The sequence below is a fragment of the Trifolium pratense genome, linkage group LG3 (assembly GCF_020283565.1).
Source record: "Trifolium pratense cultivar HEN17-A07 linkage group LG3, ARS_RC_1.1, whole genome shotgun sequence".
NCBI classification, from domain to species: domain Eukaryota; kingdom Viridiplantae; phylum Streptophyta; class Magnoliopsida; order Fabales; family Fabaceae; genus Trifolium; species Trifolium pratense.
This window is the reverse complement of record NC_060061.1, coordinates 13,524,300-13,587,710: the sequence shown is the minus strand read 5'-3', so window position 1 is coordinate 13,587,710 and position 63,411 is coordinate 13,524,300. Positions and strand designations below refer to the sequence as shown.

Genomic DNA, 63,411 nt, shown 5'->3' with positions numbered 1-63,411 from the left:
ACCTGACTTAATAAAAATGTTTCTTAGGTCAGTTAGCCAACACACGCGACTTAAGGGATTTTATTCAAATTTAATATATATTTTTTAATCTATGTTAAGTCGGTTCAAAACGGAACCGACCTAATAACGTTAAAATTAATTACGGAATTGCCACCGCATCGTTTTTTAGGTCAGGTGGCAGGCAAGCTGACTTAAGAACCTCTGCTACAAAGGTATTTTTGTACTAGTGCTTTTTTCAATAGCAACAACAAGAGAGGTGAACCAGTAGATATTGATCAACTGCTTCTATCTTGATAAGCTCATACGAGTCTCCCACAACTGTTTGTGTTTTTATTATAATTATGCTAATTTATGTGCATGCATATCCATCTAAATCCACAACAACATTCATGTATCGACATCTATATTTATTTTTTTAAGTTAAGAATCTGCACTTACTTTTTTCTCCTAATAAAGCTATCATATTTCTAGGCATGTTTTAATCAATTTATTGAGTTCTTCAATGTTCGGAGTACTCCTTTTCTTATTTTTTTCCCACTTATTGCATAAGTTTAACAATAGAATGCGAGACAGTTGAGGGAACACGGAAGGCTAAGAGTCTATTTCACAAGACAAAAAAGTAAGCTTATTGCTTATGTCGTTAAAAACATGTTTGGTAACAGTCTTTTTAAAAAGAGTCATCAACCATAAGCTATAAGCTATTAGCTATCTTATCAGTCATCCGTTAATTTTGCCAAACAGAGCCTAAGAGAGAATGGTGATGAAATTTTCCGGCTATGTTTTGAGTTTGCTTTTAGAACATCTTCAATAGTGATACCACTTTGAGTTTCATACATTACTAACAAATGGTCTCTACAATGCTTATGCAACTCACAATGGTACAAAAATAAGCAACTCATACTTCTATTTTTTTATAAAAAATTATTTAAATTGATCCATCATATTAAATAAGGCAACATGTACTTAAAAAAAAGTCAAATATTAAATTGATGATACAATATCTTAAATAAGGCACTTTATTCGGTTTTTGATACTCACTCTGTTATGTCGTGGTTGCTCCAATGGAAAAAAAAATACGAATCATTAGTCTATAAAACTTCCTTAAATACCTCAATTGTGCATTAAAGTTTTAGGAAAAAACTAACAAAAAATAAAATGACCAAAGATTAGAAACATATTAAACATGTTTAGGAGAAAATTTAGATAAAATATCATACATTCTTTTTGTCTGTTTTCCACTTAAAATTGACACATCAACAATTTTTTCCATGTCAGTTTTTAATAAATTAACACTAAAAATGAAAACATAGGATGCGTGGTAAAAAAATTGTTGATGTGTCAAATTTTAAGTGGAGAACAGGACCAAAATGATGTATGATATTTTACCTAAGTTTTCTCCTTTAGTTTACTATATGTTTGGATTGATGGTACATAATGGAACGAAATAGAATGGAATAAAATGGAATGGAGCGGGACAGAATGGAACATAAACTTCATTCCATTGTTTGGACAATTTTATAAAGTGATTGTATTCCATTCCATACACCCCAAATTCGAGGGGAAGAAAAACGAGAGAAAATGATGGAATGAATACCATCATATACCACTCCATTCCACTCAATTTTAAGTCTTATACAATATATATTTAAATATTAACATAATTATTTACTTAAAAAATATTTTATTCTTCTTCATAGTCATTTTTTAAGAAAATTATTGTAATATATAACTCCTCCAAAATTCGCCCGTGCATCGCACGGGTAGAAGAACTAGTTAGGTAAAATTACAACAACCAAACATTACGTTAAACCAATACCAAACATTACACTGATAAAATTGACAACATATTTTGTTGTTAAATAGTTTAGTGACTAGAAATTTCACATTTAAAGTGGATAAATTGGATGATCAGAATTCGAACTCCGACCCACTACATATATAATGCAATGTTATGCCAATTGAGCTAAGCTCATGGAACAAATTGACAACATATTAGTGACATGGAAAATAATATTTTCCGATCACTAATGTGAGCTCAGTGTCATATCGACAATTATTAAAAAAATATAACATGAAATTCAAAAACATCAAAATAGGAGAGGGAAGTTATACCACTTTCCAATTTACTAAGGGAATAATACGTTCATTTTTTACAAAACTAGTACTGTATTACTATTAAATGTTTTAAAACAAGTATAATTTTATTTTATTTTTAATATAACATTAATTAATTTTTTCCCAAATATACCATAAAATTAATAATAATTACATAATTTTTAAGTCATCATTACTCGAGTCTAGTACCACGGAATCTCTCCGGCACACAACTTTTAAGTCATACATCGACAACAATAGTTGATAAAATTATTATACATCTCTCATTTGTTTTCTTAATATGTAAAAGATTCTTATTTCAAATATACTAGTATAACTTACCCGTGCTATCGTCCGGGTTAATGTTCTATGAAAAATATAGATCATTTTTTTTCACACATGAAAAATATGGATTATTAAAATTTTAATATTGTGATTTTTTTAATTATTTGTAAAATTAATTTTATATTTAATGTAATAGTTTATTTAAATATGATAAAAGATCCAAATTTTGGATATTTTAAGGAGAAATGACATAATGGAGAGTGATATTCCACTCCCCGTTCCAAACTCACATGTTCATATATTTATTCTTTTATTTTCATAAAAAAAAGTCATTATGCAAAAACTAATCTAATGGTTAATATATTTGTTCTTAATTGTCATCTCTCTCCTTTAGACATTTGTTTTCTTCAGGAATATTTTATCTCATGTCCCCGTGTGAAAAAATTTCACATTTGAGAAGCAAAATGGGCCGATTTTAATTTTAATTTTAATATTATTTATTTAAAAGTAATGAACAGTAGAATTGTTTGTCATTTGCTTGACACAAAAAAAATTTATATAATTTTTTTAAGCATATCTCATTTGTTAATGTGCAAATTTTAAAAAATGTCCAAATTTATATAATTTTTATTTGTTTATTTCAAAAATTATATTGAACAAATAAATAAGAAATAACCAACAAAAGCAATAGATTTTTTATTTAAAAAAAAAAACCAACAATAGCAATAGATAGAAAAAAAAAGTAGTGATTATGTCAAAAAAAAAAAAAATAGTGAAGGTGAGAAGAGAAAATAGAGAAGGGGCGTTGAGACACTAAATGACCCTCACACTTACATATTGACCCGTATATATAGAAACTATAGTAGATTTTTGGTCCTTAATTTTTGAAATTTCCATACATTTCAGCATTGATTTAATTTAATCAATATATATTCCAAAAATGAGTTGGTCAATAATCAAAAGTTTCCATATGTAAAATTTCAATTGTATCAAAATATTAATATATAGACATTTGTTCATAAAACCTGATTGAACAATTTCTATATTTATAATTGAGCACTAATGACTAAAGGAAAAAACATAGAAGAATGACATATCAGCAAAATGAATTGAGAGATTGTCACGTGAGATTTTGACCGGTAAAAGAAATGAGAGGACGCCACCTAAGAGAATGATGAATGAGAGGATGCCACATTGGATTAATAAAAATTAAAGTTCATAAGAAAGTGACACGTAGATTTGTTTCCTTGAGAAAAAACTCTTAAACATATAAATAATAGATTCACAAAAATAAAGATCTCCTTTTTTTTAAAAAAAGAAGTATAAAATAAAAATTGCAATAGAAAAATATACAATAATGATGAACTTAATACTATTGGAAAAATACATCATTTGATTAATTTGTTGATAGATTCATCAAGTAAATCAATGTTTTAAGAACCGGACCGGAGGTCGAACCGTTGTGACAACTGGTTCAAGGGTCAACCGGTCGGATCGGTTCAACCGTTATTAAACCGTTTATATTGAACCGTTCATATAATTTTTCTATGATAATAAAATATAATAGAATTTTTTTTAAGGTATAGAATTAAAAATTTTATGATAGCTTTTTTTTTATTACGTTACTAAATTTGGTTTAGCCCAAGCCCACTTATAATGTTATGTGTTTTATAACCCTAATATTAAAAAAGTTTCTCTCTCATACTACACTATACACACACAGCCGCCACCCTCCCTCATCTTCTTGCTTTCTTTCCCATTTTTTTTATTTATAATTTTTCTCTATTATGTTCTTCATATTTCTCTCTTCTTCTCAATTTAATGCTAGTTTGATTTTTCATTCAACACAAAACATGACTTCAAAAAAACCAAGAAAATATTCTAGATTGTAAAACAATGTTCTTCCTCTTTTATTCAAAAAGTTTCTTTCATCAATTTTCTTCCTTTCTTGGCCCCAAGGATGAATACTAACAACAAATCATCAATACACATCATGGAAGGTGGAAGGATACTGCTTCAAAAAGAATGGATTCACAAAGAAGAGAAAAATGAGTTTCATTTTGTTTCACAAAAGTGGGAAAAAAAAAAAAAAAGTGAAAAACTGAAGAAAAGAAATTGAATTTTCCGTTCTTTTTATTTTTTCCCCAACTGGATTCCGAACCGGCCGGTTTTCCAAAACCGTCCCCGGTTCAACGGTTTCAACGGTTCAGGGCGGTTCAATCCGGTTCAGAGCGGTTTTTATCCGGTTTTACTGACTGCCGGTTCTTGGCCTCCATCCGGACCGCTGATGTTCCCGGTTCACGGTTGAACCGGTCGAATCGGCCGGTCCGGTCCGGTTCTTAAAACATTGAAGTAAATACATCATTGATATTCCAACTTGTATCCAAGACATCATTGATATTGATAAAGTGCTATAAGCAAGATTTTCTAAAAAAACAAAACTACAGTTGTTAAAACAGACTCCGAGCTCTCAATTCAATCCATTTTGTGAGAATGTGATGCATTTCGTCTTGCCTCTCAATTATTTCCCTGTCACGAAAAATAAATAGGATTAATAAATAAAAAGATGACCAAAAGAAAATAATCTAAAAGGTAAAACAAACAATATATTAAAAATATAAGAAATATCGAACAAAGAAGAAAAAATAAAGAAATTTAAAAAGGTGACAATATACAGAAAAAATAGTGATTATCGAGAGAGAAGAATAAGAGATAATGAAGATTGAAAAATTGTGAGTTTTAGAGTTCAGACAAATGTTATATATATAGTAAAAAAAATGGACAAATGAGTAATTTTGTCTTTAATATGAAATTAAATTCATTAAAAGTCAAATATATTGATTCCATTTTTAATTTTAAAAATATATTAGTAAATTAGTAATTAGTAAATTAGTAAATAAGACATATTCCATTATATTATAAATAAATTAAATAAATTAATGCACATGAATATAACACACATATTCCAATTTTTTTTAAATAATAATAAAATATTAATTATATTATGTGACTCTATATAATTATAAAATTATGAAAATATATAATTTTTTTTTTACCGTAATACAATATATATATATATGTGTGTGTGTGTGTGACCTTAGTATTTTGATACACGGCCATTTAGAAAAAATTTTGTGAGAGAATAATTTGGAGACCATAAAGATTTAATATTTTTTTAATTGAATTTGAAGACCATAAAATTATTATATCCAGCTGACAATTATACCTAATTATTATATGCAGTTGACAATCTTCCTTTCATAAAAAAAAATTTAAAAACAATTGCTTTGGTACAAAAATAATTGTTTTTTGACGAAATTGGTACAAAAATAGTCAATTATTTCCTTTTAAAATTATTTTTAATAGGTGCATTAAATTCGATTTATAAACAATAATTGAAAAATGATTGAATTTCCAAATTAGCCAAAGATTCTAAGTAAAATGATATCATCATGTATTAGAGAAATTGCAAAGGCCTTCATAGTTAGCCACATAGAAATTGGAGAAATATTAGAATGCCACATAAGACATGGATCAAGGAAATGGTGCCACATAAGAATAAGACCATGAGAGAGAAACTCCTAAATATATAAATAATAGATAATAGAATACTACTTTATTCTTTCTTTTTTCTTTTCTTACTGAAAATGTTTGGAATACATGAAATATTAGTAGAAATGTGGAAACTAGCTAAAAATATGATCATTCTTGTGAATAATTTTATTTGCTCGTCTCTTAATAAACTCAACACGAGAATTTTTAAAGTAATATTTCATTCGTAATAAAATACAATTAAAATTCATTTTTTTAAGTTTATTATATAATTAATAAATTTTACTTAACACTTACTACTATTTCTTATCTTTTTCTCCATACACAAAGGAGAAAATCGAAAATATATGGCCAACCTAGTACTCATGAAAAATTAAATTAAATAGGGTAGCTCACCTATATTATGAACCACCTAATATGTAGACCTCTACATGTCAAAATTACCGTTTCCATTTATGTATTCCGGAATTTCCAATGCAAAAAAAACATTGTTATTATCGTTTTTTATTTTTATATTTTATTTAAATTTAATGAAAACCACTTGATAAAAAATTTCGTGCAAAAAGATTGGTAGAAACAAGAAACTATAGTCTCCATTAAATAGCATGATGAATTGATGACAAATTATCAAAACAAACACAACACTTATTAGTTGTTGTTGTTGCACAACACATTCATTCATTCAACTTCGTTCTCTCCGTCATTTCATCAAACACTAACAATGCAATCACTTCAGATTCAACAACTAACCTTCAACCCTTCGTCCTTCACCACTCGAACCACTCCGCAAAAAATCTACCAATGCCGCCACCGCCGCCAAACCCAAATCCTCTAAAAGATTCACCCGTTGTCTCCGCCTCAGTCACCACCACTGCTCCTCAAAGACAGAAGGATCCTAAGAAACGTGTTGTGATTACTGGAATGGGTCTTGCTTCTGTATTTGGTAACGATGTTGATGGTTACTATGAGAAGCTTCTTGCTGGTGAGAGTGGGATCACATCAATTGATAGATTTGATGCTTCTAAGTTTCCGACTCGGTTTGCTGGTCAGATCCGTGGGTTTAGCTCTGAAGGTTACATCGATGGGAAGAATGACCGGAGACTCGATGATTGTCTCCGGTACTGCATTGTCGCCGGGAAGAAAGCACTTGAACATGCTAACCTCGGCGGCGAAAATCTCTCCAAGGTTTATCTCTTAGATCTGCATTTGATTTATCTGAATTGAACCTTAATTATTAGAATTAACATGCGTTTTGATGCTAATTGGATTTTAGTAATTGGATTTTGAATAAATTTTGAATTATGTTTCAGATTGATAAGGAGCGTGCTGGTGTTTTGGTTGGGTCTGGAATGGGGTGGTTTAACAGTGTTTTCTGAGGGAGTTAAGAATTTGATTGAGAAAGGACATAGAAAGATTAACACCTTTTTTTATTCCTTATGCAATTACGAATATGGGTTCGGCTTTGCTTGGGATTGATTTGGGTTTCATGGGTCCAAATTATTCAATTTCAACTGCTTGTGCTACTTCGAAATTATTGTTTTTTTTATGCTGCTGCCCAATCACATTTCGTATGGGGTAGAGGCGGATTTAATGATAGCAGGTGGGACTGAAGCTGCTATTATTCCTATTGGTTTGGGGGGTTTTGTTGCTTGCAGGGCACTTTCTCAGAGAAATGATGACCCTAGAACTGCTTCTAGGCCTTGGGACAAAGATCGTGATGGTTTTGTTATGGGTGAAGGTTCTGGAGTTTTTGGTAAGGATTCATTTCTCTCGAATTTAATGTTTTCAAGGTGTTGTTTTTTATATGTTGGTTAACTTAATTGACCAATATAAAACTTTCCATGATTGAGTAAAATTCAATAACAATTGCAATGATTGCTTTCTAAGACGATGTAGTATTTGTAAGACTATCAAGAACCCTGTAATAAATAACACAGTCTTTTCCTTTGTACTTGTTGTTCCAAAAAAGAATGATTCTAAACCTTGTTTCATTAAGTGGTTATGTTGTGCGTGTCCTTTTTTTGGGTTCTCTACAAGATATATTTCTATATCATAAAGAGAATACTATAATTTAACAGGTGTTGGAAAGCTTGGAACATGCTATGAAACGAGGTGCACCTATCATTGCTGAATACTTGGGAGGGTGCTGTTAACTGCGATGCCTATCACATGACTGATCCAAGATCTGATGGACTTGGTGTGTCCACATGCATCCAGAGCAGTCTTGTAGATGCCGGTGTGTCACCTGAGGAGGTACTGTTTTATTGTTTATACCAGGCTTCCACTTTTTTGTTACTAACTTTATCCGTATAAAGGGTTTTTGGTCTCTCTTTTTCCATTCATTTCTGTTTGTTCGCATTCATACTGGATATGTGTTTTCAATATTTTTGGTACATGATACAATAGGGGATGACATGGCATGTATTAAAAATAGTAAACATCTCTGTAAAGCTCTTGCCATGTAGTTATTATTTCATGTAAGTCTACAAGATTTTCTATTGCTGAGTTATGGATAAATAGATGTGAAGATGTTGGATTTTTTATAGATATCCAAATTCCCCTGATGCTTGAAAATTATCCATGTGAAGCTGTATGCACACGTGGTTTAGGTGTGATGAGTTCTGGTGAAGCACAAAATGTAATAGCTCCAGTGAACTTATTCCTGTTATAGCTCAGAAAAGAATGAAGCTATATGCAGAAAAGAAAAGGAGGGAAATCGTTATCAAGTTGGTGAAGCACAAAGTCGTTTATTGAAGAAATGAGAAATCGGTCCTTGCTTCTGCTGTCAGTCTGCCACTACCCAGCAGCATAACCAGATGAGATCTTAAGTATCATGACTATTGACTAACATAGATGGTACTTTGAGAAACTCCTGTTATTTAACCAATATGAAAAATTTTCTTGATTTGCAGCACCTCGAGGGACAAGGTGAAACTGCATGGTGTTAGTATTCTTAGGTAACCACCCATAAAGTGGGTATGCTGCAAGAATTGACAGCTCACTCAAATAATACCAGCATCGAGGATAAAGCACAATTGCTTGCACGTGTGGCAGGGTGTATGGGAAATGGGTAGAATTCTTTGGACAGAGTTGGATCATAAATGGGAGGAGGGGAAAGAGAAAAGGCAAGAAAGATATGACCTGTGAAAGAATTGGAGAGACCCAGGCTTACCAAATTCCTTCGGCTAGTTGTATTCCATTTACTGTTTTCTTTGTGTAGTCTCTGGTCCAGTATCCATTAGTATGTTTGCAAGAAGTCAGAATGAATTAGAAATGCTGTGCGATTAGAACATTATAAAAACATCTATTGCTTGTAAGGGTCCAATTTGCTGCCTCCTCTTCAAATTATGAGTTTATACCCAGTTACTCGCTCATTCATCAGATCAAACAGAGGGGGGTTAAGCTGCTAACGGAAATAAGAGAAAAGACAATTTATGAGGCCATTGCTGCATATTGATTTTGTCAGTTCTAGAAATTGGTCTTAACATTGAATTAGTTTTCTGTTTATGCCATTGCTGCATGTTTAATTGTCAGTTCTAGAAGTTAGTCTTAATGTCTGATTAATTGTTTAATTTATATTGTGTTACTGATTAATGCATACCATGACTTAGCAAAGTGAAACATGTGTCATTTGCTTCTTTTCAGGTCAACTACATAAATGCACATGCAACTTCCACCCTTGCTGGTGACTTGGCAGAGATTAATGCCATCAAAAAGGTTTTCAAGAACACTTCTGGCATCAAAATTAATGCCACCAAGGTATTATCGTGTCACTTGCTTTTATTTGCTGTTGAAAGCTTTCTGTCTTCTAAATCATAGAAGGTTATATTTGATTAATTCACTGGCCATTAACCAATGGATATGTTCTTCTGTAATATCAGTCTATGATAGGACACTGCCTTGGTGCAGCTGGGGGTTTGGAAGCTATTGCCACAGTGAAAGCCATAACAACAGGATGGGTGCATCCATCAATCAATCAATTTGTACGTTTACTTAATTCTTTGTTTTTCAGGATTAGAATTGTTGTGTCTTTGTTAGAATCAACTGAAAGCACGGGCTTTCATTATTGGTAGATAAACTGTTAGTCCCCCATCTTATACATAATCATTCTGTTTGCCTTGGTCTTGAGTGCAGAATCCAGAACCTGCAGTTGATTTTGATACAGTGCCAAATGTCAAGCAGCAGCATGAAATTAACGTTGGTAAGATTCTAAATAATTCAACGACCAGTGCATTTTTCATTTTCACATGATAAAGACCGTAATTTGGACTGCTAACTAACTGACAATTTTTTCCAGGCATTTCCAATTCTTTTGGATTTGGTGGACACAACTCTGTCGTAGCCTTTTCCGCATTCAGGCCCTGATTTCCAAGCTTGTCTTAAGGCACCGATTTCCAAACTTGTCTCCACTTCATGTAGAACATCGAATCTAAATTAATTGAAATTTTGTTCTCTCTACATCATTGAGGCTATTTATTTTATGAGTTCTTACTATATAAAAGCTGTAGTCCTGTAATTGTTAATTTTATGCTAATTGTGAACAGGCAGTTAGCTCTAAGATTATTTGCTGTAGAACTTTTTAAATGTAGCAGGAAGGTTTCATTGGTTCGAAGTTATACAGCCAGCGGATAGAAAGTGTCATAAGAGCTTATTTAAGCATTCTTCCTTGTTAAGTAAAGATATTTATTAGCATGTATTCATCATACTTCTTGTTATTGAATCCTTGTTGGTTATATTTGAATCAGTTCATAGCCTTTTTGGATACGTGATGAGATATTGGATACACTAATATATGGTTCAAATGAGATTAGCTGTGGAGGACTTATGAGAACAAAAATAATAACAATTTGATAGGCTGTTTCGGGTAGTGTTTTATATAATATAGTTTATCATTTTTTTCTTCTAATTTTATCCTTATTATTTTAATTTCAAAAATTTTAAAAAAATATTAATTCAAAATAAATTTTCATCGTTCCATATTTATCGGCTAGTTCAACAATTTAATTTTACCAAATATTATAAATTTAATTTGATAGTTTATCCGATATAAATTCATCTAATATAAATTAGTTTATAAGTTATCCACCATTTTATTGTAATACAATATTATGTTTAAAATTTAGAGTCTAGTGGACATGCACAACAGTTAAGCTAGTTTTAGATGGATATAAGAAACATTGTCATTGTCATATAAGAGTAATTCAAGTTGGTAGCTATTAATGATATTATTTGAGAGGATGTAGACCAAACCTCAAATTTTCTATCTTTACACTTATAGTGTGTGAATTTAACCATTAAACGAAAAAAAAAAAAACAAGAAACATTGTTTTGCTATGTTTTTTCATTCTTATAATTGTGCTTTAAAATTGTTTGCTTTAAGTAACAAAATATTGATAGATGTTATTATATGAGAAAGGATCCAGAGTTTTTTATTTATTTATTATTATTATTAATAGTAATAAGGATGAACTAACTAATTAAACGAGGTGTAGAACCATTAGTGCATGTAGAAAATTATAATTAGGAGTGACTAAAACCGGAGAGAAAGGTGCATCAAATCATTTTTTTCCTAATAAATCTACACATGAGTTGGCTTCTCTAAAACAATGTTGAATACTGGCAAACTAATCTTGAAAATATAGTAAATTAAGAACCTCTTCTAAAAGAGGTATAAGAGATGGTGGTAGAACGATTGAGGACAATAGTTGTAACAAAAGTAGAATATGTTTTAAAAAATAACACGATAAATGTGAAGATTACGAGCAATACACATAGAATGAAGCAAACTTCACATCTCAGCCCCTTGAGAATTATAGCGACCGATATTACAATAAAAACCTTGGATAAGGCCACCTTTAGCATCTTTAAGTAATCCGCCACAAGCTGAGAAACAATTTCTTTTGCTATGAGCTCCAACAAAATTAAACTTAAGGGTACTTTTAGGAGGTGGCTCCCATTTGATATGCATTATGGAAATAGAGAAATAGAGCTATCAAATTTCCATAGAGCAATTTCTTAACTAACAAAAATGTCGTTAGGTCGGACGGTGTGATCAAAGTTCAAACCCAAACTTCACATGTATTTGAGTTTTTAATAACTTATCAATTTGTAAACAAATTACCAACTGCATAAACCGGTCACACTAGAAGCATAAACCGGACCAGTCACACTGGACCAAAAACCGGACCGGTCACACTGGACCAAACCTTACTCCCGCCACAACGCAAATCCATTTCCCGCCAAAAACAATACCCTAACTCTAAAAAGTCACTACAACCGCAACACTTTCTCTATCTTCCTCCTTCGCCACTCTCTCTCTCTCTCTCTCTCTCTCTCTCTCTCTCACACACACACACACACAGAAGCTCCGAAAATGGATTTGAGCGAAGAAGTTAGACAAGCTCACAAGCGAGAATTCGCCGATTTCCTCGATCAAGATGTAACGATTCTTCATTTCTCTCTTAATTTCACTTTTTTCTCTTCTTCATTTCTAATCATTTCAATTTTTTTGTTGATTTAGATCGGAAAAGGCATATACATGGACGAAATCAAAGCTCTAATCAACCACAAGCGTCACCGCCTCATCGTCAACATCTCCGATCTCCACAACTTCCGCGATTTGGGTAACAGGTTCGCAACCGCTTTAATTTCATTTTGTACATTGCACGTGCTCAGTCTTCAGTGTTTGAATTCTATGAGATTTTTGTGTTTTTCAGAATCCTGAGAAATCCAAGTGAGTATATGCAATCATTTTGTGATGCGGTAACCGATGCTGCTCGTGCTATTGATCCTAAGTATTTGAAGGAAGGGGAACAAGTTCTCGTGGGATTTGAAGGTCCTTTTGTTTCTCGCCGAGTTACGCCGAGGGATCTTCTTTCTGAATTCATAGGTTCTATGGTTTGTGTTGAGGGCATTATCACCAAATGTAAGTAAAACTATTTTAATTTTCGCATATAGTTAGTATGATTCAATGCTGTTAATTTTTCATGAAAAATGGGTTTGAAGAAACTGACTTTTGATTCCTAGGGTTTATCTGGAACTTGTCTGTATAATTAAACAGTGTTTTATCCAATTGCTCCTTGTTAAGGTTTAATTAGTAGGTTGGATGATACTTTTTCGGTTCCAATCGCTCTTTACAGTGAAGTTGCTGGGATTTGTGGGTTTTTCTGTTCTAGGGTTTTAGCTTTACCTTTTGTTGTGGTCATTTGTTAATGATGTTGAACTGTATTGTTAACAATAACTAATGTTAAACTTTATACTTTTTGAAACAGTATTGATTTTAAGTGTAATATATTATACAGAATAACATTCAAAGATTATCCAAATCCTAATTTACAAAACAGTACGGACAAGAGTATTGAATTTTAAGTGTTTTATAGAAAATCTTTCATGTTTTGAAAATATATCCCCCAAATTTTAGCTATCAAACATGAAAACATGATAAACTTGTTATACAAATATAAATAGGATTGACTATTGAGTACTAAAGTGCCTATAATATCAATCGTTTCCAAAAAGTTTGGTAGGTAAATATTTGCTTATACGGACAAGAGTATTTAATTTAAGTTTTTAACAGAAAATCTTTCAATCTTTTATAGTCTTTCATGTTTTGAAAATGTATCTCCCAAATTTTAGTTATCAAACATGAAAACACAATAAACTTGTTATACAGATATAAGTAGGGTTGAGTACTAAATTGCCTATAATATTAATCATTTTCCCAAAATTTGGTAGGTGAATATTGCTTATACTTACCTGTTATGGGTGATTCTTTTGTTTCCATTCAGTTTTGGGTCTAATTTTTATTTTAATGGGTCCGATGGTGGCATGTTATGCATTTTGCTAGAGGATAACTGTAATATAAAGGTCATTTTCTTGTTAAAAAGCATGTAATCTCTTTTTTTAAGCTGCAATTTGTGTTATCTTTCGGTAGCTTGTCCTGTTTTCTCTTTCCTTTCTGTCTCATACAGATTATAATTATGAACACAATTCAAATTCAAAATATTCTACAACTGTGAATAAATGCTCTGTTCAAGCATGCTGGAATCTAACCTATTATTTTCATTTATAGGTTCTCTCGTAAGGCCAAAGGTTGTTAAAAGTGTTCATTTTTGCCCCACCACTGGCAACTTCACTAGCCGTGATTATCGAGATATTACATCTAATTTGGGTTTGCCCACAGGGTCTGTTTATCCCACAAGGGTAATCTCAAGATCCTTGATTTCTAGCATTATTTTTATCATTACCAAAGGATAACATTTACTGACTAAGTGTTTGTTGTAGGATGAAACTGGCAATTTACTTGTGACCGAGTATGGATTGTGCAAATACAAGGATCATCAAACCTTGTCCATGCAGGAAGTTCCTGAAAATTCTGCGCCTGGTCAGCTCCCAAGAACAGTGGATGTCATAGCAGAGGATGATCTTGTTGATTCTTGCAAGCCTGGAGATCGTGTGGCTATTGTCGGGATATATAAGGCTCTTCCAGGAAAAAGCAAAGGCAGTGTGAATGGTGTATTCAGGTAGCTTCAGAAAATAGACTGAACAATTCCTTTGCTCTTGCTTTATTGAATAGAAACTTGATTGATTAATGTGCATGCAGGACTGTGCTCATAGCCAACAATGTATCTCTTCTCAACAAAGAGGCTAATGCTCCAATCTACAGCCCTGAAGACCTTAAAAACATTAAAAAGATAGCTGAAAGAGAGGATACATTTGATCTTCTTGGTAATTCACTTGCACCTTCTATACATGGACATTCTTGGATAAAGAAAGCAGTGATGTTATTGATGCTTGGTGGAGTGGAGAAGAACTTAAAGAATGGCACTCATTTAAGAGGGTTAGTGCTTTCTCCTTGTATCCTTTTGTTTTGTTGGAAGATGGTATTATTGAAGTAGAACACATTCTTTGGGATTTATTTCTCTTACTGTTGTTTATGGAAGTTTTTAATACTGGCCTGCTTTTTTTTTAGTGACATTAACATGATGATGGTTGGTGATCCATCTGTTGCCAAGTCTCAACTCTTGAGAGCAATCATGAATATTGCCCCCTTGGCAATATCAACTACCGGTCGGGGTTCTTCTGGTGTTGGTTTGACCGCAGCAGTTACTTCAGATCAAGAAACAGGTAAAACATACTTCAAGGGCAATACATAATTCTCTCATGACATTTGTCGTCTAAAGAAAAATTGTAATTTCTTTCTGTCAGGAGAAAGAAGGCTAGAAGCTGGGGCAATGGTTCTTGCTGACAGAGGTGTTGTCTGCATTGATGAATTTGACAAAATGAATGACCAAGATCGTGTAGCTATACATGAAGTTATGGAACAGCAGACTGTAACTATTGCTAAAGCTGGGATCCATGCATCACTTAATGCTCGTTGCAGTGTGGTGGCAGCTGCAAATCCCATATATGGAACTGTAAGTGGCATTCTGCTATTTGCAGTTCTTTTTTAACAACATAATTTACCAATATTCTACTGTACCTGTAACTCTTTCGAACATGACTTGGTGGCTTTTGTCATTTGATTCTACAGTATGATCGTTCACTTACTCCAACTAAAAATATTGGACTCCCAGACTCTTTGCTTTCTCGATTTGATCTCTTGTTTATCGTGTTGGATCAAATGGATCCTGATATTGATCGCCAAATATCAGAGCACGTCCTTCGTATGCATCGATTTCGTTCTGCTATTGATGGAGGTATATAAGCAGTTTTCAGAAAATGTTGAAACATGCATTCACTAGAGAATTCAAATTGATGTACTTGCCAATACAGGTGAGGCAGCACATGATGGGAGTGCACGATATGGAAGAGAAGAGGAAGCTGATACTGAATCATCTGTCTTTGTCAAATATAACAGAATGCTACATGGAAAGAAAACTGATAGAGGTCGCAAACGCGATACACTTACAATTAAGTTTCTTAAAAAGTATATCCATTATGCTAAGCATAGGATTCAACCTGACCTGACTGATGAGGTGCTGTTACTAATAGAAATATCATTCTTTTCTTGATTTATAGTGATTTTCCTCTAATATATTACAATTTATCCACTGTAAGGAACTTTTGGGTCGCTATATCGTTTTACGATTGCCACACCTGTGGATGGTTCTTATGAAGTCTGATTTTCTAAATGATGTTTATGCTTTTGTTCCAATTCCTTATATCAATTAAATTTTTCGACAGGCATCTGACCAGATTGCCACAGCATATGCTGAGCTCAGAAATGCAAATTCAAATGCAAAGGTTAGTATTAGGAAAGCTTATAGAAGCATATCAATAGTTATACATATTCTTTTTTTATTGATATCTTGCTGGATTTATGCAGACTGGAGGAACACTTCCAATAACTGCCAGAACTTTAGAAACCATAATACGTCTCTCAACTGCTCATGCCAAATTGAAGTTGAGCAGAAAGGTACTGTACTTGGAGTCTATCTTTCAGATATTTCTAATATACTAATATCATTATTTGTGATACATGTCCGTTTTGACACCAATCATAACATGTGCAGAGGCCATACCATATTAACCTCAATCTTTTTAGTTACATTTGGATGTTTTGATACACTTCCAGAGTTTCTTATGGGGCTCAACATTTTGAAGCCCAAATGTGGTTTACCACTTTAGTTGTTTGGATGGTAAATTTTTGGCGCTAAATACTAATGATGTATTAACATCACTTTCGGCCAGAATAATGGTTGTACTGTCAAATCCCCAAAAATTACTTTTTGGCAAATTTTTACACTTGCAAAATTATTTTTTGTAAAATACTTAAATAGACGTTGAACCTCAAATATGCATTCGGCACCCCTGTTGGCTACATTTTGTTTCTTGTAATGATAGCTACTCTACTTATGCGTTGAACCTAGTGGAAGTACTATAACTGCTTGTGATTGTGTCCAGCACTCTTTGTGATTGAATTTCCACCTGTCTTGCCAGGTTTCAAAGTCTGATGTTGATGCTGCTTTGAGGATTCTTAATTTTGCAATATATCATACAGAACTGACAGAAATGGATGAGCGTGAAGAAGAGAGGGAAAGAGAACTGGAGAGGAAACGTAAGGCTGACGGTGAAAATAATGGTCCTGATCGTGCTTCTAAAAGTAAAAGAGAGTAAGTGATGGTTGGTTTATACTATCTACGGGGAAGCTAAATATACATGTCACAAGCATCTTTATATCTTAATTGCTACCATGTTTTGCATGCGAAAAATTCATTTATTTCCCTTGTTCTATCCAGAAGCTAAATAAATTAAAATCCTTTACAATAATGCATAAGGACTATGATACATTGATACCATGTTAATATTGAGGTTTTAGTTGTCCTGATTTCTTAAATTTGTTTGGGCCATTATTGAACTCTGCCTGTTTTGTTTTTCTTTTTACTAGCTCGACATCAGATGCCATGGAAATTGACGATGCCTCAGCAGCCCCCCAACCTGCTGTTGGTCTCACTCCTGAAAGGTCTTTCAACTGCCAATCTTATGACTCCTATAACTTTGTTTTCTTATATTGAAATATCTTCTCTACCTGTTTCGGATGTAAACTATTTTCCTTCGTCATGCAGAATCGAAGCATTCAATACCCTATTTGGTCAGCATATGCGTGCCAATCGCCTGGATCTCATATCTATTACAGATATAGAGGATGTTATCAATAGAGGGGCTGGTTCCACTTACAGCTCGGCAGATATATTGGTCCTGTTAGAGGTACATCTTCTGAGGTGTTTCCTAATGGATTCCTTCAACATTTACTACAGTAATGTCAGGGAATATTAAATAAATAGGCACATTCGTATCTCATACATATTCATTGAATAATCATAATGTCCTGTTATACAGTTTCCCCTTTGTTTCTCTCTTTAGCACTGTCTTTATAATAATGAATATGTGGTGTCCTGTTCTCGCCACAAACTCCAGTTACATTGTCTTGTCTTTTTTTGAAATTTCAGAAATTGCAAGAAGACAATAGATTGATGATAGTTGATGGAATGGTGCATATGGTATCATAAATGCAAGATCAAGTGCACAATATCTCAAACAAAGATTCTGGGAGGTATGCAGTTTTATTATTTGACTTTTATTTTTCTCTGTGGAGAGATGTATTATGTATGTACAATTCATTTGTTGCTTGTGTCAGTTACATCTCTATGAGAAATGATGGGATGAGTTGTATTTGATGTTTGCTAAATTTCCAAACTAAACTTATTGCAGGGAGCAGATTTTGCTGCTAGGGTGGCAAACAGTCTACATTGCGCTAGGAGACTTGACAAAAGCTTTCACTTTTCAGAGTTAATTTGTTTACTTGCTGCCAGAGAGCTATCTGCTAATACCTCAACAAGGACATAACCAATGTGATGGTGTTGGCATATTCATAACTGAGTTATTTAGGTCATAAGAAACTTTGTAATCCCCTCTTAAAAGTGTTTTTAGTTGTCTATAAATGGCACTCCCTATCTTTATACATTTCAGTGCTGCTAACTGCCATGTATTCATGTGTAAACAACTCTTCAATTGAACTCTTTTGGATATGTTTTACACAATGAACCTAAATGTTTCCCTCGACCCTCATCTGCGAGGTTGTGCATTTTTCTTGCCACACACTAGTTATCGGTTGATGGCCGTGTGTTGCAGTGTTTGCAATATTTTTTGTTAGCCATAAATTGGGGTCAAGCATAAGTATAACCAGTTTCTTAACAACAATAGGATATGGGAGATCAATTACTTTTTCATAAAATGAGATGCACGTAACACAGGCAATGTCTCTGATCAATATTTAAAAAATTACTGCAAAGAAAATATTCACTATGTAGGTTTCTGTTTATTTTTAGTGCTTATAAAATCATCTGAATATGAATTTTTTCAAAGTGACACTTATGATGGTAAACAAGCCTTATTTGCAGTGTAATTTAAAACATCAATTGGATTATGCTCTTTAACAACAGTATGCCTTACAAGAAACAAGGGATACATGCTTCACAAAAAAAGAAACTAGGGATATAGACCAAAATTTGGGGATATTATTGAAACCTTAACACTAATCTATTCACATTTTTCTTGAGGATTTAAACCATCAAGAAAGAAAAACTAACTAGTGTTCTAGTTTAGAGGTTGTAACCTAGAAGAGGCAAGCAAATTTGCTGCTCCTATTCTTACACTCCTAACCGGAAGTTCCTAACCGGAAGTTGTTTGAAATAACGTTAAAAATACACTTCACCAAAGAATAAAAACGTTAAAAATTGTTTGACAAAAGAAATATGGAGATTTAAGATGCTAACTTCAAAGTATACACTTCCATTTTTTGCAACAGTCATAATTCCAAGTAGTAGCATCAAAAATATAATAATTCCAAGTAGTAATTCTATCACGCATATACACATCATTGGTTATAATGATAACTGTATACATTGTGGTATATATATTTCTTTTTAAGACAAAATATACAATGTGATATTTGTATTCAATCAAAGAGTAGAAATAAGACTCGGTTGTTTTGTTATGCACTTGTATGCTGCTATATACATATAAATACATTTGTTTGAGCTCTATCAACAAGCATACAAGCAAGGACTCCGTGGCCCAATGGATAAGGCGCTGGTCTACGGAACCAGAGATTCTGGGTTCGATCCCCAGCGGAGTCGTTTTTGTCCTTTTGAAAAATAAAATTGCGCTAACCAATTCTTTCATTTTCTGTCATATTGATTAAGTTAATTATGGAACGAAAATAATCACACAAGTCAGGATGGCCGAGTGGTCTAAGGCGCCAGACTCAAGTTCTGGTCTTCGAGAGAGGGCGTGGGTTCAAATCCCACTTCTGACAAAACTTTTTTTTTTTAAAAAAAATTTCTTTATCAAAAATCATTTACAGTTTTACCTCTTTCTTGCAATAAATTGTGTAATAGAGAAGATAGATTAATTCTCTCAAACTATAAGAATTAAAAACATTACCACTATATTATCAACAAATTTAATTTTACTATCTGCTTGCTAAATTTTATCATCTGATTTTATTTTTGAGTGAAAGTTATTATTATAACTTCTTTTAACAAGTAAATTGATTTCAAACTTTCAAATATATATAATTATTAAAATTTGATATTTTTGAAATAAGAACAAATGCAGTTTAAGAATAAAAAACATATCTCTTTTCATTCTATCCTAACTCATTTCATTCATTAGAGTGATGAGACACTAGGATATCCAAACATAAAACAAATTTGTTTTTGTATCTTTTTCTCACTTAAAACGAATAAGAATATGATAACAGTGGATTCATACCATTGAAATCAGTTGCAGGTCAAAGGAAGACTGGTCTATTCCTGGTTTAGCCAACAAAACTAAAGGCAGTGCTTTACCAAACCCTAAATCAACAATTCATGTATACAACAATTGTCAAAATTACATCATTTACAACAGAAAAAAAAAGGAATGTTTCTTTTGCTTCTATCTTCTCTTTCTTGTTTTCGCCCTTCTTTGTTTTGTTTATCTTGGGATTGAGGTCATTTTGCATCGCAGGAAGTCAGATATACCAATGTTGTAACTCCAGTGAATAATAACACAGTTTTAGTCTGCTTTCAACTCCTCATGCCTTACAATAAGAAAATCCATCTTTATAAATTATGGAGAATAATTGGTGTGTACATCTCATGGGTGCTTAATCTCAGATCCAGATCCAGATCCCACAGAAGTGGCCTTCAGTTGCTCCAATCTCTTCCGAAGATAGGCTTGTTTAAGTTTCTCGCGATGAGCAGCTAACTGCTCCTGTCTACGTAGTTTAATTTCGGAAGCCTTTTCTCTCGCACGGTTAGCTTCTTCGTGAACTTCCCTGCAAATTGAAAAAAAAGATTAGCATAGGCTCAAACATAGCAAAAAATTGTTCACACATAGCAAAAAACTCCCCCTTCCGCCCCCTAAAATAAAGTAGTAGCAATAAGAACGAAAAAACATAATCAGCTTCATCACTCCCTACAAATATGTAAAAAAAACAAACAGGACATTGTACTTTATATATTCTACAAGCTCAACCTAGTAGGAATTGTTACTGATAGCAAGGTATTACTTACCTCAATAGGTTGTAGCACTATATTATATAATTCAAGCAATGCAAATTTAATATAATCACGCCACAAAACTTAAAACTTGACCCGGTAGGCATTCAACAACTCACCCCTCTAAGCAAAAATTAAGAGATCCAGATGAATGAACAAATGGGTACTCAATCACTAATTCACTATTGCAGTAGTTATATGTGCCAATTGTAACACCTCGTATGCTTTATGACACTCTAAGCACTGTTGCCTTAATCTTATTTTACGGTCCCAAACTACGCACATGGAGTTAAACTTGAATATATTCTTTGTCAGATAAAAATGTTGAGCGAGTCTAGTGGTGTATCATAATCCCATCAGTGGATCACCTGGCTGAGATACTAATAAAGGCTGTATCTACTCAGAGACTTGCTACATTCAGAGATAAACTCTGGAGTGTTGGACTACTTTGTCATGGTGCATCCACATTGAATTACAACGGGGTGTTAAAGAAATCATAATTAATGTTCTACTTCTAGTTGCTTTGCTGTTTGTTTCCATTATATTTGCATAGATTATTTCTGTTAGTCTAGGATTCTTGTAGCTTATGTTGGTTAGAGTTAATTAACTAACTGATACTTAGAAATAGCGACCAAGCTCACTGGAGTATTATTTATGGATAAGCTTGAGAACAGAGGCTCTACAACTGGAAATGATAAACCAGAAAGACTCCTACCAGAGAGATACTCTCTCCTAAATGAATCCCAGAAAATTAGCAAGAACCATCACTTAGCATCTCCCCCTCAAATAACAGAATCACATGGAATCTATCGGCAGCTCACTCACCAACTAACAGCCCTCTCTCCTCGCTTTCCTCGTGTAGGTCTTCTTCCAAATGGTGGACATCTTTGGTGTCTCGTTTCTATGATTGACACATCATGGGTAAAAGGCCCAAAAGTCGGACCAATCATAGTTTTCAGACATATAAAAACTTAGCACTAACATTCTTATCACAGTTGCCAAACAGATTTAGCTTCCGCATTGAACCAAAAGCCCATCACAGAAATCTTGTTTGACATTTCTAACCTTGAAATTTAAAAGGAAACCCTCAAATCATTGCTATCACTCCCACCTATTAACCTATTTTGGTAATCATGCACCCAAAATTGATTTCAATATAAACAAACAACATTAATTCAGCCAAAATCACATTTCAGAAAAAGTTTTCCAAACATAAATCACACTCCTTCAAGGCCCACAATCGTCGTATGGACTTAAACCAAAATAATATCATCCAAAGTTAAATTTCCAAACAATAAAACAAATACACACACAAAGAACCTTTGCATTTAGCCTATCCTAGCTACATAAACAAAAACATTGCATTTTCAACAAATAACAAGTTATAAGGAAACAAATTGCATACCTAACATTACGCTTGTGCTCATCACCGTCAACTACTCCAGCACTCTGTCCAATTCCAGCACGCTTCAAGTTAAACATCGAAAAAGCATCACCATCACCGTCACCATCAACACCACCGCGTTCATTTTCTTGCAACACATTAGGTGTAGCAGACACATCATCATGATCATCACCCTTACGAGCAAAATCAACACAATACTTCTCTTTATCCTCTTCATCAGACAATTCTCCTCTAACTAACTTATCATACAACACAGCTTTCTTCTCCAATGCAGCATAATTCACTGTTCCATCTTTAATAGCTTTCAACTCAAGTTTATCCCTAAATACACAAAAAATCCCAATTAACAACACTAATAACAAAATAACCAAACTAATTACTAAAAATATAAAACAATTATAATCAAATTGGGGAAAAAATGATTTACTTGTGAGCACGGGCTTCAACACCGGAATTTTTATTGGAATATGGATCTTTGGAAGTGATTATGGTTTTGGCGCGTTGATATTCGGCGTCGGGACCCGATAATTCTCTGGATTTTTTGGAATCTTCTTGAGATTTGTAGAGTTCAGCTTTCAATTCGAGGATTGAGGAAGCACCTACGCCTTCTATGGCTCTGTGCTTCTTTGGCATAATTGATGATTCCGTTAGCCATCCTAAAGATTCCGTCGCGATTCTCTTCTTCGCCGTCGGTTCCTCCGTTCCTGTCATCTTTAAACCTAATTGGATTGTTAGGGTTTTTCTTTCCTTCTTCTTCTTCTTCTTTCTCAACCGCTTTCCTTTGTTCGTTTATCACAGTACCCGTTAACCTGCTTTCATATTTTGTCAAAAATAAATAAATGAAAAAGTAAGGACTTGTTTGTTGCAAATTAAAAATAAAATTTAATAAAAAAGTGATTTTTTTGTCAAAAGAAATTTGGAAATTCGTTTTTTTTTTTTAGATTTTTAAAATAAAAATAGAAATTATTTTGTATTAGTCCCCCAAAATGGTTTATTTATTATTTAAATTAGTTTCTAAACACACAATGCCACTTTTTTAAGTTTCTAAAATATTTCTAAGATTAATAACATCTACACAAGTGTATAATGAAAAAGGAGAGTATCTTTCATGATCCCTTAATGTAATAACATCAACATAAGTGTTTGTTTGATGGTGAATGTGATCTATTATATACATGAATAGTCCAATTTAAAAGGTTGATTCGAGATATTACCTCTTGGAGAATACGCTATGAGTGAAATATGAAAGTATGACAATTCTTGATCTTATTGATGGCATGGATGAAATGTAGTTCTAGAATGACATGAGTAAATTGCATCCTGATCACTCATCTAACATGAGGCTTGACATGTTCCCAAGCTTTAACAATAGTTTTATAGATATTTGAAGAGTTAATGTGAATCGTAATATTAAGATAGAGAGTGAGTCACATTTATATTCGACTCTCATAACCTGGACCCAAAGCTTGTCATGTTATGCAACCATTTGTTATGCAACCATTTGCCAAACAAGTTTAATATGCTTTGTTCAACATACAAAGGGTTCTAAATTCCATATCACTCTCTTCTTTAGGACGACAAATTTTCTCCTAGTAAATAGGATGACATTTACAGTGTTGGTTTGTTAATCCTCAAACAAAGTCTCTATAAATTGTATCTGCTTCGTCGCACACTGATAAAGATTTAAGACCTCCTGTACTCCTCTACCAAAAGATAAGGGTTTCCAGAGACCCTCATTAACTCTATCCTGAATAAAATGACACGACCTTTATAAAGCAAGAACAAAAACATAAGGGAAAATAGAGTCTCGTTGTCTAAGACCTCTAGATGAATTAAAACTATAAGTGAGTTCGTCATTCCAATTTATACTCATAGAGGTGGGAGAAATATGGTGATGAATCAACTATCGAATATGATTTGTGATATTTAGAAGAAACATGTCTCTAATGAAGCTCCACTCAATCTAATCATTTTTTTTTTCAACTCAATTTTTAAGATCATGAATTGTTTTTTCCCGTGCATCTGATTAAGACTATAAATAACTTTCTACGAAACAAGAATATTATTAGTATATTATTAGTAATACTTCTGCTAGGAATAAAACTATTTTGATTGTTAGAAATAACATAAGGAAGGATAAATATTACTCCATCCGCCCCAAAATATAAGAGTTACTTTGACTAAATGACACTATTCATTTATCTTGCATTGACCATATTTTTTAAATAACATATAAGATCTTGTTTGATTTGTTTTGATGAGAATTTTCAAAATATCAAGTTTTTATAATTTTTACTAATAAAGAATTAAAAATATTAATGATCAAAATTATGTGTTGACATACGTGCACTAGTCAAACTAGTTCTTATATTTTGAGACGGAGGGAGTCTTTGTTTGAGCAAGCCACTTTGGTCACTACTTTGAAAATCACATTACAATGAGCAATAAGACAAAATTGTGTGACTTTATAGCAGCTTATGACACTTTCGTTAGGCGGAATATGTAATTGTTATTAAATGACCGTGTAAAATAATATTACAATGTCAACTCATATAATATTTATGAAATCATTTAATGAGCTTAATTGTTGTGTGTTGTTAGTGTAAAGTTATTTTACACATTCATTTAATGAATGTTGTAGGTTACGTGTTTTAAAACACATTGCATAATTTTATTTTATTTTTGACAAAAACACATTGCATAATTTAATTAGATTGAAAATCTCAAATTATTTAATTGTGTAATGAATTGGTTCAAGTATTAAGAGTTTTGATCTCCTTAAACATGTTAAGTGTAAAATTTACTTGAACTGACCAATAATAAATTGGTTCAAATGTTAATTGTTTTGATCTTCTTAAGCATGTGGTCAGAGCTTCGATGCCTAGCTCATGCATATAGAGAAAATTTGAAGGAGAAACCCACCTTTTATACTCTTCGACAAAGGTTAATCATCCGCTAAGGCAATCAAAATTTATTATAAATATCATGATAACTAAAAAAACAAAAAACAAAATTACGTGAACCTTGCATCGCACGGGGACCTACACTAGTCGCATTACAATGACCAATAAGACAAAATTGTGTGACTTTAGACACTTGGGAAATTAAATATTACACGCATCTATAATAAAATATTAGGCTTAATTAATAAAATGATCCCTTAAAGATATTTTTGGTTTCATATTGGTTCCTTAAGGAAAAAAAAGTCTAAATAGGTCCCTTAAAGAAAAAAAGGTCCGAATAGGTCCTTAAAGACATATCCGTTAATTAGTTTGGTCCTATTTAGAACTCTTTTTAGGGACCAAACTGATTAACGGAGATGTCTTTAAGGGACCTATTCGGACTTTTTTTCTTTAAGGACCTATTTGGACCTTTTTTTCTTTAAAGGACCAATCTAAAACCAAAAATATCTTTAAGGGACTATTTTATTAATTAAGCCAAAATATTACTTACACTGTCATTTTTTTAAAAAATAAAATTACACTGTCAATGGATAAAAAATCAGTCTCCAATTAGAATGACTTAAAATTGAAATAGCATTGAAAATAGAGAGAATCTAGTTTAGTAACAATCCAACAATAACCAATGGCTTCTGGAGGCGAGCACACCCATGAGCATCATGACCATGACCATGACCATGACCACAAGCATGCAGATTCATGGGTAGGTGCTGATGGAAAAGTTTACCACAGCCACGATGGTCTCGCACCACATTCACACGAACCCATTTACTCACCTGGATTCTTCAGCAGAAGAGCTCAACCTCTTCCAAACAGAGATTTCAATGAAAGAGCTTTCACTGTTGGCATTGGTGGACCTGTTGGTACTGGTAAAACAGCTTTGATGTTAGCCCTTTGTCAAAATCTTAGAGATCATTACAGTCTCGCTGCTGTAAGTGCCAAATAACTCTGCAAAATCTGAAATTTTTCACAAAAAATGGAAAAAAAAAATCGATTTTTTATATTTTTTTATAAATTTGATTTTAGGTGACTAATGATATATTTACTAAAGAAGATGGTGAGTTTTTGGTGAAACATAAAGCACTTCCAGAGGAAAGGATACGTGCTGTTGAAACTGGTGGTTGTCCACATGCAGCAATTCGTGAAGATATTAGTATTAATCTTGGTCCACTTGAAGAGCTTTCAAATCTTTATAAAGCTGATTTACTTCTTTGTGAATCTGGGGGAGGTATTATAAAGCTGATTTACTGATTGTGTTTTAAATTGAGTTAGAAAGATTGATTATTTGCATGTGCATATGTTGGTTCTCCGGTGAAAAAAATTGATTTTGAGTTAATTGATTATGTAAAATTGATTCTGACTAATCCAAGTAAAAGTGAGTTGAACATTAAAGTTGAGTGTAAAAATCAATTCTAGAATCACAAGCTACAAATTATGGTTTTAAGTTTTAACTTTTACGTAGAACAGTTATGGAGGCAAAATCAATTTTGTGTCTAAATTCATTTTTGGCATGTTTGGATGATGCCAATTGGAATTGATGTTGCCTCTAGATTCAATTCTAATTTGAAGCTAGGATTTGTAGCTTTTGACTCTAAATGTATCCAAACATAAACCATTTAACATAAATTTTTTAACTAAAATTAGTTTTACAAAATGAGTTCATTCAAAATCAATTTTTTGTCACTGCACAAGCAAACATGCCCACAGTCTCTTACACTATATGTTATAAAAAATTTAGTCCCTCGAATTAACCGAAATGGTCTCCGGAATTGAAAAACTTTGATCATATTAGTCCTTTTGGATCGTTAGTTTTGTTCCTGAAATTGCTGTGGATGGACTGGTACTTTTGGATGTCAATTTGGTTCCTGAAGTTTTCGTGTATGGACTAGTACTTTTGGATGTCAGTTTGGTTCCTGAAATTTTCGTGGATGAACTAATTTGATCGGCAGTTTTCAGTTTTAGATAAACATTTTGAAATTTTATTAATAGAGACCAAATTGTATGACACCTACAATTTTAAGGACTAAATGTCAAAAAACTTTGGATACCAAAAACTACATGTTATTACCCTTATATATGTTTATAAGTTTGATACCAAAAACTTTGGATGTTGATTTGAGTTTTTGTGCAGATAACTTGGCTGCCAATTTCAGCAGGGAACTGGCTGACTATATTATTTACATAATAGATGTATCTGGTGGTGATAAAATTCCTAGGAAAGGTGGTCCTGGAATCACACAAGCTGATCTCCTTGTAAGTGTGCTATATACTGCATAACTGTCTGTGACACTCCCAATTTTCTCTATAGAATTCTTTTCATTTTTGTTTTTGAATATGATTATGGAACTAATCAAGCCGGACTTAATTCCAGGTGATAAACAAGACCGACCTTGCACAAGCAATTGGGGCTGACTTGTCTGTCATGCAGCGCGATGCTCTTAGGATGAGAGATGGCGGGCCATTTGTATTTGCTCAGGTTAGTTAGTTAGTTAAGGATGTTGTCTAGTTTTTCTTTCTTGCAACCTTTGTGGCTTTGAGTATATCCAGCACAATTCGGATTCTCTGCAGTCATGAAATCCACACAGTCAGCACAACAGGAGTTGTCAATCAAAGATTAGATGGTTTTGATCGCTTGATAGACGATACGTGATTGCAGGGAATCCGATTCCCAAGTTAACACTGTTGAGTCATCTAAACTTTTGCATTTGTTTCTGCAAAAGTAAATGCAAAAGTTCATACATTCTGAAATTGTCATTTCATCTTTCATAATAGTAAAGAACCATTAATACAAAGTGAATGGCCTAACCTTAAAATCATGTATAGCCCTTTGTGACTTGGTATCTGGTTGGAATTGCACATTTCCCTTGTTTAAACAATTGAAATTGTTCACAAACAACCGTCATGGATCCACAATTGGTGGCTATGTTGTGCAGTGAATCTTAGATTTGTTTTCTGAATTGGAAATAAGCAGACAAGGGTGTGAGTATTTATAATTGAAACTTGGCTATATAAACATTTAATGTGTGTGATTATCTCATTTGATTAATATATTATGGGCAAGTTCCGCTTCCTTGTAGAGTCTTTAAGGCATAATACAGCTTGTTGCGAGCTATGAAGTATTCAATCAATTGTGAACCTTATAATTAGCACAGGGATCTTTTCTTCACTGCAGAGTTTCTATTTCTAGCATTCTAATTCCTAACCACATTCTTTATATGACCTGTCTTGTATTTTGAACGATGATAACCTGTCAATTTTCCACTACTCTAGTTAACTTTATTTCCGCATCAATGTGCAGGTGAAGCACAATGTTGGTGTAGAAGAAATTGTGAATCATGTCATACAGGCATGGGAAGCAGCTACGGGGAAGAAACGCCGTTGACATTTCTTTGAAAGCTGATAGCTCGAGCGAGGAGTGGAGCCTAGCCCATTGTCTTTTCATTCATGTTAAATAACTATTTTCTGTAGCATGTTACTACCTTGAACCTAATAAATGTGTACGAGTCACGCATCTATGTACTATGGCTAGTAGTTTTTTTTTTGGACAAGAATAAGCTTATAGCATTTCATTATCAATGTACTATGGCAGTGGTTTTTCGGTAAAAATATGCAATTTCACATATCTATCAATGTGTATGAGCCACACATTTATCTACTATGGCTATTGGCTACTAATAACTCCGATTCTCATTCATGTTAAGCAGATTGACATCTAGATTCTCATTCATGCATGAGCAAATGAGATTATTTTATTGCCTTTATTTAGCAAATACTTACTACTACAATTATACTACATGTGTTTAGATTGCTTCGATCCATAAATTAGCTTATGCAATTAACTTGAGTAATCTCCTTAAGGACTTGAAATATGTGCATGCATGACTGTTGTGTTTGATATGCAATTATTTTCTGGTGATGTGTTTGTTCAGTTTGCCCAATACAATGATTGGTGCTGGAAACCCAAAACAGAGCTAATCCAGGTAGGGAATTTTGATGTGGTTTTGGGAAGTGGTCGGTCATTGAAATATGGAGTTTCATGTTCTAATATCATGAATGCAGAAGTAGATGGAGAATGAAACATGAAGAAACATGGTTGTTGTTTGAACTTGCAAAAATTGGAGTAAGCATTTCACCACCAGGAAGATTTCGATTTTAGACATTAAATTAATCACAATGCCTTCAAGAGTTTAAGTGCTTTTCAATTTCTTTTTAATTTTTTTTTATTAATAATAATTAGGTGGCATGAGATGTTGAGGTGGCATGTTGGTCTTGTCCACATAAGCATTGACTTGGTCAAAATTGAGGTTTTGCAAAATGGGCTAGAAGTGCTATTATAAAAGTTAGGAGGCCAAAATTGCAAGTTTGTGAAAGTTAGGGGGTCAAAAGTGCAATTTAGCCAATAAAAAAATTGCACAATTTTTTTCTTGAATCACTGTCTATCTTTTTTTCTTTCTAATACTGTATAGTTTACGGTGGATATTCATTATACACAACATAATACAAGTTTACTTACACCCTATAATGGTAGCAAAAAATGATTAAGCTTTTTTCTTCTTCTCAAATTTACGCAAAAAAAATAAAATAAAAAATATTGTGCCTACAATGACTTAGGGCGTCGATAGCAAAAATGATACGGATATTAGCGCTACATACGATTTGGGCCTCAGGCCTGCAATTGTAGCCCACAAAAATAAAAACCCGATTAATTGCTGATGATTAACGAAAAAATAAAATATAATTGCGGTGAGCGTGGATCGAACACGCGACCTTCAGATCTTCAGTCTGACGCTCTCCCAACTGAGCTATCCCCGCAGATGAAAATATTTCACTCGTCCATCTATATAACGTCAAACCACGTACAACTATATAATATAATGTTACCCGTAATGGAAAACCTTTGTTTTCAACTATCTGATTTTGTCAATTGAGCCTCTCAGGCTTCTACCATTATTTTATTGTCTTTAACATATTCTTTTACTATCATGAATTAAGATTGATTTGCTTCAAAAATGAATTAAGATTGATACATTTCTAAAAATAATAAGAAGAATAATGAATGATATAGCCAACTCTGTGTTTCTCTTTCATAACAATGGTCCTCTATGTATGTGTGAGGCTGTGAGCCATCATAAATTTGATCCTTGGTAATATAGACTACTTGTGATGAAAGTATTCATGATTGCTTACTCGTGAATATGCAAATTAAGCAAGTAAATTATGAACAACACCATGCATACACTTTCATTTGAAGTATTGCAATATAAATATATTATTTGTTTCAAAACTTATATTCATCCACACACTGCTTCTTACACAAGTGTTGTTGGAACATGATGAAGGAATAAGAGGAAACTTGGTATTGAAGTAAACACATTTGTTAGAACCATGTGTAGTGTGAATTGAAAAAAGGCTCTTTGAGTCCCACATTGGAAAAATCACACCACTTGGTAGTGTTTATATACCACAAGGTGGCAATCCAAGGGTGTGCCCTTGGGGTACCCACTTTTGTAAGAAAGGGAGACCACACACAATGTCGAATATCACACGCGCGCGCGCGCCGCCGTCCGACCGGCCGGCTCGGTTCGGGCTTGGGCTTGGGCTTGGGTGATATATTAATTTTTTAATACTAAGAAATTTTTGAAATTTAAATTTCTTTTAGTGTGTCCCTTAATTCGCACATGTTAAATGTGCTAAGACCAAGTCTGAACAGATTTGTATCTGTTAAAACGGTCAAATAATACGTGTGCCTGCGTGTCCTATTTTTTAGCCACGTTTGGAATTTTGACTGAGTTATCTCAGCTCCTAAAAATCCTCTGATTCCAGCTCCCTGCTTGCCTATAAATACCACTTACTCTCTTCAGTTTTAAAATCACTTTTCTTTTTCTCTGAATTCTGAGAAACTGCTTTCTTTCCTCTCTATTTTTTCTTCTTCGTTAAATTTTGGTTGTTTCAAAATTTGAAACGGTTGTAAACCGTAGAATTGATATTTGTATATCAATAGAGTGGTTCGATATTTCGTACCATATTTGGTGTTATTCTGACCGATACTACAGTGCAGTAGTTTATCGGTATTTTCTTTGAAAACGGCTGTTTTATCCTGGGGACTTCGCGGTCGATATACTACAGTGCACTTCTTCGAGTAGTTCCGCGAAACGTCTTAAAGAAAGCGACCTAGTACGCGACTCAGCCAATAATTTAATTCGTTGCCAATTTTGAAAATTCGTTTTTCTGTTTTTTATAAAGTCAGTAAACCGTTTTACAACAAGTGTCTACACAGGTCAGTATTACACACACACTTATGATGTTCATTAATACATGTGAAAAATATACATTGAAAAATCCATGAAGAGAAAAAAAAAAATCAACCTTCACTTTTTGATGAATGCACTCTATCAAACTTACCTTTCAAAAAATCATATCCCACTTGCATATATATAAAGTGCATGCACCAAAAACTAGAGTAAAAATTACCAACAAACCAATAACCTAATCAAAATGTAAAGCAAAAAAAAGTCATCACATTATTATTTCTTTTGATAATTCAAAGCGACGTGTAATGTCACTCTGCCGCTTACAATAACCGTCATGTATTAGTCAAACAGATTCCCAAGTGCATTTATCTTTCCACATGCAATTGGCAACATCTCTTTTTGATTTTGTTGCCTTTGAGGAATTATATCTTGGTAAGATGAAATAGTTGACTCATCACTTCCTTCAATCACTCCTTGCTTTTTCATATACTCCAATTTGTCTTGGAAGAGATAAATCAATCCAATGAATGAGACTTCCACTGTGAAAAGTATAGTCCAAAACATTGTGCTTTTTAAGGTTCTCTTATGGTAGGCTTTTAATCCTGTGTAAATGTTGATGATCCCCACAAGTGAAACTATTGTCCCTAGTATCCAATGTACCAAGTACCAATAACTCCTTTGTTTCTTTCCCCTGCAAATTCAATTAGAATATGTAAAACATCTAGACTAAAACAATATATGAGCATGTTTGGTCTTAAAAATAAGGCTACAATTTTGTAATTAAAAGGGAAAGGGAAATCCTAATGAGTGTCTTCGGGCACTTGTTAAACATTTTAACGACTGTCCGGTCAGTATGTCTTGCCACGTAGGCAATGACTCACAAGTCATGCTAGCCTATGTGGCGAGACATGATGACGTGACATGTGAGTCATTGTCTACGTGTGTTGACTTGGTAAAATCAGTGGAGGCCAACCTTTTGAAAACGGACTAAAGCTAAAGGGTCAAAAATGTTATTATGAAAGTTATGAGGTCAAAATTGCAAGTTTGTAAAAATTAAAGGCCAAAGATGCAATTTAGCCAGAAGTATAAAGGTTATGTTATTTGGATTATTAGCATTGAATGAGGTGTAAATCTGAATGAATTAACCTGTGAGGTCTGAAAAATCCAATGAAAGCTTGCACAAGTATAGCACCATAAAGTGCTAGACCTAATCTTTGATGGTTGTTGTCAAATGAATTCTCAAATTTTTTCAATGACATAGCAGCTCCAACTGTGGCAAGAAGTACTGAAAGCATCTGTTAGATGAAATGTTAGACTATTTTTACAATAAAAGGGAAAAAGACAAACAGAATATTTTTTGCAACTACTATTTTAAATGTACTATAATTAAAATTCTAATTAGGTTCAAATGGTAATCATAATCATGTATGGTATAAAAGAAAATAAATAATTAAAAAAAGAATTGGACACACACACCACTATAAAAGTTAAAGTTGTTATAAGTTATGATTATGTTGTTCCACAAAGATCAAAATTTCAATGATTACACAATGTAACTTTGAAGAAAGCATCTTATATACTCCACTGAGATAATTTACCACTAATCCACTTGTTAATGTCAAGTACTTAACAAAAATAATCAACAAATTCATTGTATAATCTTTTTTACAAGATTTAATGAAAGAGATACATGACCTGAAAAGTAACATGCAAATAGAAGAGTACTCTACTCTTTCTTGATCCAGGTTTAGATTTATTGGATCCTCTGATTGTAAGTATCCCAAGAGGCATTAAGAATCCCATTGAACCCCATAGAAGCAATCCATGTAATGCTATATCAGATGATTTCTGATTATTTACCTGCTATATTAACCAGTAGTTAGTAGTTAATTAATTATATATATATATATATATATATATATATATATATATATATATATATATATATATATATATATATATATATATATATATATATATATATATACACACACACACATTGCTTCACATTCATAATTTGTATTTTTTTCATCATGTAAGAAAATAAAAGAGAGATAATAAAAATATATTACTCCTCTGGTTTTAAATATAAGCAAAAAATCACTTTTCAGATTCATTGAAAAGTTAATGAATCTGGTGAGATATATTAAACCTACTACTAGAAATTCGTCGTTTAGTGACCGCAAAATTGGTCACTAAAGTGATAAAATCGATCACTATGTCGTGCTTTGTGACCAGTTTATTCACTGATCTAATTTGTTACTAAACCACTCGTCGCTAATATGTAGTGGCTGATCATTGATTTAAGGACTGATTTTAGAACAATTACTAAGCCATTAGTTGCTAATTTGTAGTGACTAATTTGGCGACCGATGTTATATATTTATTGCCGACGGGGCTTAAACAGTTAGTAGCATTGAGAAGAAGGAGAAGAACATGAAGATAAAAAACATAGGAAACTTCAAAGAAAGAAATTGGTATACCTTGTGAACTTTGTTATTTGTGTTCTTGTGGCTATTAAAATGACTCACTTCCTCCAAGTTTGTGCATTGAGTGAAGGGTAGAACAGAAACATAAAATGAAACCATAACAAAGCACAATGACTCGCAAGAAATGTGCATTCTCCTATAAGCAACACTTAAGTTCCTCTCACAGTGTCTCTCTTTGAGTTTTGAAGCTAAAGATGCTTTAGGATATGATTGTTTATGGTATGGCATAGAGAGCTTTTAAAGTGTAGTAGTGAAGGGACTACATCTGCTTTTTGTATAAAGAAAGCTTTAAATTTTTAAGAAATGATCATGCAATATGAAAATGTTAATTAATTATTGAATGTCACTGTGATGTAATGAGTGTTAGTTGAATGTAAATTTTAGCTTATATAAAAAAGAAAGTATATTAAAATGAAATGAGTTGGGACATATATATACCTCACTTTCTAAGGTGGGGTTGGTTGACATTTGGTACAATGTGTTGAATTAAGAAACAAATCAAGAGGTCAAAATCTTACTGATATGTACTTGAATATGTATATTTTGAGGCAGACAGTTTGTAAAGGTATAATGAAGGTTTTTTTTTTTACTTCACTAAGTATAAGTTGCATCAAAGATGTTGAATTTTTGTTTATAGTCGATATAATCTACCAATTTAAATGAATGAATATCGTTTTTGTAGTAAAAAAAGTGTAAGTCACGCATCTTAGATGTGCGGATATCCATCATTTTATATGGAAGTCACATTTGACATGCATGAATTAGTTTGTTTGTAAAGTAGTACAGGTACGACTTATTTAAAGTCAAACATCTCAAGTACGACTTTTATATATAGTTAAAAATTTCCAAACTTTTCTTTACTTTGTTCCGAGCAAAGGCTCAAATCCGTGTTCCTATGGGATGCTACAAGCCTACAACACACAGATAATTAAGTCTCTGTGATCAAATCATTATTCTTTGATGACAGGTGATCTTCGAATCACAACGAGATCCAATCAACTGCATAATTATATCAAAACATAGCATTTCCTATACATCACTTATAGATCATCAACCCTTGATAAAATGTATGTTCTCTATTATAGTAAAAACCTCAATTACTTGAGTATGAGTCTTTGTAGGTACACCTCTTTTATCGAATCACAACGCCTTTCTTCGGTGTACCCAACCAATTTGGCATCGTCTCAAACATCTTGATAAGAACATTTCAATGTCTAAAGTCATATATGAAAAGTGAGACATTGTCTAAAATTTTGTGGTTGTGCGATTTTTAGATAAAAAAATAAATAGACGACACCATTTATTGAGCTGAATACACCGGGCCTAAGCCAATCATGTTGTATTTATACACATGAAACTTCAAACTCTCTCAAACCTTGAGCCTCCAAATTTTTGACCATACCTCATTCCATATCTATCATTATTAAACGTGCAAAGAAACTTAGCTAAACAAATCGAGCCATTCCAGACCCTCTTGTCACTACCGTGATGACAGTTTGGGGGAAGCATGGCCAGAAACTTGCTAATAATGTTATTAGGCAGCCAATCACTCATCATTTCAAGCCTCCAATTACCAATTTGACACACACTAAGTCAATCACCCTCATTTCTCTCATGTGATATGGAACAACAAGCCCGGTTTCTTCAATAGGGGTGCACAAAATAACCGATTGTAGTTAAAATCCACAATCACATCCACATCCAAAATTAAAAAATCAGTTAATTCTAAAATGAAATTAATCGGTTCCTTAATATATGGTTAGGTTATCCAAAAACAAAAACTACTTATTTAACCAGAGATCCATATCCAAAACCAAATTTTCAAATGGCCTAATTTTTCAAATGTCCAATATGTTTTTTGTGTTGACAAGTCAAATGGCCCAAAGCCCAAATTTTCAAATTCATTATTTATATAAATAAATTAATAAATAAATATTTAAAGTTTGTGATGGAGGACCGGTGGTCAACGCAGACCACCGGCGGCTGGCGCGACGGAGATCCGGCGGTCACAACGTCGGACGGCGGTTTATCCAATGACTCGTGGCGGACCTCCGGTGGCCGATACGGTGGTCAGTGGTGGTGCTCCTGCGGCCGGCCGCCACCAACCACGCCCTTTTCTATTTAATTTAATAAATAATAATTTACAGAAATTAAAAAAAAAACTGATTTAATAATGTTTTTATTTTGAAAACAATTCAGTATATTCTTTTAGTTTTTTTCCTATAAGGCTGTAACACTAAAAACTATTTTTTAGTGTTATTATTTTTTTTATTTTATTTTTTAAAAAATCGGTAATTTTTTATTTTGATTTTAATTTTACAAAAAAATTATTTTTTAATATTTTTATTTTTTAAATAAATATAAGTATTTTTTTTAGTACATAGAATTAAGTTTTTTATTTCAAGAAAATATGATTTATTTTAAAAATTATTCTTTTTAAAATGAAAAGTAATCATATTTAAAATTGAATTTAAGAAATATCCAGTTTAAAATCAAATTTGATAAATAATCAATTTAAAATCCAATTTCTAATTTTAACCAGTTATATAATCATAACTAAATTTTATAACCAGTTTAGTAACCGGTTTTAAATAAAAAGTGGATTTGGTTTTGCATCCTAATCCAAATAAATGGTTTATAAATGGATATGGTTTTGTTTTGGAGAAAAACCGACCATGAACACCCCTACCCGAATAAAAGATCTTCTAATTTTTTTATTCCATAACCATTTTTTGTTCTTTATTAATTACGTGTTTATTTAAATTTGTTTTCGGAATTTCATTTGGCATACAAATTAATCAAAGTTATTTGTCAAAGTTGGTTTGATCTATGCTGTAAAAAAAAGATTGCAGTGATGGGTAGGGGTGCTCGCGGTTTGGTTTGGATCGATTTTGAGACAAAAACTCATCCGATCCAAAAATAAATTCATTTGCGGTTTGGTTTGGTTTTGGATGACAAATAAAAAAATCCGATCCAATCCGATCCAATATTATGCGGTTTAATTTGGATCGGTTTTTGGATATCCAAATTATAAATTGTAATTTTTTTTAATAAATATAATATTATAAAAAACGCTACAAAATAATAGTTTGACATTTTTGACAAAATAAATATTAAGTTTGATGTAAAATATAACATATAATATATTGAAAATTAATATTTTGGAATGACAATTACTAATTATATTCGAAACATATAAAAAGTAAAAAAAAATAGATTAAATTAAACTAACATATAGTATTATCAAAATTTAAAATAGATTAAATTAAACTAAGATATAGTATTAACAAAATTTAAAATGAAAAAAAAAAAAATTAATGCAATATATGTATATATTTATACTAATAAAAAGATAAATAAATATTAAAATATATGTATGCGGTTTGGTTCGGTTTGGATCGGTTTTAAGAAATCAATCCGAAATTCGATCTGATCCAACGATTTTCACAAAAGAACATCCAAACACATCCACAAAACTTCGGTTTTTTGCGGTTTTCGGTTTTTTTTGGATCGATTTTCGATTTTTATTTGTATTGGTTTGGATATGAGCACCCCTAGTGATGGGATGTGTCACACGAAGTTATATATGCTTAATGGTAGGTATATGATCCTTATTTTTATATTTCTTTTCCAGCAAAATAATGTATGTTATATTTTTGTATAAAAAAGATAAATTAAAATACATTTCATATTTTAAAAACACTCAAATAAAATAAGAAATTTTAACTAGTTCATCATATAACTTATACTAATCTCACATGTGATGTTGCTAGATCAGTAGCGTTTTGATTAAAAGTTTGATCCAATATAATGTTAGGGTCATCATGTTATGATTGGTGTATATACCTACAAAAAAAAAAACTTAAAAATATAAGTCTAAGTCAAAATAATAAACACACATTACTATTGTAGAACACCCTCAATAGAAAGTCCACATTAAAATTTATTCTTCGAAATTGATTACATGTATTTATTTTTGCAAGATTTTTTACACGCAAGAGTTTAAAATCCGAACACATTATAATAAAGGGTATTTTCGAGTTTAAAAGGGGTGTGCGAGAAGTATGTTTGGGGGTGAGAATGAAAAGAAACACAGTTTGATTTGAGTCCACAGTCTCAGCCGGTATCATAAAGCCCAATCTAATATCAAATTTCACAAAACCCTAATCGATAATAAAATTCTTCTCCCATATAAACCAAAAACAACATCGACGCTTTGAACTCTGCGAAGAAGAAGAAGGTGCACGCCGTCGGAGTGAAGCCTTCGTCGTCATTATTCGCATATTACATAGATCAAGAAAGAAATATAATATTTTAGTAAAGTAGGAATAGATGGCCTGCTTAGCTCTAATTTTTTTCTATATTCTGTTGAGGAGTGTTTTCAGGGATGGTTCGTTTTCTAGTTGCCTCTTTCTCCTCTTGTGATCGGTTTTGGAGAACTATCACATATGAGTTGGTGTTTTTTTTTTTTACAATGAAACAGAGAATTGAATCAGGTGGTTAAGATCGTTTGTTCTTGTTTCGTATCTCTCTCTCTCTCTCTCTCTATATATATATATATATGAGGTTTTCTAACTTAGACCCTAGTTAGGTCTAAGTTAGCAAGGTGCACCTTTTCAATTGGACCAAAATACCCATTCTTTTTAATTAATTAACCAAAATACCCATTAATAGACGCGGATCCAGTGTCGCGCGCGTACCGAAGGACCATGGTTACAGACCGTTGATTTCCATCAGACAGCCAAGATCTGATCTCATCAAGACTGTCTGATCAAGCCGACAGCCCAGATCATCCTGATCCATCAGATTTCAGCGCGTGCGCCACACTGGATTATACCCTGGAGAGAGAAAAATTTGCTTTTTAAAAGTAGGACACGTGTCACACAATGGTTGGCTGGACGTGATTTTTGTTCATTTAATACTTTGAACTCAATTATTTCGTTGTAAATTAATTTTTTATTTTTTATTTTTTATACCAAAATTCATAATTTTTTTTTTCTACAAATAGAGATTTGGTTCGTTTGATTTGGACACCGAAAAAAAAATGCAATTTTTCACTACCTTAATCTCATTTTTTGTCTACTAAATACGTTACTTGTGTGTTGTAATTTAACACGCATCACTCAACCAACTCACTGAAACCATTATACCAGGAAAATAGTAGATAATATTCTGGAACTTTTGGTATATTTTATGAAATTTTTGGAGACCTGAAACTATTTTTAGTTAATTAAATGAGATAAAACGGTAATTAAAAACTAATGTTTGCTTCTGAAACCATTTTACTAGTAGAATGGTTGCACATAGTTGTATTCTGAAACCATTTTACTGGTAGAATGGTTTCAATGAGTAATTTATTAATTGTGTTTGCTTCTGAAACCATTTATCTGGTACAATGGTTTCAGAGAGTTGTAATCTGAAACCATTTTGCTGGTAGAATGGTTTCAGTAAGTTGATTATTAGTTATTTGCTTCTGAAACCATTTAGCTTGTAGAATGGTTGCACATAGTTGTACTCTGAAACTATTTTACTGGTAGAATGGTTTCAGTGAGTAATTTATTAATTGTGTTTGCTTCTGAAACCATTTAGCTGGTAGAATGGTTTCAGAGATTTGTACTCTGAAACCATTTTCCTGGTAGAATGGTTTCAGTGAGTTGATGTAAGGTAGTGAAAAATGAGATTAAGGTAGTGAAAAATTGGGTTTTTTTTTCTGTGTCCAAATCAAACGAACCAAGTCTCTATTTGTAGAGAAAAAAAAATTATGAATTTTGGTATAAAAAAAAAATAAAAAAATAATTTACAACGAAATAATTGAGTTCAAAGTATTAAATGGAAAAAAATCACGCCCAGCCAATCAGACAGCGAAACGTGTCCTGCTTTTAAAAAGTAGATTCTTCTCTCTCCAGGGTGTAATCCAGTGTGGTGCACGCGCTGGAATCTGATGGATTCGGATGATCTGGGCTGTCTGATTGATCAGACAGTCTTGATGAGATCAGATCTTGGCTGTCTGATGGAAATCAACGGCCTGTAACCATGGTCCTGCGGTACGCGCGCGACGCTGGATCCGCGTCCATTGATGGTAATTTGGTTAATTAATTAAAAAGAATGGGTATTTTGGTCCAACTGAAAAGGTGCACTTTGCTAATTTAGACCCAACTGGGTCTAAATTAGCAGCCCCCTATATATATATATATATATACATATATATATATATATATAAAATTGATTAAAATAAATGATTTAGGATAACAAAAATTTCATACATACCGTGAATAAAATATATCATATACACTAGACAAATAGTTCGACGGATACTTGAAGATAAAACAAACTTATATAATAAATACTTGCAAAAACAATGATAGCCCCCAACATAGTTCGAGATGGGCGACTGTCCAGGACCAAATACTTAAAAATACTCCCTCTAGGACACTTTATAAGTAAAATTACACTTTTCAGACAATATAAATTAAATATACAATGTACCTAAAAAATGTAATTTTACTTATAAAGTGTCACAAGGGGAGTACCAAATACTTTTTTTTGTAATACATATAATATGTACAAATATTAGATGGGCATAAACTTATTTTAATAATATTGTATATAGTTAGATGATATATATTTTTATTTTTGTAGTAGCAATGAACTTTGTAATTTTGCACAGTTGTCTTTTATTTTTAAGAATGTATGCAATAAAGATTAAATGAAAGAAAAGATCAAAATACAAAATAAAATATGAAAAGAAATAAGAGATAAATAAAATAATTATGCATGTAGTGTTAAAAAAAACTAAGTAGAATGAATTATAATATATTGACGGTGTTATGCATATAATAATTGGTTGTGGGTTTTTTTGTGATTGATATGCATGACTCCAATAGTCATATTTAATACACGAGAATGAGTGAATTGTGTATGATTTATTAATGTTAAAATTTTAATTTTTGAATTTAAATTTGATAATTGATTTGTGGTGTCATGGGATCTGACTCCTCTAAAGTGAGTGATTCACTTTAGAATGCAAATTAAGTAGCATCGACCGTTAATTAATAAATTAAATGTGGATATTATAGATACATCATACCAAATCATGAAATTGTTACGACCATAACCCTTGATTTACTCCCTTTACACTTTATTCACTTTAGATGATCTAAATTGGTTATAACACATATAATTAATTTGTGGTATTTTTTGCGATTGATATGAATGACTCCAAAAGTCGTTTAACACATGAAAATTATGGAAACAAATTGTGTATTACTTATCTAATATTTGTAAAGTAAACAATTGAATGTTATATTATCTGTTTTTCATAATTTAATTTTTTTGTGTTGCTAAATTGTACTTTTAACCCCTAAATTTCAGAAACATGCGATTTTTACCTCATAATTTTCAAAATAACACTTCTGGCCCCTTATATTTGTACCCTTTTGAAAAATGTCAATTTTAAACAAGTCAAAACTTCTGTGACAAGCACTTAAGTTTTAAAGTAATATTATAGGAGGCAAAAAATGCATTTTAGCCTTTTTTTATATTATATATAGGAATATGGTAGATGACGTTCAACAATTCTCTTCACTTATTTAAAAAAAAAATTTAAAATTTTGCTCATTTAAATTTCTAAAAAAAAAAACACATACACGCAAGAGTTGTTGGTTGGGTTAAAAAATTTATTCTTAGAAATTGGTTACATGTATTTATTTTTCAAGATTTTTTACACGCAAGAGTTTAAAATCCAAACACGTTATAATAAAGGTTATTTTCGAGTTTAAAAAGGATGTGCGATATGTTTGATGGTGGGAATGAAAAGAAACACACTTTGATCTAAGTCCACGGTCTCGGCCCGGTATCATAAGGCCCAATCCAATATCAAATTTCACAAAACCCTAATAATAATAAAATTCTTCTCCCATATAAACCAAAAATAACATTGAAGCTTTGAACTCTGCCAAGAAGAAAAAGGTGCACGCAAGCCGTCATCGTCCAAACAACCCTAGAGCTTCAACAATGGTATGTTCACTCCTTCAACCTTGATCTGTAATAATTTAGGATTTTCGATTTCGATTTGCTTAGTTGATTTAACATCAGAATTGATTTTCCTTTGTTATTGAAACTGTTTTAGCTAAGATCTGATAGTTAATCATGTTTTGGTTGATGTAATTGTAGTCGTCGAAGAGAAAGGTTAGAGAGCCTAAAGAAGAGACTGTGACTCTTGGTCCTGCTGTTAAAGATGGAGAACACGTTTTTGGTGTTGCTCGTATCTTTGCTTCATTCAACGATACCTTCATTGTGAGTGTTCTTAGCTAATTTTGTTTTATCTAATTCGTATTTAATTTGTGGTTTTTGATTTCTTGTTGTAATTGGATGAGTTTGTTTATTTCAGCACGTCACTGATTTGTCTGGGAGAGAAACACTTGTCCGAATTACTGGTAAGTGTGTTTTTCTCTGATCTATATAGTTATTATTAAGTTTGCTTTGTAATTTATGTGCATTTGTTGTCGAATGTGGAAATTGGTTTTTATATTATGTATCATCAGATTTTTATGTTTTTTATATGAATTTGTAACTATGTTTTTATTTTATGACTTTCTAGTTCCTACCAATTCTAAACTTAAGGTTCAGCCTGAAATTGAAGACTTTGACCTTATTATGATAAATAGCTTAATTTGCAATTTATAGCATAATATGAACTTACGTCTAAGGTTTTTTTTATAACAGAAGATGAAGTTAAATTTTTTTCAATTTTTCATACATGTTATTTTCATAAGCAATATTGGAGAGAAAATTAGCAAAGACCAGCTTATGAACGACGTCTTGAGCTTTTTTCTTATGTTTTCCAAGTCTCACAAGATTTATTCTGGTAGACAACCTCATGTTATCCAATCCAAACTGGACCCTTGCTGCCTTTTACGATTTTGCTTTACTTTCTCGATGGCTCTGATAATCAAAATGTACAAAACCTTGGTTTCTGTTAAGTAGTTAAATGCATTCCTAAGTATATCTTTTTTTTCAGGTGGAATGAAGGTGAAAGCTGATAGAGATGAATCATCTCCATATGCTGCTATGCTTGCTGCACAAGATGTCGCTACCAGATGCAAGGTAATTGGATTTATTTGTATCTTGTTATTCATGTGCTTTTCTGTCCCCAGTAGCAATTTTTATTTCAAGGCATTTATCATTTACTGTCAACATTTATTGATTCTGTGTATTCTGGAACAGGAATTAGGCATAACTGCTCTTCATATCAAGCTCCGTGCAACCGGAGGAAACAAGACCAAAACTCCAGGCCCTGGGGCTCAGGCTGCTCTCCGTGCTTTGGCACGTTCAGGAATGAAAATTGGTCGCATAGGTATTTCTCTTAACCAGTTTTTATGTTGTATCCTGGTAAACTTGTTTTCTTTATGTTTTAAGTTGTGGAAATGGTCTATTATTTTTCTGTGCTGTTTATATTTGTGTTGCGTATGTGTGTGTAAATCTTTTGTATATTTTTGACAATGAATTTATCGTTTTTTTAATGTCCATTCATTATATATAATAAAGAATTTGTTTTGTTTTAAATTTGCAGAGGATGTGACCCCAATTCCTTCAGACAGTACTCGCAGAAAGAGTGGTAGAAGAGGTAGAAGGCTCTGAGTTTGCTATGGTATTATGGATGGGAGCTACTTTTCTTATTTTGGTCGCTGTTTTGTTTCATTCCAGACTGTATTCTCTCGTATTTAAACTTAGATTAAAATCAGTTTTGCTACTTAATTGTATTTCTTGTTTCTGAGTTGGCCTAATATTCTACCTAAGTTTATTTACATCTAGTTAAGAGTCCAATGAAATTTTATCATGTTCTGTGATTTTTCATGTTTCCACCTGTCTGCTATCATATTATTGCGCTCAAAAGTTTATAATTCTATTAGTGATTTCAAAATTTTATATAATATATTTCAAAAGTGCAGTGTCTAAAATATCAAAATAATATGTACTCGGGCAATGCTTTAAACACGAAAGTGTGTGCCCTCTTATCCCATGTTTGAGTTGTCCACCAAACATTGTATATAAAATTTGTTCATAGATTTATCAAACGAATTCATAGATTAGATCAGATTAGATTGATTAGTATTTTAAAATGTTTCTTTACTTTGTTATTGATTTATTTACCAATGTTGTGAAATACCAATAGTTGAACTAGGTAGGAGATATAACTATGATTAGTTATGTTAGAATTTGTTATTTTTTCATGGGTATGTTAAAGGGTGCTTTTGGGATGATTGTTAAAGAAATAAAAATAAAATAAAAATTTAATAGGTAAATAATTCTTTTTTTAATTTTTTTAAGGTATCAAATGCATTTTTTTTAAGATTATATACAAATATCCGTCGAACTATTTGTCTAGTGTATATGATACAATATTATTAAAATAAGTTTACCTACACAATTATTGGTACTTGATTGGATTGAACTTTGTAATTTTGCACAGTTGTCTTTTATTTGTAAGAATGTATGCAAAAAAGATTAAAGAAAAGAAAAGATCAAAATACAAAATAAAATATGAAAAGAAATAAGAGATAAAGAAAATAATTATGCATGTAGTATTAAGAAAAACAAAGGAGAATGAATTATAGGTACATGTTAAGATATACTAAAATAGAAATTTATCATTTAATGATATAAGAAATTTAATGCTTCAAAAGTCAAAATGCACAAATTAGCATTTAATAATTTCTATTTTTGCTTCCTTAACATGTGCCTTAAGTGCAAAAGTTAACATTCTCCATGAATTATAATATATTGACGGTGTTATGCATATAATAATTGGTGTGTTTTTTTGTGATTGATATGCAAGACTTCAATAGTCATATTTAATACACGAGAATGAGTAAATTGTGTATGATTTATTAATGTTAAAATTTTAATTTGTGGTGTTTTTTGCGATTGATATGGATGACTCCAAGAGTCATTTATCACATGAAAATTATGGAAACAAATTGTGTATTACTTATCTAATATTTGTAAAGTAAACAATTGAATGTTATATTATTTGTTTTTTCATCATATAATATTTTTGTGTTGCTAAATTGTACTTTTGACCCCTAAATTTCATAAACTTGCGATTTTTATCTCATAATTTTCAAAATAACACTTCTGACCCTTGTGTTTGTCCCCTTTTGAAAAATGTCAATTTTAACCAAGTCAACACTTATCTGACAAGCAGTTAAGTTTTAAAGTAATATTATAGGAGGCAAAAAATGCATTTTAGCCTTTTTTATATTATATATAGGAATATGGTAGATGACGTTGGTATTCTTAAATATCCTTTGATATCCACAATTCTCTTCACTTAATTAAAAAAAATTTAAAATTTTGCACATTTAAATTTCTAAAAAAAAACCACACAATGGAGAGCAATAGTTGTTGGTTGGGTTCAAAATTTTCCATTAAAAGGAAACAAAAGAGAGAATTTTCTACAAAAGAGAAAGCGAGATTTACTAAATATCCAAATCAATCACGGCTAAAATTATTTCCTCTCACACTCACATAAGAGATACCTTTCTCAAAAGAGACGAATTAAAATCGAATCCAGAACCTTGATTAAGTTAAAAGATACCTACATCATGTTTTTAGGTTTTATAGTAATATATTTTATAAATAAAGAAGAATATATATTTGAATAGCAAAAAAAATAAATATATATTTCAACTTAAAAGAGGAAAGAAATTTTTTTTACTCAAAATAAAATAAATTGGGGTTCAAACTATGATGCATGGGTACTCCATTTTAGACAGAGTACTGATATCGGGTAACGGTACGTGTACGGTACTCCCCCGATATGCACCGATGCCGTATCTCGTTTTTTTTTGCAATGGGTATGCGAGTGGTACAACTGTTGTACGCGCGTGGTACATCAATCCAAATATACACGGTTTTTTTTCTTCTTTTTCTTTTATTAGTTTTTTTTATAGGAAGATTTAAGTTTTTTATTTATTTATAATATAAAAATAGCAACTATTGCTAAAAAACAATAACAAAGTAGCCGCCCTAATTATTCACTCATTCGTTGAAAAGGAATATACTCAGAGATGAAGATCTAATTTTTATTCATACTAATTTTCGTCTTCTCTCAAGAAAGATAAATAATAATACTTATAATGAAAATGTGGGATATTCGTAGAGATGAATGTGATTTATTTAATATATAATTGATATTTTTGAAATTGCTAGTATTTCTTTCGGTGAACCTAACTAGAAGTCGCTTTTTTTAGTGATGACGGAGAGAAAAATAATTGACTATTTTTGAGCTAATTATTTTTAATTTCATATTTTGATGTTTCGAACAATTTAAATTACTTTTAAAATGTGGTGTGATATTTTTTATGTTTAGTTATTTGTTTTAACAACATAATTTTATTATTTGATATATATAATTATATTAATAGAAAAATTATAGGCATGTCAAAAAAAATTATAGGACGTACCCGCACCCGACCCGGCTAACATAAGGTTCAAATGAGGTGAACGATGAAAGCTTTAAAAAACCACGTACACAAAACCCAAAAAATAGATGTTTGAACCGGGTTGAACCTGACAAAATCGAATGAACCACAAAATCGGATCCTGATAAATAAACCTCCCAGTACAATTCAATTCAATTGAATTCAATAAAAGAACATTTTAATTTCTATTTTCCTGAAAACCTTAATTGTTGAAAAGAAAAATACCTAATTCTTCTCTCTTTCTCGTGCGATTGCTTCTACAATCACAGTGTTCATTCTTCTCCCTTCGCAGTTCTTAACTTCAGAGTTCACTCACAACACAGGTTCTCTCTCTCTCTCTAACTTCAATTATCGATTCAATTTTCATCGGAAACTTGTGATTTTTTTTTTTGTTTATTCTTCATTCACTAGTTCGCAGTTCTCGCTTTGTTACAACATAATTTGACTGTATTATTATTATGGTATTATTTGAATCTAGGTTAGTTGAAAAGGTAGAAATAAGAAAATGTTTTTCCACATTGTGTTGGAGCGAAACATGCAACTTCATCCACGCTACTTTGGACGTAATCTTCGCGATAATCTTGTTTCCAAGCTAATGAAAGATGTCGAAGGCACTTGCAGGTGATAATTTCAGTCTGTTATTGGTTATATATGTAAAAATAATACTCCCTCCGTCCCTTAATATAAGCCCCTTTGCAATTTTTCCCCCTTATTAAGAAAAGTTGGTGGTGTAATAAATGTGTTTTTGGGTATTATAATTACTATATTGTTCTTTGTGAAAAAGATGTATTTGTAGTTAACTTTACTATTTCAATGCAAAGTAGGGTTATATTTGGAAAAGTAATAATAAATGTGTCTAGGGAATTGAAAATGAGCTTATATTTAGGGACAAATTTTTTCCTTGAAAGGGTGCTTATAATTAGGGACGGAGGGAGTACTTGATAACTTTGTAGTCACATTTGATTGTAATAGTATGCATAATTTAGTTCAATCTGGTTGTGTTTTTGGCCTTTGGAGTGATGCAACTTTTGGATTTTTAACTATTATGCAGTGGCCGACATGGATTTGTGGTGGCAGTGACAGGAATTGAAAACATCGGGAAAGGGTTAATTCGTGATGGGACTGGGTTTGTGACTTTTCCGGTGAAGTACCAATGTGTTGTGTTTAGACCATTTAAGGGAGAGATTTTAGAAGCTGTTGTTACTATGGTGAACAAGGTTTATACAATTTCTTTCTCTTTACATATTATTCTTTAGTAGCGTTATGTAGAAGTCTAACTATACTGCGTGGATAAAGTGGTTCATATTGTCGAGTGTTCTTTGTACAGATGGGATTTTTTGCTGAAGCTGGACCGGTTCAAATCTTTGTTTCCAATCATGTAAGGTCTTTTATAACCTTTCAGAAAAGGCCTCTATCATCTTCATGTTATATACTTATACCTAAGATATTGCTATTATTGTTCCTTCATTTTAAACTCTAAAATTATGTTTCCCATTTATTTATCATTCTTAAATTGAGGAATAAAAGAGATGACCTTTCTTAAGTTATTCTTTTATATATTGAAATACTAAGTGCTGTCCAAAATCTTGCAGTCAAGTTGCATAAGCACTTGTGTTCTTCTGAATAGTGGAAAAGTGATAATAGTCATCGACTTCTTGCTTTATCATATTGACTATATAGTATATACACTACGGATCAATATTGCTATGTTAGGAAAAAAAGGCTAATTTACAATCTTTGAATCGTGAGCTGAGTCTAGTCTTCCCTTGGTATCTTATTTCCCCTTTATTACTATTTTCTGATATATTTTTGTCTTGACGAGATCCGTTTTTCTCCTTTCAGCTGATTCCGGATGATATGGAATTCCAGTCTGGAGACATGCCTAACTATACTACTTCAGATGGATCAGTATGTAATTTATAATAACTTCTCATTGGAAAAGAAGAGAGCAAATTGTTTTTCAGGGGTTCATTATCATGTGTTTTCTTCTATGTTTTTGACATTGATCATTTGTTTTTTTTTTTCCAGGTGAAAATCCAGAAAGATAGTGAAGTGAGACTGAAGATAATTGGGACTCGAGTGGATGCCACTGAAATTGTAAGTCCTTATATATATTGCATCTTTTACTTTGCTTTTATCAATGCTGTTAAGATCCATCAGCTTTATGCAATTATACTTTAAGAAATTCAAGTTAATAGGATATGAAAGCTTTTAATAGCACTATGGCAGATATAGCTTTGGTTTCTTGCATGTCTGTTTACTATTACAAATTCTAGAGAACGGCCATAGTTTATGATAGTTTTATTTTTTAGCTCGTGATGATAGGGGCCCTTGGGCCTTATGACATGGATGGTCCAATTATAAAAGCAAACATGAACAGGCCCACTACATAATAGGTATACATGGTAAGGGAAAGAGTGGAAGTTAGTTATGAGGGCTGAAGGGTCCCTACATTCAAGGAAGGTTGGTGTTTTGAAGGAGGGAGAGTCTAGGTCGAGGGTATTCACGATTATGCTATTGAGTTGGTTAGGAGAGAATATCTCTCTGGTTAGGATTCACTTACTCTGGATGTACTTTTGCTTTCATTGTAGAGCTAGATCGCATTTCCTTCTATGAAATAATACACTGTTTCATTGCTCATAACTGTCAGTTTCTATAAGCTCATATAAATCATAGGCTCAGCAGTAGTAGTTTGTACATATCATACAAGTGGATAAATTAATGCTTGCGTTTTACCACTGTGTTGGTTAATCTTTTATCATCATACAAGTAACCCATGTCAACTGTGATCAACATGGAATATGAAAGTGACTACCAAGTATGTTACTAGCTATCGTGAGGGAGTGGTAAAACTTACCTTACACTTTTGTGGTTGCAAGAATCATTAGATTCATTACAGCCCCATGCTGCAATTTTACTTTATTAGTAAGATGTAGAACACACATGATCTCAAATAGTTTCAGTTACTTTATGCCCGGGAATGGTTATTATTCTACCACTTTGTTGATGTTACATGTTTGATTGTTGTTTGTATTTCCTGACATGATTATCTTGTATGCCGGTGTGTGTAGCATGTCTTAAATGACTCGTGTAAGATGTCTTAATTACCTCATGATACCAATATCATTGCAGCCAAGTGACAGTTTTAGCATGTGATAATGTTCTTTTTCTCACCATTTCTTGATGAGAATCAAGTTTTAATACTCATTCGCATGTTTTTTTTAGTCACATGCACATGTTAAACCTATAAATGCTTCCGTTCCCCTCACTCGTAGTGCTATAACATGTATAAGATGAACGCTGATTGCTGGAACTCTACAGTTTTAAGAACTATTAAATTATCTTACCTTCGGTCTTTGGATATGAATATTTATCATGTTTTAGGGTTTTAATATCTTCTATAACTCATTTATTTAACATCACATATTACCCCTTTTTGCAGTTCTGCATAGGTACCATAAAAGATGATTTCTTGGGAGTAATCAACGACCCTACAACAGTTTAAATGCACCTTCATGTACCCTTCTATCGTATAGTTTGCATGGCATGGATTGTTTAACCTTAAATCTCAGATATCATGTTGATGTGATTGTCCCTTAACTTCGAGAGTTGACAGAATTAGTTGATGCAACAAATTCTCTTAATGATTACAATTGGTGTATTAATATTTTGTATCTGTCAACTACCTTTATATTGCACCCAAAATTAGTTTCCCTTCATATTGCCGAAGTTAGTTTTGGCTTCCAAAACAATAGCAACATTTACACTGTCCTCCTTTACTAAAATAACATCAACATTTGTTTTTAAAAAATTGCAAGAGAATTTTACTTAAAATAGTTTTTGCAAAATAAGTTGTGATCCCTAAACAATATATATATATTTTTTTTCTTTTATAGGCAATTTTTGTTTGTTTTTGTTTTTAGTCATCGATTTAGTTTTAACCAGTGTAATGCTTGATTCATATTAAATCACTTTTGCAATAATATATAAATATTTCTCACTCTACTAAAACAAACCATAAAATACTCTCAAAGCTATTTTCTTTCAAAAATAAAAATTATTCCAATACTTTTTTTTTTTATCTTAACCTTCTCATTCTTAGGAGTTAGGAGAAATAGACTATAGTAAATCAGAGATCTTAACCTTCTCATTCTGAGGAGCTAGGAGAAATAGAATATAGTAAAATAGTAAATCAGAGATTTCCAAATTTGTAGAAGCTAAGATTTTAAAATGAGATTTTTTTGTGTCCCTGTGCTTCTCGCACACATTTTTTTGGCATCCCTTTGCTTCGCGTGCACCCTCATAGTTTTTAATTTTACTCTTCCGCCACTTAAGTAGTAGATATTATAAAAATGAGAAATTTTGATATTTTTTTTTGAAATCCACCAAGTAGCAAATTGGTCGATGGTCAAGTATTTTAAATCAGACCTGTCAAATGGTCAATTTTAACTGGTCATTTGTGCCACCATAACATGACACTGGGATCAGCAAAAATTCTATAAAAACCCTCCTGGCCTCTTCTCTTCACCTCTCCTCCACTGATGTATAACTTGGCTTTGGGATTTTACCATTTTTGAATGAATTCAAACTTTTACACAAAAATAAAATAAAATAAAATTGTGGAGGCTCCTCACTTATTTCCCAATGAGAAGTTATATAAAAATATAAATCATAAAACAAAAAATATCCAAACCTAGTATACAACAAAAAATTTAATAAGCCTTGTGTGAATAAGAAAGTTTTTTACAAAAAGATTAAACTAGTTGAGCCTCAATATAACCAATATCAACCATATGCATACTTTTCCCTCCGCAGTAACAACTTCACAGGTTCCTTGGTCTCTAGCATTCCATAGTAGATTGGTAACAAGGTTGAAACCTAGTGCCTCCTTTTCTCCTTACCTCTAAATTGTGATTTTCCATCTTTCTTTGTCTTGCCATCAGAGGATAACTGGATTTGCTTTGATTTCATCTTAATCGATTTAACCATAGATGATAACTCAAATTTATCTTTCTTTGACTTCAAATCATCTAACCCTTCTTCCTCGCCCTTCTGCACCACGCCAGAACCATCAGAAGACAACTGTGTTCTGCTAGGAAACTTTACTTGCTCCTTTTCTGTCGATAATTCCACACGACCCTTCTGCTGCTTCTGTGCCAGCTGCCTGGCATACACTGCGCTCCTGCAATCATTCACAAATATATTTTGAAAAACAGCATATACAAGCTCTTCTTGAATAGCAGGAAGTACAATTATGTAGAGATCAAGACCATTTCCAATCATAGCTATCATAACAAATGTCACCTTTGAGTTAGACAAGATAATATTATCAGGCCATAAAAACATCACAACTTGCAAGTTTTTATTTAGTTAAGTTTTGTTGCCAACTTTATGTAACTTTAATAGTTGCAACATATCTATCATGCAAATAATTTATTCTAATATTTGACAACAATATCCCAAATTTAACCCATTGGAGGGAAATAGTGATGATGAAAAAAGCAAAAGAACTTCATACTGTTTATCTGCTATATACAATAAATTGTTTGTCTATATGTCATGAAGTACCTTTTAAATTGTGGATCAGTGGGATCAATAGCAAAGTCAGATGAGAAAATAGATGCAAAACGTGGATCATCAAATGCACTGTTTGGTATTTTCCCCTCATCAACAGCACTCTCCATCTTTTTACCCTTGCCTTTTTTAAACTTCAGATTATATCCCTTGAGACCAGTATCTGTCCCTTTGTCATCAGCAAGCAATAGTTCAAGCTCTTCTTTGCTGACTTGGTCTACCCCATCCATATCTTCGAGCTTGTGATCTTTGTCATTTTTACTTTTTGTCTTCTTTTTCTTAGTATCAGGTTCCTCATCAATGAAGAAGTCATCCACATCTTTAGTAGTTTCTTGATCAGTATTATTGATATCATCATCATCTGATGATGATGAATACTTTGATTTATTTTTCCTGGCTTTCTTTTTCTCACGTTTTTTCCTAAGACATTCTTCCCAATATGTTCTGGATTCTTTATCCTTCTTTTCCATAATATGTTTGCTTATATCTTCCAAACCTGTATTGAAGGTCACCTCCATATCTTGCACATCATTGTCTTCATCATCTTCATCCGAATTATTGTTGAGCAAGGAAAGATACTTGGCCTTTTTATTAGCCCGATCATCAGTCTCATTGTTATCCTCACTGTCATCACTTTCACTCTCATCAGAAGCCATTAATTCATTCATTTCCAACTGAGCCAACTGTAACAATGGAAAGGAAAAGAAAAAACTTAAAGCTCAGTACAAAGAGCTTATTACAATTTACAAAGCAAATTGCATGAAATAAATGTTATAAATTCATTACATGAAGAATGGAAATGACTAAATAAATAAAAAAAGATGGAACTACTCAGAGGTTCCAAACTAACACCACAGAAGATTTTTTTCCATGTGAGAAATTTATCGAAGATATGTGATAAAAACAAAAAAGGTAAAATCAAACTAGAAAAATAGAAAGAAAAAAAAAAGAATATAAAAAATCATATTCAAATCACTTCAATTCTTCTATTTCCATGTAAAAATGAGGTCTAACGAATTGATTTAGATTCATTCGATCCATAGGGGATAATAATGAATAAAAGAAAGAAAGGCCTTTCAAAAAAATCGAGAAAAAGGGACTGGTGGAGGGGGTCATATATATATATATATATATATATATATATATATATATATATATATATATATATATATATATATATATATATAATCTAATCGTTATAAGACAATTCTTTCTTTTTTTGGGGGTTCAAAGAATGATTCTCGAATCCGATTGAATCTAAGATACAACTAATTGGTTTACGCTATGGAACAAACACACGTATATGTCATAGTAGATATTCATTAGTTATAGATGACTATTTATCTAAATTAGTCCTGCTACTACTCTAAATTTATATATATATATATATATATATATATATATATATATATATATATATATATATAAAATCTAATCGTTATAAGACAATTCTTTCTTTTTTTGGGGGTTCAAAGAATGATTCTCGAATCCGATTGAATCTAAGATACAACTAATTGGTTTACGCTATGGAACAAACACACGTATATGTCATAGTAGATATTCATTAGTTATAGATGACTATTTATCTAAATTAGTCCTGCTACTACTCTAAATTTAGGTGGGGATTCAAAAAAAAAGATACCTCTTGTAATTGTGAATTGAATGTTGAATGACTATAAAAAGAAAGAACAGTATACAATAGGTTAAGACAAAGTATGCTGACCTGCTCATCATTGAATTTCCGCTTCAAGATATTTGCTCGAAGAGGTTCATCCTCATCCCAAGTAAGTTCAACTTTACTGTGCTGAAGTGCCCGAGAATAGAAATCTTTGTTCTCATAGTTTGCAGGTATCTAAGAAGCGAAATGGGTCAATATCTTCCTATTACTATTATAATAATGCATAAATACAGCATATCTAAATACCTCTGACGCAACATCCTTAGGTGGCTGTTTGATTTCCATATCGTCCGGAATAAACCTCAAGTCAAGTGGATTAGATGAGTGTTCAAACTCCACACCATCATTTTCTTTGTAAATGTGATCTGCTGTGGCACTTGAGTCACATTCGACCAAAGCAAAATAGTACCTGGAGAGCCAGATACAGAATCGAGTTATGTGATGGTAAAACAGGAAAAAGGAGATAGGCACATCACATAGTAAACATGGAATAACAATAATGTGAGTGACACATGATACATGAGTCTTGACTAGTACCATACGAATGAATAGTAATGAGTGTTTCACTGTTTCTCGTGTGTTTCGGGGAGTCTATTAATCTCTATAAACAAAGCATACATGACATTACAACATTGTTGGCCACACTGACCTGTCCTAGATTGTAAGAAAAGAGGATAACAAAGGTTAGGAGGTAACAAAAACAAATTTAAATCTTTACACATTAAATTTACCGGTTAACAACATCAGCATGCACTATAATTATTAAATAATAAATTTAATTATTAAATGACGAGAAGCAGTAGCACTATAATTTAAAATCATGCTTGATTCTAGCTGAAAGTAAATTTGACAACTTAATCTGTATTCCATTCAAGCCAACATATCACAACCGGAATCAGTTTAAAATTTATTTACCGCATCCTGCTCTTCTCATATGCACGCAGCTTCTCATTGTCAGCATCACTGTCATTGTTCTCTTCTTCATCAGTTGTTTCATTTTCACCATCAAAATAACCAACAGGTCCTTTAACTTCCTCCTCTGTCATACGTTGGATGCCAAACTCAGTTGGATAAATAGTTACCGATTTGATCAGTCCACTAGGTGGGGCTAATGAGCTAAATAATACATACAAGTCCACAGCCTACAACCCAAAAAACACAAACAACATTTTAACCAACAAAAAATCTTCCAACTCCAAATAAACGAAACAATTAAACTAAATATTTCTCATATTAAAAATATACCACAACAAAACCACATTATGCTTCGAATACGCACCTTGACATATCTCCAGTCCATATTAACAACAGCAAGCCGATGAGTTTCTTTCTCAATCTCTACTATCTCTTCCTGTCCATAAAATAATAATAATAATCACAACAATATATTAATAATACTAAAAGTTTGATGGGCATATACTGTAAAACATGTTCAGGGAGAGATCAATTTAAAATTGCTTTTACATTGTCGGTGCATATCCTTTAATGAAAAAAATAGTGAATTTTCATTGGATGTCAGTGCAAAATTGCTTTACACCGACGGTGCATATCCTTCAAATCCTAACACTAATATAAATTGAACAAGAAACCGATCAGAATTCTGATAAACATATGAGAATATTCCAAACAAAATGCAGAAATGTACCTGCATTTCAGGTTCATCCTCTTCATAATCTTCCTCATCTACACCTTCATCCGAATCCGTATCCGTGCCCGTATCTGCACTTTTATCTGCATCAGAATCTATAGCATCATGTTCCGATTCACTTCCCTCTTCAGACTCCTCAATTCCACTATCAACCTCCGGTTTCGCATTATCAACTTCCACCAATCCCTCTTCATCTTCTTCACCAGTATCCTCGTCGCTACTTTGTTCTACTTTCTTTTTCTTTTTCCCTATCATTTTATCTTCTTCTTCTTCATCGATTTTGTAGTAATGGCGAAGAGAATGTTGTTGTGAATTAGCTTTATCTTTAGGTCTACCTCTCTTATCAACAGGTGCAGAAGAAGACGAAAAACTCTTATGAGTAAACATACGGTTGAATCGTGAATCGATTGCAACCTTTGTTTGATGCTTTGGAGCTTCTCGAAAACGAGGATCAGTGTGAACCGTTGAAAATCGAGGATCGTCGATAATCTTGTCGTTACTGTTTGATGATGATTTATTATCCTTTTGCTTACTCTTACCATTGTTGTTCTTGACCTTCAACTTCTTATTCTTCTTCTTCCCGTTGTCGTCGTTGTGCTTCTTCTTGTTTGAATTTTTGGATCCCATTGCGGCGGCGCTGTAGAGCGAAACGGAGGAATCACGGTGGTGGGAAGTGGAACTCTGGTTTGTTGCAACGCAATTCAAGGATTGTGTTTGTTTTAGGGTTTTACTTTTTTTTTAAAATTTTTTTATAAGAAGGGTTTTGCTTAATTGCTACTGAAATAAAAATTTGATTTATTTTTGTCTGATGAATGATGATGGGCTTCTTAAGAAGGAAATCAATTGGGCTTGTGTTGTGGGATTAGAAGAAAAATTCTCTTCCCACGGTTTCTTTTTCTCCCCCATGAAATTCCATTTTTGTTCTTGCGTAAAAACTTTGGAACGCATTTTACGAAACTTTTTTACCGTTAAAAATAATATTTGAACTAGGAAAACTTCGAAAAATACGTTTCGATTTTTTTTCCGAAAGGGTAAAAATGAAATTTCAAGGGTAGAAAAGAAACGTGTGGGGTTTACTACTTAATTAGCAAACACCCCCTATTCATAAATTTTTTAGGATTTTAGACCGTTCGCTACTTAACTAGCTAACACCCCCACATACATGAAATTTTCAGGATTTTACACGGTTCACTATTTAAGTAGAGAACTATAATTGAGTTCGCTACTTAACTAGCTAACACCCCCTATTTATGAATTTTCAGACTTTACACCTAGAATAAAAAAATTGTCTCCGTAAAATAAGTTTCATGCATTTTCTAGAAGGTGGACATGTAAAATATTAAGAATTTCATGTACATGGGATGTTAGTTAGTTAAGTAACTGACACAGTTCTATACTTAAATAGAGAGCGATGTAAAGTGCTGAAAATCTCATGTATAGAATCTGATGTCTACTAGTCACTATGTGTTTAATATTATTCATGTGTTTGATGAGGACCTAAGCTAATAAGTAGGAAAGCAACAAAATAGAAATTCAAGTTATGACCTTAGGATAACTAACTGTTAGGTTAAATGTTTTCAATTTGGTCCAAGAGTTGTAATAATTTAGTGTTTTTTTAAAAAACTTTATTTATTTATTTCTTTGGTTCAAAAAAAAAAAACTTTATTTATTTTTTGGAAAATTATTAGTAGTATATAATCCCACTCATGGGCCTTGCCTAGGTGAGCTTCTTATTAATAGTCATGTAAGTGCTTATTTGAACTAAAAGTTTGAAATGAATAGAATCGTTCTCTAATGAAAATAGCAAGTGAATTCTTTGAGATATTGAATTAGAATTTGTTTGAATTTTATCAATAACTTTCTTATCATTGTGGTGAGTATTACTCATCTAATCATCTTCTTAGTTGTGATTCTCCATATTCTCAAATCCTATTTCATTTGTTTGTTTCTTATTTTTCTTTTCATTTGCTACTTTATTTTATTTGAAATAATCACTCTACTGATCTGTCACTTGATCCATGCAGAATCTTAATTTTCTTCTCTTTTCCTTTTACTTTTCCCTTTAATTTGTCACAAAGAAGAATAACTATTCAGTACTTCAATCGACAGAAAAACAAAAACAAATGTATGTCCTATAAATATAAACATAATTAAGTATTCTGAATTCTGATTCAAGTCTTGATATATAGGGAAAGAATTCAAATTTTAGACAGGAACTCCACATTTATTCCTTTTAGGATGACCCTCATTTAGAGCATCTCCATAACTCCATTGTCGTTTTTAAGCAACCTATTTGAATTTGGTACACTATTAACAAATAGTCTCTATAACGTTACGTCATATTTATACAACTCATATGCATTTTACTTCAATAGATAAAGAAATAAAAATAAAGTATCTTATATTAATAATGATATTATACCTTATTTAAACAACTTCTACAATTTTTATGCTATCCAATTTGACGACGTCATCAAATTCCTCCGAAGAAGAGAAAACAATAAAGAATCATTCTATTAAAAACTCAATTAGATATCTTCATCGGAGATAAACTTACTAATTTAATATATCTCTTTGTTTTAAGCATGGTTGTATCTCCTTGTATATATATGTATTTTTTTATCAGGCGAAATCAAATCTGATACTCTAAAATTTACAATACTCACACACTCTGCGCATCAACCACTTGCGTTAAACCTTAGAGAGGTCCGTTAAACATAGATTAGAAACACTATAAGGTGGGGTTAGTAAAAGCTTTTTCACAAATGTGTTACACGTTTGTACCATTCTAGAGTGAATGTGAAACTAATTATAATTGCAGCTTTCTTTTAAAGCAAGAAATAAAAAATGATACTTGACTTCAACCCTTCATCTAAAATATTCATTTCATTCTCACTCATTTTGGAATATCATAATTTATAAATAAATACTAGTACATACACTTGTGATTGAAAATATAATATTGCTGACTACTTAGCCTTTAATTTGTCCCCTACATTTTTCCTAGATGGAACTTAATGCTATTCACCTTAACTCTTCTCCAATTCCTAGTCTTTCATATTCTTCCAAAAGATATGAAAATGCAATTACAAGAGGAAGCAAATTTAATCTCAAATTTAACCATACCACTTATTTTCATCCTCAATTTACCACAAGCCACAAAGATGCACGTTCAATTAGTCACGTTAATTGCATGATTAACAACTTCTCTGTGCCTAATTCCAAGAATAGTGAAGGAAGTGATAATAAAATTTTGAGAGGAATCAATGGAACTTCTCTAGTTTTGGGTTGCATTCTTGGAATATTTAATTTTAGTAGCATGATGATGAATTCTAAATTCAATATGGCTTATGCTGCTCATTTTCCTCCTCCTCCAAAAATGATATTAGTTGGAGGAGAAATTTCATTTGATTCAATGTGGAAAACGATTAATGCTGATGCAATGGAATCAGATCCTGGCGAGGATTCACCCGATAATAAGAAGGTAAATTTATAGTAAATGTTTCTATAGTTTTCAAGAATTTCGTTTTTAGTCTTTATGATTTTTTTTTTCTATCACAACTTTTGATCGTTATTTTTAATCAAACTTTTGTATATTTTTTCATTTTTGAATAGTTTTTTGTATTCTTAATGTTTATAATATTATAAGAACATCTCCGATACAAATTTAATTTTTTTTAACATAAGATGAACCATTTATGAATTTTTATGTGCAAAAAACTAAAAAATTCATATTCAATTCATCTCTTGTTAAAAAAATTTAAATTTTTACAAAATAAATTCATGTAATTTGTAATGTACTAAACATGACCGCAAACAAAACTTAAAATTTCGAATGATATGCATGAGTTGAATGAAAAGTATGGACCAAAAATCATGACAGAAAATATTTAGGGATCAAAAGGTGCGAAAAAAATCTTACTAAAAACAAAATTCTGAAAAATTATTGGGATAATTTACTTATTTAACCCTTTTTTAAATTATTGTTAATAGCGGTGACAGTAATGACTATGTTACATTAATTCCTTTTATTTTTGGTGGAATTACATTTGTCTCAGATGCATGCTTTATATTTAAGAAAATGTGGGAAGAAGCATGCAATAGAGAATATGGTGAAAGAATTAAAAGAGGACTACAAGAAATATAAGGATGATCCAGACACAGAATACTACGTGCGAAAAGCATTGATTGAACTTCTCTTGATTCAGGTACATAGATCTTCCATCATTCACTATTTACAATGAAACTTTTTCTTTTCTTTTTATGAAAAAATTTAAGAGGAAGGGATAATGTCTTAGTCTAAGAGAGAGAATACCTAACGCTCTTAAAGTCTAAAATATGTCTTCTTACCATTGGATCAATCATTTAAAGCTTATTATGGATTTTATGGATGATCCAATTCAATTAGGTTGCAAAGTACAATGCTTATTTTGATTTTTAAAATACGGTGCTCTTAAATGTGCTATGTATTGGGTCACTAGTCGAGTGTAGCAGGAGACCATCTACATTAGACTTAAGAATAATTATATAAGAGAATTTGACATTTTAACCCAAAATCTTAAGACATTAGATTTATGAGTTCTCTCACTTATAAAATGTTCAACCTTCATTTTTCTAAATAATATGAGACATAATTCACCTCACAATTATCACAATACTATGTAGTTTAGTGTATGCATTGAAAAATTCTAAAGGTTGTTGTAGCCATTAGTGATTGTAGTGTTGTTTACTTTTTAGGTATTGCCGTGTAAGTTAAATCAGTTTGCTCAGATGATTAGGAGGAAGTTCGAAATGATGAAAATGTATACCAAAGAATGGCTTTGGATTAAATGGATCTTAAAGTAATCATATCTATACTATTTTTTCTTAATTTTGCAGGGAAATTTTGATGATGTCCGTACCCTACTTGACCAAGAAATTGATAATCACTTACGCAAACACTCTAAAATGGTAGGTCAATTTTTTATTTAAATTATCTTCTTTTTCTCTTATTCTCTCTCGTGCTTGTAATAGACCGACACAGAAACAATTGTTTATTACTTTTTTTTATTGTGTATAAAGTTCACTAAAATTGTTGTGTTCATCTCTTTTTCAAAGTTAATCAATGCATTGTAATCAAGATATTTATTAGGGTTTCATTTCCGAAAAAAACAAGAGGGTTAACACACAAAAAAAAAAGTAGAAGGAAGAGGGATTTTGATTCTCTACATTCAAAAATCCTACAGTCAGCTAGTATTTTTACACAAAATGCAAGTGAATAGAGGTGAATTTATGATTTTTAAAGGTAGAAAATCCAAATTCGAAGGAAGAGTGAAAATTATGAGGAAAAGAAATTTACAAGTACCTTATGTTGCATTTTATCAAAATAAAATTATAAAAACAAAAGAGTAGTCATTTTTCTTATTCCCTCCCCCAACATGTTTTTCTTATTATTTGATTAATTTTCACAATATCTATATCTATGGTACAGCCTTTTCTTGGCTCAATGAAAAAGGAAAATTTTGAGAAAAAGATTGACAAACTGTACAAGATTTATGATAAGATCGACGAGGACGGTCCTGAAAAACAATCTAAACAATCTATAGCAGACATTTTTCTATTCGAGGTTGGTCACCCATTTCATCGTACTAATTCTTTTTATGTAAAAATAATTTGATTTAAATGTTGACACCAAGTTAATTATGAATGCAGGCCATTTTACACACCAAGTTAAGAGATAAAGAAGCAGCGAAGTGGTGGGAAGCATTCGCAAAAACACTAGTAACTGAGTAGTCCCATTTCCAACGGAATACTATCTATCTATGCCTCTATGGAGTTATATTCATTTCTTCTTTTATTCTTATCAACAAAAAATACTTTATTCAATTCTACCATTTATTCTTAAACATAAGGTGTAATCATGAACAGAGACTGTGTGTTGATGATCTCTAGGGTGTGTTAAGTAAGTTCAATAAGCTAGCTTATAGCTTATTGGACTAGCTTATAAATTTGTTTGATAAAAATTGACGCATTTGGTAATAAGCTTATCTAATTAGCTTATAGCGTTTTTTGAGATGCTATTTCAAGTGGCGTATGAATTTATATCTTATAGTTTTTTACATTTTATTTCATTTTTATCCTTATTATTTTCATTTATTATTTCTTAATTTTTAAAAAATATAACAACTACCCAACCAAATATTTTTATGTCATTTTGTATTTACAACAATTAAATTTTCCGAACACTTTTATTCCATTATAGCTTTTCAGCTATAAACTAGTTTTCCAGCTATCAACTAGCGTATATCTTATTTTTACCAAACAGTGTCCTAGAATGATTGTTGTCTAATTTATTTTTCCAGTTTAGACCCTCTTTAATTTTATTTTAAAAAAGACAAGAAAAAGAAGAGTTTCTTGAATTTATGGCTCTTATGTATTCTCTTCATTAATACTTATTATAAGAACTTTTTAAATAAAATGGCCACTAAATATAAGTACTCTCTTAAATTAGTTGTTATATTTATTATTATTTTTTAGTATTTTTAAATTAATATTAGTAACTTATCTTGGAAGATAAAAATTCAATACTGGATGTACTTCTATACAAAAATAACAATATAGTGATATTCGATACTATTAGTAAAGTCCCGTAAACACAATTCAGATGATTAAAATATTATAGTGATATTTGATACACTATATAGTCTAAGTTCGAATCCATGATTTTTCATTTCTCAACACTTATCGAGTGTATGTGAGTATATTTTGTTGATAATTTCTTAAGAAAAATTGCATAAACCACAACATAAACATGTATATAATGTGGAGCCAAAGAAACAACACCAAACAAAAAAAGGTATGTTATTCCAACACAAATTTGAGACACAAAATTGACACATCTCTCTTTCCACTCACAAAGCACGCAAAACGAGGAATGTAAAAAATATTTAAAAAACAAAAAAAAAATATATTTATTGTATTTTTGTCAAATAAATGTGTTTACCTAACATTTTCCAAAAAAAAAATAAAAATGAGCGGCTTAAACATATAGTCATAATATGTCCCCTGCATGTCCACGTGTGTGTACATACACCACAATTACCTACATGAAATTTCTCTTATATAGCTTCACCACTCATTGGGATATTTGATTTAACTGAATTAAGGAAAAAGACCTCTAACAAGTGACACATACATAAATGGTTGAGAAGTCAAATCCAAAAAAAATCGAATCGGACCAACATAATAGATGCAAATGGTAGATATTTGGACCTCTTAACCATTTAGTTCTAAGTTTGATTCACGGTTGATGCATGCATATGAAGAAACATTTGTTAGGATATGTCAACTATTTAAATAAATCTCAGTTGCAGTTGCGCGTGGATGATATCTTTAATTTTTTTTAAAAAAATATTGAGTGAGACATTTGCATTCAAATGCAATGCAATCCTGAAAAGAAAAGAAAAGAAAAGAAAAGAAAAGAGAGGAATCAAGTCCCACATTGTATCCTATATAATTAATGTAGTATAGTATTCTGTTGTTCCTTCCATTCCTAAACAACAAGGGCCATTAATTGCCAAGCCTAATATATAGGTCAAAATATAGTCTTAGTTGTCGAATGGTGAGTGGTTTTTAAGGTCTCAAAAAATGACATAAAATTTTATAGATTCTAAGTAACTTCAAATTGATAGGCACTTTCTTGTTTGTGTGATTCCCTTTAAATTTCGTTAGTATATACATCAATAATTATTGTTCTTATTAGTTCATGTCATAGAGGACAAGCACCCTAAGAATTGATTCATGTGGACACTGATGATAATTAGCCAACCGCTGAATGAGACATCAGTCATTAAAACATAAAACATCTTAGTAAACATCTTATTAGCCAAAATACAATGTATATTGTTTCTGAATGGACAGCAGATCAATTCATCATGAACTCGAGTCGAAGGTCTAACTTGTTG

At 32.0% G+C, this 63,411-nt stretch overlaps 8 protein-coding genes, 3 non-coding genes and 1 pseudogene across 12 annotated transcripts; 8 read left to right on the top strand and 4 right to left on the bottom strand.

Annotated features, from left to right (window-relative positions):
* Positions 1–6,481: 6,481 nt before the first annotated feature.
* Positions 6,482–10,672, top strand: LOC123918784 (annotated as a pseudogene).
* Positions 10,673–12,205: 1,533 nt separating this feature from the next.
* Positions 12,206–18,495, top strand: LOC123918783 (DNA replication licensing factor MCM3). Its single transcript, XM_045970931.1, has 17 exons — positions 12,206–12,370; positions 12,452–12,561; positions 12,648–12,856; positions 14,003–14,133; positions 14,215–14,453; positions 14,534–14,770; positions 14,903–15,057; positions 15,139–15,347; positions 15,464–15,629; positions 15,706–15,908; positions 16,117–16,176; positions 16,259–16,348; positions 16,873–17,045; positions 17,321–17,395; positions 17,499–17,640; positions 17,883–17,986; positions 18,145–18,495. Exons 1-16 carry the CDS (start codon positions 12,305–12,307, stop codon positions 17,940–17,942), a joined length of 2,325 nt encoding a protein of 774 aa, XP_045826887.1. The 5' UTR covers positions 12,206–12,304; the 3' UTR covers positions 17,943–17,986; positions 18,145–18,495.
* A 1,003-nt stretch (positions 18,496–19,498) lies between these two features.
* TRNAR-ACG lies at positions 19,499–19,571 on the top strand. The gene has a single exon. It is a non-coding gene; the product is annotated as a tRNA-Arg (tRNA).
* A 95-nt stretch (positions 19,572–19,666) lies between these two features.
* On the top strand, positions 19,667–19,750 carry TRNAL-CAA. Its single transcript has one exon. It is a non-coding gene; the product is annotated as a tRNA-Leu (tRNA).
* A 527-nt stretch (positions 19,751–20,277) lies between these two features.
* LOC123918782 (uncharacterized protein At4g18257-like) lies at positions 20,278–23,240 on the bottom strand. The gene is made up of 3 exons (XM_045970930.1): positions 22,811–23,240; positions 22,384–22,704; positions 20,278–20,755 (listed from the first exon to the last, which is right to left on the bottom strand). Exons 1-3 carry the CDS (start codon positions 23,092–23,094, stop codon positions 20,575–20,577), a joined length of 786 nt encoding a protein of 261 aa, XP_045826886.1. The 5' UTR covers positions 23,095–23,240; the 3' UTR covers positions 20,278–20,574.
* A 2,652-nt stretch (positions 23,241–25,892) lies between these two features.
* On the top strand, positions 25,893–29,043 carry LOC123918781 (urease accessory protein G). The gene is made up of 5 exons (XM_045970929.1): positions 25,893–26,274; positions 26,370–26,571; positions 27,475–27,596; positions 27,715–27,819; positions 28,642–29,043. Exons 1-5 carry the CDS (start codon positions 25,969–25,971, stop codon positions 28,723–28,725), a joined length of 819 nt encoding a protein of 272 aa, XP_045826885.1. The 5' UTR covers positions 25,893–25,968; the 3' UTR covers positions 28,726–29,043.
* Positions 29,044–30,082: 1,039 nt separating this feature from the next.
* TRNAF-GAA lies at positions 30,083–30,155 on the bottom strand. Its single transcript has one exon. It is a non-coding gene; the product is annotated as a tRNA-Phe (tRNA).
* Positions 30,156–31,614: 1,459 nt separating this feature from the next.
* LOC123918779 (cytochrome b561 domain-containing protein At4g18260-like) lies at positions 31,615–34,428 on the bottom strand. 2 transcript variants are annotated; one of them, XM_045970926.1, is made up of 4 exons: positions 34,078–34,428; positions 33,290–33,457; positions 32,741–32,889; positions 31,615–32,285 (listed from the first exon to the last, which is right to left on the bottom strand). In XM_045970926.1, the coding sequence occupies exons 1-4, from the start codon at positions 34,309–34,311 to the stop codon at positions 31,934–31,936; spliced, it is 903 nt and encodes a 300-aa protein (XP_045826882.1). In that variant the 5' UTR covers positions 34,312–34,428; the 3' UTR covers positions 31,615–31,933. The 2 variants fall into 2 exon arrangements, with proteins under 2 accessions (XP_045826882.1, XP_045826883.1); XM_045970927.1 differs by having other exon boundaries at positions 33,290–33,454; positions 34,078–34,418.
* A 7,513-nt stretch (positions 34,429–41,941) lies between these two features.
* Positions 41,942–43,931, top strand: LOC123918778 (40S ribosomal protein S14). Its single transcript, XM_045970925.1, has 6 exons — positions 41,942–42,099; positions 42,256–42,378; positions 42,473–42,518; positions 43,103–43,188; positions 43,309–43,438; positions 43,655–43,931. The coding sequence occupies exons 1-6, from the start codon at positions 42,097–42,099 to the stop codon at positions 43,720–43,722; spliced, it is 456 nt and encodes a 151-aa protein (XP_045826881.1). The 5' UTR covers positions 41,942–42,096; the 3' UTR covers positions 43,723–43,931.
* A 2,782-nt stretch (positions 43,932–46,713) lies between these two features.
* On the top strand, positions 46,714–50,287 carry LOC123918777 (DNA-directed RNA polymerase II subunit RPB7). The gene is made up of 7 exons (XM_045970924.1): positions 46,714–46,891; positions 47,047–47,189; positions 47,620–47,785; positions 47,896–47,946; positions 48,411–48,476; positions 48,597–48,665; positions 50,011–50,287. The coding sequence occupies exons 2-7, from the start codon at positions 47,074–47,076 to the stop codon at positions 50,071–50,073; spliced, it is 531 nt and encodes a 176-aa protein (XP_045826880.1). The 5' UTR covers positions 46,714–46,891; positions 47,047–47,073; the 3' UTR covers positions 50,074–50,287.
* Positions 50,288–51,220: 933 nt separating this feature from the next.
* On the bottom strand, positions 51,221–56,268 carry LOC123918776 (pre-rRNA-processing protein esf1). Its single transcript, XM_045970923.1, has 7 exons — positions 55,466–56,268; positions 55,100–55,171; positions 54,736–54,962; positions 54,067–54,229; positions 53,866–53,994; positions 52,137–52,825; positions 51,221–51,750 (listed from the first exon to the last, which is right to left on the bottom strand). The coding sequence occupies exons 1-7, from the start codon at positions 56,093–56,095 to the stop codon at positions 51,447–51,449; spliced, it is 2,214 nt and encodes a 737-aa protein (XP_045826879.1). The 5' UTR covers positions 56,096–56,268; the 3' UTR covers positions 51,221–51,446.
* Positions 56,269–58,423: 2,155 nt separating this feature from the next.
* LOC123918775 lies at positions 58,424–61,567 on the top strand. Its single transcript, XM_045970922.1, has 5 exons — positions 58,424–58,952; positions 59,527–59,676; positions 60,347–60,418; positions 60,939–61,073; positions 61,160–61,567. The coding sequence occupies exons 1-5, from the start codon at positions 58,476–58,478 to the stop codon at positions 61,238–61,240; spliced, it is 915 nt and encodes a 304-aa protein (XP_045826878.1). The 5' UTR covers positions 58,424–58,475; the 3' UTR covers positions 61,241–61,567.
* Positions 61,568–63,411: the final 1,844 nt, after the last annotated feature.

What these genes read in the sequence shown, in the direction of transcription:
- LOC123918781 (XM_045970929.1), top strand. Translation starts at nt 25,969, where the DNA reads ATGGCTTCTGGAGGCGAGCACACCCATGAGCATCATGACCATGACCAT. An exon ending in ATCATTACAGTCTCGCTGCT is followed by an intron (nt 26,275 to 26,369) that starts GTAAGTGCCAAA and finishes ATTTGATTTTAG; the next exon opens with GTGACTAATGATATATTTAC. An exon ending in TCACACAAGCTGATCTCCTT is followed by an intron (nt 27,597 to 27,714) that starts GTAAGTGTGCTA and finishes ACTTAATTCCAG; the next exon opens with GTGATAAACAAGACCGACCT.
- LOC123918778 (XM_045970925.1), top strand. An exon ending in CATTCAACGATACCTTCATT is followed by an intron (nt 42,379 to 42,472) that starts GTGAGTGTTCTT and finishes TGTTTATTTCAG; the next exon opens with CACGTCACTGATTTGTCTGG. An exon ending in ATGTCGCTACCAGATGCAAG is followed by an intron (nt 43,189 to 43,308) that starts GTAATTGGATTT and finishes ATTCTGGAACAG; the next exon opens with GAATTAGGCATAACTGCTCT.
- LOC123918783 (XM_045970931.1), top strand. Translation starts at nt 12,305, where the DNA reads ATGGATTTGAGCGAAGAAGTTAGACAAGCTCACAAGCGAGAATTCGCC. An exon ending in CCGATTTCCTCGATCAAGAT is followed by an intron (nt 12,371 to 12,451) that starts GTAACGATTCTT and finishes TTGTTGATTTAG; the next exon opens with ATCGGAAAAGGCATATACAT. An exon ending in AATTGAAGTTGAGCAGAAAG is followed by an intron (nt 16,349 to 16,872) that starts GTACTGTACTTG and finishes CTGTCTTGCCAG; the next exon opens with GTTTCAAAGTCTGATGTTGA.
- LOC123918779 (XM_045970926.1), bottom strand. Translation starts at nt 34,311, where the DNA reads ATGCCATACCATAAACAATCATATCCTAAAGCATCTTTAGCTTCAAAA. An exon ending in ATTTGCATGTTACTTTTCAG is followed by an intron (nt 32,890 to 33,289) that starts GTCATGTATCTC and finishes TTCATCTAACAG; the next exon opens with ATGCTTTCAGTACTTCTTGC. An exon ending in GGATTTTTCAGACCTCACAG is followed by an intron (nt 32,286 to 32,740) that starts GTTAATTCATTC and finishes TTGAATTTGCAG; the next exon opens with GGGAAAGAAACAAAGGAGTT.
- LOC123918782 (XM_045970930.1), bottom strand. Translation starts at nt 23,094, where the DNA reads ATGACAGGAACGGAGGAACCGACGGCGAAGAAGAGAATCGCGACGGAA. An exon ending in GTTGAAGCCCGTGCTCACAA is followed by an intron (nt 22,705 to 22,810) that starts GTAAATCATTTT and finishes TTGTGTATTTAG; the next exon opens with GGATAAACTTGAGTTGAAAG. An exon ending in GAGCACAAGCGTAATGTTAG is followed by an intron (nt 20,756 to 22,383) that starts GTATGCAATTTG and finishes TTCAATTTGCAG; the next exon opens with GGAAGTTCACGAAGAAGCTA.
- LOC123918777 (XM_045970924.1), top strand. Translation starts at nt 47,074, where the DNA reads ATGTTTTTCCACATTGTGTTGGAGCGAAACATGCAACTTCATCCACGC. An exon ending in TTGTTACTATGGTGAACAAG is followed by an intron (nt 47,786 to 47,895) that starts GTTTATACAATT and finishes TTCTTTGTACAG; the next exon opens with ATGGGATTTTTTGCTGAAGC. An exon ending in AAATCTTTGTTTCCAATCAT is followed by an intron (nt 47,947 to 48,410) that starts GTAAGGTCTTTT and finishes TTCTCCTTTCAG; the next exon opens with CTGATTCCGGATGATATGGA.
- LOC123918775 (XM_045970922.1), top strand. Translation starts at nt 58,476, where the DNA reads ATGGAACTTAATGCTATTCACCTTAACTCTTCTCCAATTCCTAGTCTT. An exon ending in TTGAACTTCTCTTGATTCAG is followed by an intron (nt 59,677 to 60,346) that starts GTACATAGATCT and finishes TTAATTTTGCAG; the next exon opens with GGAAATTTTGATGATGTCCG. An exon ending in CAGACATTTTTCTATTCGAG is followed by an intron (nt 61,074 to 61,159) that starts GTTGGTCACCCA and finishes TTATGAATGCAG; the next exon opens with GCCATTTTACACACCAAGTT.
- LOC123918776 (XM_045970923.1), bottom strand. Translation starts at nt 56,095, where the DNA reads ATGGGATCCAAAAATTCAAACAAGAAGAAGCACAACGACGACAACGGG. An exon ending in CTAAGGATGTTGCGTCAGAG is followed by an intron (nt 53,995 to 54,066) that starts GTATTTAGATAT and finishes TTCGCTTCTTAG; the next exon opens with ATACCTGCAAACTATGAGAA. An exon ending in ACTGATCCACAATTTAAAAG is followed by an intron (nt 51,751 to 52,136) that starts GTACTTCATGAC and finishes GAATGATTGCAG; the next exon opens with GAGCGCAGTGTATGCCAGGC.